The 60,661-nt window shown below is 42.1% G+C and overlaps 1 long non-coding RNA gene and 1 pseudogene across 1 annotated transcript; one reads left to right on the forward strand and one right to left on the reverse strand.

The window, feature by feature from the left end:
* The first annotated feature begins 1,684 nt into the window (after positions 1-1,684).
* Positions 1,685-56,641, forward strand: LOC130102012 (cilia- and flagella- associated protein 210-like; annotated as a pseudogene).
* On the reverse strand, positions 25,430-26,600 carry LOC130102016 (uncharacterized). The gene is made up of 3 exons (XR_008809096.1): positions 26,507-26,600; positions 26,245-26,410; positions 25,430-25,510 (listed from the first exon to the last, which is right to left on the reverse strand). It is a non-coding gene; the product is annotated as an uncharacterized LOC130102016 (long non-coding RNA).
* Positions 56,642-60,661: the final 4,020 nt, after the last annotated feature.

Genomic DNA, 60,661 nt, shown 5'->3' on the forward strand with positions numbered 1-60,661 from the left:
CAAACAAGCCTTATGTAACGGCCCTTAACCGCACCGCAGAGACAGAGCCCCGGTCGCACGTGCGCGCACTCACCGTCTTCAAACAACACGAGCGCTGCATGCTCTCTCTCCCTCGCCTCGCGCATATCAATATACGATAGTAAAAGGTAGGAAGACCGATTGTGTTATATAGATCAGTAGTTTGTTTAAATAAAGTGTTTGATTAGTTAACAAGTACATGTTCAGGAAATGCATCATACAAATTGTATGGGTTAACGTTAATGTAACGGTAAACGGACTATGCACGAAGCTCTTTTGAAGCTGTCAAATGGTGTTGCTATTGGACACTTAATTGTGATCATTGCTGCTCTGAGGTTTCTTATAGGCTACTGTTAAATCGTTGTTGTTGTTGTTTTTGAAGAAGCATTAAGTTACTCTTGCCTCGGAGAAAACAACACGGGAATAGCTACAGTTGTGCATATAAATTACTACGTATAGGGCTTGTATTACAACCTGTCGGCAATTTTCTACATCCTTTTTTGAACGTCGTATTACACTTGTATACTGCACAGCGGGTCGTCGGAGCTACAGAGCCCTCTGCTGGTAGGGAATCGTAAGATGGCCGCTCGAACACTTCCGGTGGCTTCACTGCCTGGTGCTCACGACGCCATCTTGCGCGCCCCCGACGTCACAGGCAGGCACAGGCTCTATGACGTCACAGGCGGGGTTCCTGAGTCAGAACACAGCGAGTCCAAGCCTTATATACACTGTCTGGTCCAACGTTGAACAGCATCTTGAGGATCCAACACACAACAGCATCTTCTCAATATACCAATACGAATCTATTGATAAATGGCAACAGATAGAACAGGTGTCGTCCAGAACGGCCGGAGAACAGGCTCGAGGATACAAGGTATTTAAAGAAAATACTGCACAACAAAATATCTGTGTAACCATTACATGAATGTACCATTTGCTTATTGTAACTTTTCAAAATGAAACTTTATTTTTTATATTTTTCAACACTGAATCTAATACTATGCATATTTAACTATTCAAAATGTCTATTGTTGTTCAATCTCAGGCAACTTTATTTAATTTTTACAAGGTTTCTAAGCAAAAGATGGACGCATGTTTTCTCAGTCCTGTTACCGAAACTCATTTATTTCTGTTGTGTCGTGGCTTATTTCTGTTGTGTTGTGGCTTATTTCTGTTGTGTTGTGGCTTTATTTCGTTTTATTGTGAACTTATGTTTGCTTTTTAAATTTCGGTTTAAAACAGGACTGAGTGAAAACCCGGGGACACGACTAAAATATGTATTTTCTCTAAAATATTAGATAAAATATTTAAAAACATAGATTGGATATAAAGTCAAACAACAATGCAAAAAAAATCTGATTTCTGATAGATTTTAATCATTATATTTCATGGTAAAGTTTAGAGATAGAGAGTGGGGACATGCAGAAAATGCTATTTTTTAGTGTTCTATGTAGTTTTTATTTATGTTTTTAATTATACATTTTAAATTTGTAGTTAGCTTAGTGTGCAGGACATTTTGCTTAATAATAAAATGTATTTTAGAGTTAATTTTCATGCAATTTTATACATATAATGACCTGGGGACAGAAATGTCACCCTTTCGGTGGAAATTTTTTATAATAACTTGGAAATATGTTGTCTAATGCATACAGTTGGGAGTTGGGAGATGGAAAAACCCGAAGCAGACCTAGTGTTGTCCAGATCTGAATGGCAGCGCGTCCAGGACCGTGTGAACGGAGTGAATCGTCACAGCAGAAGTGTCATAGCAGCGGCTGAACAGCGGGAGGCGCTGCACATGCGCTCTAAAGAGCTCGTTAAACACTGGCCCAACACCATAGCTGTGAGTGACAGCATCGCACTGGAGTTACTGCATTTGTAGCTCTCTTATTGTGCGGGGCTCCGTACTTCCTAAAACTATATATGCGTAAACATCATGCTTTTTAATGACCTAATCACTTTTAAGGAAGAAAATAGGCCTTTTTATGAGTCTTTATTAAGAAATAAGAATAATTTATTTAAATTATAAATTATTATGATTATTAAAGTAAAGACATCTGTCTATAGAAACATTGTCAGACACTTTTATTGTTTTTATATAGCCTTATTTAGACTTCTCGCTGTCTAATTTTCTTTTTGTGTCTGTGCCCCTATTATAATACTAAGTTTGTTACAATTTGGTATAATGTTAAATTGTAATTTGAATGTCATCTTGATGTGATATTTTAGTTTTTCTTCATTAAAAATAAATAAATAAAAGAATACCTGGGTCTCTGAGGGTTATAATATGAGACTGGATGTTTACAGTAACAAAGTACAACAAACAAATCTGATTTTGTCCTTACAGGGAGAACGACGGAAAAAACTGGAGGTGAAAACAATTCGAGAGGCGATGAAAGAGGAGGAGAAGAAACGTCTCAGGTTACTACTGTAACCATAGTTCCCTGAGAAAGGGAACGAGACGATGCGTCACTTGACGCTTTGGGAACGCCCCCAGCGTGAATGCGTCTGAGCATCAATGTCAACTAGTCCAATGGAATGAATGAGCGTCACGGGCGGGTGACGTCATGACCAGGAAGGCATAAGAGCACATCCGGTGAAACGCGGCATTAGCTTCAAGAATTCGAAGCAAGCCGATCACAGGGATGCAGGAAGTATGGCAGGGTGACGCATCGTCTCGTTCCCTTTCTCAGGGAACTATGGTTACAGTAGTAACCTGAGACGTTCCCTTTCGAGGGAACTCGCGATGCGTCACTTGACGCTTTGGGAACGAGAATACCCAAAACGCCAGAATTCCAAGTACCTGAGTGTCAGTCTGTTGGAACTAAGCACTAAGCACCTGAGAACCTGGGGCAGCATCCAGGTCCAAACTGTAAAACCTGACGAATGTGAGCGGTGAAGTCCAGCCTGCCGCATCACAAACGTCTTGGAGAGAAACCCCAAATAACAAGGCTTTAGAGGCCGCCATACCCCTCGTTGAGTGAGCTCTGACCACCAAGGGACACGGATGGTCAGATTACTCGTATGCAAGTGAAATAGCCTCGACTATCCACTTACTAACCGTCTGTTTAGAAGCAGGAAGACCCTTCTTAGGTGATCCAAAGCAAATAAATAACTGGTCGGACTTCCTCATTGAAGATGTCCGATGAACATAAGTATCCAGTGCTCGCACTGGACACAAGAGGTTCAGCCTTTCCTGGTCCGCAGATGTAAAAGGAGGACAGAAACCTGCAGCTCAAAGGGAGCCCCAGATAGGCCTTCTAGAACTATTGCAAGGTCCCAAGCCAGCACCCTAGTGCAAGTTGCAGGCCTCAGCCTCAAAGTGCCAAGAAGGAAACGAGTGATCAGGGGGTCTCGACCCAAAAATGTACTACCCACCAGGGCGTGGAAAGCCGCAATGGCCGCCACGTATACCTTAAGCGTGGAAGGACATAGACCTGATACAAAGCGTTCTTGCAGAAACTCGAATACTGTGTTTACTGAACAGTTAACCGGATCCCACTGACGCTGGTAACACCAAGAAGTGAAAAACTCTCGAAATAGTGAATATAGTTTCCTCGTAGCGGGAGCTCTGGAGCTTAGAATGGTCTCAACAACCTCGGTTGAGAGACCACTCTCTATGAGTTGGGCCCCCTCAGAGGCCATACCCACAGTTTCCAAATCCCCTGCCGGGGGTGCAATATTGCATCCCCTGCCTGAGACGGAAGGTCTCTCCTGATCGGGACCTCCAAGGGAGGTCCGTCAAGGAGAAAAATTAGGTCCGCAAACCAAATTCAGCTCGGCCAGGGTGGTGCTACTAAATAGGCTTATTCCATCCTGGCGGAATCACTCCAGAACTCCTGGGAGCAGAGCAACAGGGGGAAATGCGTACAGACGTAGCCTCAGCCACGTCTGCACCATAGCAACCAGCCCAGAGGGAACTGGTTGAGTGAGGGATAACCAGAGTGGACAGTGCGTCGTATGCTGAGACGAGAACAAATCCACTTCTGCCTGGCCATAAAACTCCCATATTTGCTCCACCGCCTCGGGGTGGAGTCCCCTGGCCTCAGCCCCTGCCTCAACAGGGTGTCTGCTCCAATATTCTGGCCCCCCTGGAATATACACTGCCCTCAGACAGCGTAATTTCCTGAGGGACCAAAATAATAGGCCACCAACGTGTTGTCTGTGGGTCAAGAACCAGAGTTTCCTCCATATAACCAAGGCGCGGGGATACTGCCGCGTGATCTTGATCGTACGGAGTGGGCTTCCCCTCAGGGAGAACCCTCTGGTCCTGAGCCACCACTGTAAAGGTCTCACGTACAGCAGGTCAAAGGGTATCACATTGAACGCTGCTGCCCTGAGGCCTAACAGTCACTGTTTCAGAACAACACATGATGGCCCCTCAGGTCTGGGAGGAGATGTCTCAACGCATTGAAGACGACCATCATCTCTAGGCAATTCATGTGCCAAGCGAGATGATGACTCCTCCCAAGCCCTGAGCTGAGCGGCCTTCCAATACCGCTCCCCAGCCGGTGAGGGAAGCATCTGTCGAGATAGCAACTCGATGGCAAAGAGCTCCCAACACCGAACCCTGGGTTAAGAACCAGTGTTTCCTCCATATAACCAAGGCACGAAGGCACCGCCGCATGATCTTGATCATACGAAGTGGGTTTCCCCTCGGGGAGAACCCTCTGGTCCTGCTCCACCACTGCAAAGGTCTCATGTACAGCAGGCCAAAAAGTATCCCGTTGGACGCTACTGCCACAAGACCCAACAGTCTCTCGAACTGTTTTACAGTGCGTGACTGGCCTAGCCTCAGCTCTTTTGTGGCTGTTAGGATAGCAGCTACACGAACGGGCGACAGAGTGGCCCGCATCGTCACTGAATCCCATACCACACCAAGGAAAGTGGTTCTCTGTACTGGAGAAAGCACACTCTTCTTGGCATTGAGCCTCAACCCCAACATCTGCATATGAGCGAGAACGACACCTCGGTGCCGAACCGCTAACTGTTCTGATTCCGCTAGAATCAGCCAGTCATCTATGCAATTCAGAATGCGTATACACTGCAGCCTGGCGGGCCAGAGCTGCGTCTACACACTTCGTGAATGTGCGGGGTGATAGAGCTAGACCGAAAGGAAGTGCCTGATACTGGTGTTCTTTGCCCCAAAGAAAACCTCAGGAACCTCCTGTGCTGAGGGAGGATGGAGATATGGAAGTATACGTCTTTTAGATCTATCGTGACAAACCAGTCCTCGGATCTGATTTGAGTCACAATCTGTTTGAGTGTCAGCATCTTGGACTTGAGTTCCAGCATCAAACACTCCAACAGACGAAGATCTAGTATGTGACGCAGCTCTCCATCCTTTTTTGGAACAATGAGATAACGACTGTAAAGACCCGACGCAATGTCGGGTGAGTACACCTGCTCTATAGCTTTCTTTGCTAACAGGGCCTTTACCCCTTGCTCCATTACCAGAGAGATTACCATTACCCATAGAGATATATTTGGCAGTAGCTTCCGCGCTGCCAGAAAATCTACCAAGGGAACCAGCCCCTCGAGGCTGGCCTCTGGTGTAATAAAGACAGCCAGTTCGGGGACCTGAAACATACTGGCAGGAACCACCCGAACTGACTGTTTTCGAACCCCCCTCAGAGGGCGCGAGTCCGACGCAATGTCGAGTTGACGCTGCGCCAGAAGCTCGCTGGAGAACGCTGCGCCCCGAAGCACCAAGGGTGGCGGGATTGGCAGAACGGTCCCCTGAGGGCACAGAGATGGAAAGGGCACCGTATAATGAGGTGTACACCATTCCACCCCGGTTGGGGCTGCCCTCACCGGTCTGACGCCGTGGCGCCAGACCCTTTCTTTTGAGCCGCAGCCTTCTCAGCATGAAGAACGGTCCTCGGATCCGGCTTCTGCTTTGAAGGCTTTGGCTGCTGTGTTGTGTATGAGAAACTAGCCGGCTGGAGCTGCTCACGCCCAGCAGCCCCAGTGGGTTGGACATAGCGAGGGAGAGATTATCTTGTATCTTTCTCCATGATTCCCATCAAATTGAGCCAGAGGTGTCTCTCAGTGACCACATTTCTTTGGCTGCCATCCCTGAGAGATAAATCTGAGGCCCGACGGAGTTCTCAAACCCCATCGGGCCAAACTCCCTCACTTCTGTCCAAATACCACAGCAGGTCAGCCTGATATGCTTGCAGCACTGCTATAGTGTGCAAGCAGGCTCGTGCTAGACCCACTGCCATATATGCTTTTCCCACTAGATTAAAAAATAGTTTTCTTTAATGGTTTAGTGAGAGAAGCGGACGCCTTCAGGGACGATACTGAACCGGGAGACATAGCTCGCAAGTGTCTGTTCTACCCGGGGTATTGCCCCATAGCCATACTCTCTTAACCCCCAAATATCTGAATATACATGAATGTGGGGCTAAAAAATGAGTAAGGCTTTTTCCATGATCTAGACAGCTCGCTGTGCAGATCGGGAAAAATGGAAGGCCCCGTGATGGAGGTGGAAAAATAGAGGAAAGGAAACTCGTACAATTTATTTTAAGGACGAGTGCCCCCTTATTTCTGCTGGCCATTAAATATTTAATTTATCTACAGCCTTAGTAAACACCTCCACCAGCTTATTATTATATATATATTTTTTTTATATACATTCTTTATATATATACACTTTATTTTATATATAATATATAAACTATCATATATATATATATATATATATATAGGCTATATATAATTCTCATACGCTGGGGAAGAGATGGCAAATCCACTTCCCCCATGATTGTGTACACTTTCAATGCCCAGCACATCTACCTCCTCGGAGGTAGAGCACTGAAGCATTGATTTCTCTCCCCTGGCGGAAGAGACCGCAGCGCGGGCTTCCGAGACCGGAGAGAGAGCACTGGATCCCTCGTGGAAAGGGAGGAGATAAGATCCGCGGACCCGTCTCCAACCCCGTAACGAGATCCTATTCGCGATCCACAGGAATGCATTCTCCGCGCTGCCTCTGCAGACGCGTGTCCTGCACCCCGAGGATCGCGAGCCTGGCCACTTTCCTCGAAAAGTGACAGGCGGGAGTGGAGCATGCGAAGCGAAAGCTTCTCACAATGTTGCAATCAGCCCCCTCGGAGGCTGATACCGCATGTTCCACTCCCAAACAAACTACACAAAGCTCGTGTGTGTCCCCACCCGTTAAATAACGCGGGCAGGGAGAAGCACAGAGTTTGTAAAGTTGTTTCGCCATAACTCTTCCCAATAATATCGAACAGACAACAATAAATAGACAGAGACAGAGTAACACAGATCGCTTGCTGAGACACAGAAGCTAATGCCGCGTTTCACCGGATGTGCTCTTATGCCTTCCTGGTCATGACGTCACCCGCCCGTGACGCTCATTCTTTCCATTGGACTAGTTGACATTGATGCTCAGACGCATTCACGCTGGGGGCGTTCCCAAAGCGTCAAGTGACGACTCGCGAGTTCCCTCGAAAGGGAACGTATCGACTTGGAAGAAGCAAGATATCAGGCCCAGATACGAAAGGAGATAATTGAGGAAACTAAAACCCAGCAGTACCACCAGACGGACAGAGTCAAAGGTCTCCATGTGTGTGTCTTACGTTATTAGACCACAAGTGTTTTTCTGTGGTGAAATGTTAGTAGAAACGATCCTCTTGTTGTTCTAGAGCGCTCTGAGGCTGGCGGAGGTCCTGAAGGAAAGAGAGGCTCAGATCGAGCTCAACACATGAGGCAGAACGCCAGCAGAGCCGTGGACAGAGAGATCTTGGCCCGAATGGCTTGCAGAGAAGAGCAGGCGGTCCAGCAGGAGCGACAGAAAGCACTGCAGAGAAAACGAGACCAACTGGCCATTTCTGAGTGCTTGAAACTACAGTAAGGAGAAATTAAAGTGCATTTATGCTTCAGTGCATACACAGCTAACACAAATATGCTCTAAGGACTTTTTGATAACGTTCCAATTAAGATATAAATGTTATTTCTGAATGTTCCCTAAACGTTCAAAGTGTCAACAACATTTAAAATGTTTTTATTTTTTTTTATTCTTCAAACACTGTGGGAATGTTACTTTTGAACAGTGTTGGGGAAAGTTACTTTTAAAAGTAATACATTACAATATTGTGTTACGTTAAAATTAACTAATTGTATTACTTAGTTAGTTTAATGGAAAGTAGTGTTATGTTAATGTTGTTACTTTTTCTGTACAAAAAACACTCCACGAATTATGTATAAGTTCTGTTTTGTGTTAATGTTTTGAGAACATGATTAAAGACCAGATAACTTTGAACAAACATAATGTTACTAGAAGAACGTTTGTTCGTAACTTTGAGAGAACCGTATCTAAAGTTCTGAGAACATTCCCTGTTAGCTGGGAATCACCTTAATGTGTCAATGTGTCTGACGTTTCCTCCTTTATTAGGGTTAAGGAGCATGACATGAAGAAGGAGCAGGAGAGGAGAAGGGAGGCTGAAGAGATGAAGCAACTCCGAGATCTTCATCTGAGGGAACAGGCCATCAAAGAGCGCCAGAATCGAGAAGTGAAGAGAAAAAGAATGAATGCTTTTCGTGTAAGCCGGTTGTTGGACAACATTCACACTGTAAAAGCAGATCGAATCAGATGCGGTTTTGAAATCCCTTCTTCTGTCTCCCATCTGGACCATTTGACCAACAGAGAGCTGACAAAAGCAGCGGAGGCTCGGAGGCAAGAGGAAGAGGAGGAGAAGAGAAAGCAGATCGCCAGCCAGAGCGAAAAAGTGACGAGAATGAGGAGAGAAAAACAGGAGGAAACATTTAGGTATAGTACATTTAGGTATTGTACATAAGACAATGGAAATGCGTCCTGTGGTGGATATTAATCACACTCATTAGTGTCAGAAATGAACTTCTTTATTTTCAGGAGCATTTTTGCACATTTATGAGGGCTAACACGCATAAAAAACACAGCATGCTGATTAATTATGTTAAACACTTCCAACCCATACTAACATTTATATATTAAATGCTTAGACAACAGATAAAATAACTTTGGGCGCATTTTAGGCATTTTTGTTACTTTAAAACTGTGAATCTCTAGAGATCATGGGCTTCCAGTGATATTTTAGTATTATTTATAGTATACAGTATTTAGCAATGTTTTGAATGACCTTTTATTATTATTTTCAGAATTGTGTGCTTTTGTCATTTTTTCCCGTTTTTTTTTTTTTATTTCTTTTGAGTTTTATTTTATATTTACTTCAGTTTTAGTAATTTTAGTACTTCAACTTACAAATTGAAATGTTATTTCAATTAGTTGCCAAGGCAACATTTCTAAGTTCAAGGTTAAAGTTTCTCATCTAATATTTTTATTTTTAGCTTCCTAACACTGTAAACCCTAACACTCAAAATAATCCATTGTTTTGAGTAGGGCCAACTCACATTATACAAATTAGTTCCATCAAATTAACATACGATACTTACAATTTTATGAATATTTTAACATTTATTTTTTCTTTTGAGTTCACAAAACTGACACATTTTAAGTAAGTTGAATTGTTTCGTTGTTTTGAGTTCTATGAACTTGTTTCTTTTAATTTTGACAAACTTAAATTTAACTGAAACTGGGCTGGGATTTTTATTTCCCAGCATGCTTTGCAATGACACTCAAAAGGCAGAGTAAATGCTAAAATTAAGTGTCATATAATGGGTTTTGTGCCAGATTAATGTTAAGTGGGAGATTTAGTAGTGTTTAATGTTTTGTTATGCTAGTTTAGAAGAGTTTCTGTTATGTTGGGTTTTTTGGGGAGTTACCATCATGGCCGGTGACGAGTTTGGTTTGAGAACAGTGTGTGTTAAATGTTTTAAGTTGATGTACTCATTCCGCAAGGGCTATGATATGCTGATACTATAGGTAGCACTTATTGAATTAGCTGGTTAAATCCAGCCAAGTTTCCACTACTAAAAATATTGAAGTTGAGATTACATGAGAATTTTAAGTTGTGTATGAATTATCTTACTCAAATATTTCAAGTTAAAAGCAATTAAAATGTATGATTACAAAACAAAAATCTGCAAGCTCTGCTTACTTACACATTCAATTTCTTAACTTAAACAATTTGATGTAACTGATTACCTCAAATTATTTGAGTTTTGCTAACTTAGTTATTCGGGTGTATTTAATCAACTAGAAACTGCTCTAAGTGTTTGTTTCAAATTCAAACGTGCTTGCAAACCAGTTCCAATCTTTAATTTGTCTGTGAAAGGTATTTTGGGAACATTGACATACCATTTGACATCCACATTCTTACAACTTGCTCATTCATGAATCACATCTAACTGGGAAGGTTATTGAATTAATGGAAGTTCACTGAGTGGGAAGCCTGGAGAAAGTATAATTCTTTCCACTGTCTCAGAACTGGGCTTGTATTTGTCTTTATTTTTGCCTTTTAGAGCGTCAAAGACATAGAGAGACTGTTATACAGAAGTTAGCCGTGCAGAAGCAGGAAAAAATCAGCAATGAGGAAGATATCATCGCAAAAGCAGTCGCTGAACGTGAGGCCAGACGGGCCCGAGTGCAGCGCGAGAAAGAAGAAAAACATGCAGCCATGTTGAAATCTATCTCTGCACACAGAGAATCCAGGGTAAATTACCTATTCCTAATGTTTTTATACATCGTTAGTCTCATAGCATAATAGCTATGAGGCTAACGACATGTAAACATTTTTAAATCTCCGCTCCACGTCATGCCTAACAACGGCCCTCAGCTGTTCCACTGTAAAACACGGCTTCGCGGGGCTTATTGCTTAATTTTACCACAGTGATGCTGGGTTTATGAGCATCACACGGTTTATATATAGAATTTGAAATGCATTTATTGAAATAAACATTTTTCTCAACTCTATATCAGAGGCAAGAGCTGGAACGAAAGGCAGAGGAAGAAGAACAGAAAGCTCTGGAGATGCTGAATGCAAAGAAGGAAGCAGATCAAATCTTCATGGAGAAGCAAAAACTTCAAGCTCAAAAAGCTAAAGAAGAAGGAAAAGCACTCCAATACACATACATACAACAAATGAAAGAAAGTGCGTTCAGCTTTAAAAAAAAATACTATTAAGCATCCACCCTAGACAACGCATCTGCGATATTATTGTCTATTCCCCGGACATGCACAATTTGGAGGTTAAAAGGTTGAAGCAATCAGCGCATTAACCTACGATTTGAATTGTACATGCGACTGAGGAATTTGAGTGGGTCATGGTCAGTATAGACCTTAACTGGATGTACCGTAGAACCTAAATACACTTTCGAAGTGTTGAATAGCCAGGACTAAAGCCAAAGTCTCTTGCTTGATAGTGGAGTACTTTCGCTGGGCAGAATTACATTTCTTAGAGAAGAAACTCACGGGATGGTTTACGTTGTCTACGCCTGATTGCAAAAGTACGGCACCGGCGCCTACGCTGCTGGCGTCCACAGCAAGCTGAAGGCGAGTGTAATAAGACTTTAGCCATGAAAATGTCACAAGTAACAGAAATAAGCGCAAATGTTAGAGCATGTCAGAACACCTCAGGGACCCAGAAAACCCCTCAGACCCCAGAGGGTTAAAATGTCAACAGCTTTAGATAGAACAGGTGTCGTCCAGAACGGTCGGAGAAAAGGCTCGAGAAAACAAGGTTTTTAAAGAATTCAAAATACTGCACAACAGGGGGCCGTGCATCAATGTAGTAGGACGTGAGTTTGTTAGCTCCTGCCGATTTCAGTTAATATTGTTATTTTTCTGCGCTTTTTCGTTACATATTTAGTATAGTCTTACTCCGCAACATTTTTTACTAAAAAGTCTAACTGCATAAGATGGCTGGAAAGAATTCTAAAACTCGCAAAACTATTCAGACACAACTGCGGCCTGGTCTGCAAGTTGCGACCGCGTCTTCGAGTGGATCATCTGTTACCTCAGAGGTCGAGGGCACCTCGACGGATGCCAACCTTGACATCGCTGCACTCAAGCTCGAGTTATTGGCCTCGGTGAGGAAAGATATTGCTGATATTTTTAAAAAGGAACTCCAGGATACTCTCGGGGATGCTTTGCCTACTATTAAGCTTGACCTGCAAGCGGTGAAGTCACAGCTGGCGAATGATAAAGCTGCTACCGATGCTACCATGTCTGAGCTAAAAGGTACGGTCGGAGAGATGGAGCACGCACTCACCGAGTGCTCAGATGACATCGCCGAGATGAAAACAACTATCGAGCGCCTCACAGCTAACATAGCCATGCTGGAAAATAAATGTGAAGACTTGGAGTCCAGATCACGGCGTAACAACATCAGGATAGTGGGAGTACCGGAGGGCCCTGACACCTGTACCACGGCTGCTGTGGCCGCCTTACTGAAGGAAGCGTTCAATCTGGAAAAGGAGCCGCTTTTGGACCGCTCCCACCGGACCCTCCAACCCAAGCCTGGTGATCGTCCACGAGCCATTGTGTGCAGATTTCATTATTACAGTGACTGTGTTGACATTCTGCGCCGCGCGAGAGAGCTCCGGCAGATTAAAGTCAGAGACGTGACCCTGACCACACTGTCAAGATAGCTCGGGCTGCATTCAACGAGGTCAGACGTCAACTTCGTGGCATTGACGGTGCTCGATATGGTCTGTTTCATCCAGCGCGTCTTCGCATCACATACAACGGTGTTGAGAAGGATTTCGTTTCTGCGGAGGAAGCCAGCGACTTTGTCAAAACGTTGGTTCCTGGGTGAGCTCCAACAGCGTTTCTGATCTATGTTCTAGTAGGCCTATTCCTTAGAGGTTGTGAATACACCAGTCTTAATTTGTTTAGTATTAGGTGGTTTTCTAGCTTGCTGCACTTACTAGATCTGATCAACATTACCTCATTTTATGCTTTCTGCATCTATTTGCACAGGACTGAGGGCCCACTGTTATTTGTATTTTCGCGTGCTTTACTGTATTCATGCGCATATGTTTAACGTTAAATAGTGTTGAGATCGGCGGGAGTTTTTTTCTCTTTTTTTCTTCTCTTACTTTTGTTTGGTTTGCATGGTCTCCGAGTTGTTCAACGGTGTTGTGGACAACTTTTGTTTACTGTGGGAAGCACTGCTGTCTCCTTTGTTCTGTGGTTATATGGGGACTTTGGGTGCATTTGTGTTTAGGGGTATGTTGGGAGGGGAGGGGGGCCCACCTCGGCTCTATATGATCATTTTCAAAAATAAATTCTTCTTTTTTTTTTCAAATGGTTAATGGCAATATAGATCCCAGCATTGCTGGGTCAGGCACACCTCTCAGATTCATCAGTTGGAATATCAGAGGTATGGGTAATCCTGTTAAGAGATCTAAGGTTTTTGCACACTTGAAACGTTTAAACTCTGATTTAGTTTTTTTGCAGGAGACTCATCTTCATGTTAAAGACCATGTTAGGTTACATTGCCCTTGGGTAGGTCAAGTCTTTCACTCAAACTTTAATTCAAAAGCTAGGGGAGTCGCTATTCTAATTAACAAAAAAGTCCAGTTCTCATCCACTGACGTTATTCCTGATAGGAATGGCAGATACCTCATGGTTGCTGGTACCCTGATGCAAAAAAAGGTTTTGTTGGTGAATGTATATGCCCCGAACTTCGATGATGTTGAATTCGCTAACAGATTGCTGAGTAACATCCCCTTCTTGAATACACACCTGCTGATTTTCGTTGGGGATTTAAATTGTGTTTTCGACCCAATCTTAGATCGGTCTAATCCTCGAAATCTATCTCAATCTGCTATGTCTAAAACTTTCTCTGATTTTATGAAACAGTATGGTCTTATTGATCCATGGAGATCTCGCAACCCCTCTATTAAAAAATTCTCTTTCTTTTCCCAGGTGCACCATTCATATTCTAGGATTGATTATTTTTTTTATTGACAGTACGCTTAATTCATGTGTTAATTCTTCGGACTATTTAGGTATTGTAATCTCTGACCATTCACCTTTACTATTAGATATTCAACTTTCTACCTATAAACGTAGCCCACCACTTTGGAGATTTAACTCTCTCCTTTTGGCAGACCAAGAATTCTGCAAATTCATTTCAAACTCTATTGATGAGTTCTTGTCTTTCAATCATAATGACTCATCTTCATATTCATTGCTGTGGGAGACACTTAAATGTTACCTGAGAGGCCAAATTATTTCTTATTCTGCTCTTTCTAATAAAAAGATTAATGCCAGGCTTAATGCACTTACATCTGTGATTGGGGACCTTGATCAAAGATTCGTGCTGAACCCTTCTCCAGAACTTCTTAAGCAGCGTCTTGATCTGCAAGCAGAATTTGATCTCATCTCAACTAAAGAGGCAGAGCGCTTGCTATTACGCAGCCGTGGCTCATACTACGAATATGGCGACAAGGCAAGTCGTTTACTGGCACATCAGTTACGACGGCAGGCCACTTCCCGTCTGATACCTACTATTAAAAACACGTATGACACTATTACTACAGACCCCTTGGAAATTAATGCTATTTTTAAATCATTTTACTCTTTATTATATAAATCTGAATTTCCTACTGACAACACTAAAATGAATACATTTCTTCAGAATCTTTCGAACCCTGTCATTGATACAAATACTGCCACGCAAATGGACTCTCCACTCTCTCTTGAAGAAGTATTAATAGCAATTAATGCTATGCAATCTAATCAAGCCCCAGGCCCTGATGGGTTTCCGATTGAATTTTTTAAAACATTTATTGGCAAATTGGCACCGTTACTTTTATCCGTATTCAATGAATCCCTAGAAAGTGGTTCATTACCACCAACCTTGACACAAGCCACTATCGCTCTCCTTCTCAAAAAGGACAAAGATTCGACCTCCTGTGGGTCTTACAGACCATTGTCTTTGCTTAATGCTGACGTCAAGGTATTGGCTAAAGTAATTGCATCCCGCTTAGAGAATGTGCTTCCTCATATTATATCTGATGAGCAAAATGGTTTTATAAAGGGACGTCAACTGTTTTTTAATACCCGTACACTTTTCAATATAATTTACTCAAAACACTCGGCTGAACTTCCTGAGCTTGTGATTTCTTTAGACGCAGAAAAGGCATTCGATAGGGTAGAGTGGGAATACTTGTTTGCAGTTCTGAAAAAATTTGGATTTGGTGAAAAATGTATTTCTTGGATTCGCCTCCTTTAGTCATCCCCCAAGGCTAGTGTTCATACTAATGATGTTTATTCTGATTATTTTGCCCTTGGACGTGGAACTCGCCAAGGTTGTCCTTTATCACCTTTGCTCTTTGCTATTGCTATCGAGCCTCTTGTCAATTACATTAAGATCTTCCCCTTTATTCAAAGGTATCACCCGTAATGGATTCGAATATAAATTATCACTTTATGCGGATGATTTGTTATTGTATATAACTGATCCTACACTTTCCATCCCTGCGGTTTTGGGTATTCTGGAGAACTTCAGCGCTTTTTCAGGTTACAAATTAAATTTGGAGAAAAGTGAGTGTTTTCCCATTAATACTGCAGCATGTCAGTTGCAACAGTCAGATTTGCCTTTTCGATTTAGTCCATCAGGGTTCAAATACCTAGGTGTTAACGTGACTCGTTCTTTATCTAGCCTTGCGTCTGCGAATTTCACTCCCCTTATCTCTAGGATTACATCTAATATTCAAAGATGGGGTAACCTCCCCCTTTCACTAATCGGCAAGATTAATGTTGTTAAAATGAATATTTTACCGAGATTTCTTTTTTTATTCCAGTCAATTCCTCTTTTTCTGCCAAAACATTTCTTTGACTCATTTGATAAGATAATTTGTTCTTTTATTTGGGGCGGAAAATCACCTACGATTCGTAAAACTCTACTGCAGAGATGCAGACTTAATGGAGGACTGGCATTACCTAATTTTTTAACTTACTATTGGGCGGCTCACATCCATAAACTTTGCTACTGGTTAAAATCCCCTGGATCCTCTTGGTGTAAACTAGAACTATCATCCTGTAGGGGATCTTCTATACCTGCTCTACTTTATTCCTCTTTACCTACGAAACCTTCTCTATACACTGATAATCAAGTGGTTCTTAACACACTCAAAATCTGGTATCAATTTAGACGACACTTTAAATTTGTAGATGCATCTTCCTTGGGTCCTATCAATAACAACCATTTATTTCCTCCATCACTTTCGGACTCGACATTTTCACTGTGGTATGACAAGGGTGTTTTGCAATTCAGAGATTTATATGTAGATGGTGTCTTTGATAGCTTTACCAATCTGTCATCTCGCTTTGAACTCCCTGTTACTCATCTGTTTCGCTATTTTCAAACTCGCAACTTTGTGGCTAAGTGTTTCCCTAATTTCCCTTCTTTACCTCCAGTGCATCGGTGGGAAACCATGCTTTCATTTGTCCCTCATCACAGGGGAATCATTTCAAAGCTATATGACATTATCTTAGCTTTTAGCGACCATTCAAATGCCAAACTTAAGGGTACATGGGAAAGGGAACTGGGAATACAAATACAGGAGGAGTCTTGGGAACAGGCCATAGAGAGGATACGTTCTACCACCTCTTGTGCTCGTCTTGGACTTATTCAATTCAAGGTTTTACATAGGGTACATTTCTCTAAGCTTAGACTACACTGTAAAAAATTTCCTGTAGAATTTACAGGAATTTACTGGCAAAAAAGTTGCCAATAAAGTCCTGTAAAAATGTTGGTAATTGCTGTAAAATTTATTACAGTATAATACTGTAAAGCAACTTACAGTTAATTGATGTATATGAAATACAGTAATTTATAGTTCCCTTTCGTTGTCACTCCGAGTTCCGTCGGATGACGACGAATGGGGTTTCGCTTAGAAAGCCAATCGACTTCGAGTACTTCAAAACGAGCCAATGGCAAAGAAATGCCATGGGTCTGCGGAATTTGCATAGCGTAGCACCGCCCCACCTCGTGGGTATTTAAGGAGCACGCTGGCAGCAAACCGGCATGTTTTCGCTTCGGAGCCAAGGTGATCCTTCGTTCCACAAGCCATTCCTGAATTTGTCAGTTCTTCAAACGAGCAAGATTCTCTGGTGTTGGTGTGACGGCGATCTTCGGCGAGCGCGCACTTCCTGCGTATCTGTCTGTGGTTCGACAGCGAGTGTGTTTCTCCCCGAGCGCTTCAACACAATCAGGTTTCTATTCTCACAAAAGAGCTTGCACGTGGCACGTCTTTTTAAAGATGCCTCGCCCGTGCACTTCTGGTTGCGGTAGGCTGGTTGACGACTCTGATGGGCACGAGTGGTGCATAGTGTGTTTGGGCATTGATCACGCTAGAGCAGCACTCGTGGATGACTCATGTTCTCTCTGTGGGAACATGACCATCGCAGCATTACGGTCAAGACTCGGTGATCTCGCAAGAGTGAGGGTCCCCTCATCCACACCCCGATCTACTGACTCTAGAAATAGAGCTAGTACTTCGGCTGGTGGCCAGGGTGATCTGAGGGTGACGGTTTGGAACCAAGCGCCGACTATCAGTCCGTGCCCAGCCGCACCCTCTCCAATGCTGCAACCCGTGAGTGCTCAGGGGATTCCGGCGAGATCATCTTCGGGTGTCCCGCGGGTTTCCTTTGGCGCTCCAGAGGAAGATGCCATGTCTATTGCAGCATCACAAGGTGGGTCGGAGTCTTCTGGAAGTGAAGACTCATCACAGCTGCCGCCTTCGGGTGTGACTACAGTTGTGCCAGAGTCAGATCCAGAGATGACGGCCATGCTGTCTCGAGCCGCCGCGAGCATCGGGTTAGAGTGGAACCCTCCGCCCTGTCCCGAGCGCTCGCGGCTGGATGACTGGTATTTGGGTCAGGCTGCGGACCCCCGTCCGCGTCAGGCCCCGATACCTTTCTTCCCGGACGTGCATGATGAGATCTCGAAGTCCTGGAAGACTCCCATGTCTTCCCGTGACCGTTTGATGATCTCATCCGCCTTTCCTCCCCTCGATGAGGCCGCTGCCCGTGGGTACACTGGGCTTCCCCCGGTCGAACGCTCTGTTGCGATGCAACTGTGTCCTCAGAGCGCTTCGTCTCGTGGTGAGCCAAAGCACCCATCCAAAGCCTGTAGGTATTCGTCTACGTTAGTGGCGAAGTCCTACAGAGCTGTGGGACAGGCAGCCACCTCTTTGCATGCCATGGCCATTCTGCAGGTCTACCAGGCCCGGATGCTCAGGGACATGCACGAGGGTAGGACGGACCCAGGGCTCTTCAATGAGCTGCGCGCCGCCACCGACCTTGCTCTCCGAGCGACGAAGGTGACCGCACGCTCCCTGGGTTTGGTGATGTCCACAGCCGTGGTCCAGGAGAGACATCTATGGCTTAATCTTGCCGATATGAAGGATGCCGAGCGGTCCCGGCTGCTCGACACCCCCATATCGCAAGATGGCCTTTTCGGCGGTGCAGTCGAGGACTTTGCCCAACAGTTCTCGACTGCGCAGAAACAGACTGAGGCTATTAAGCATATTCTGCCCCGACGGCCCGCTGCTGCCTCCACCCAGCCGACCGGGCAGAGTACTCAGTCTGTTCGCCGCCGAGGGCGCCCTCCTGCGACTCCCGCCCCTCCCGCCCGGCCCAAGCAGCAGCCTCCACCCGGGCCCGGTCGCGGAGGAAGTCGCAAGAAGGCGCCCCAGCCCTCTCCAGCCCCGCCCCCCGCTAAACGCCGGGCCAAGCGGCGCTCCTGAGACGGGCTGCTCAGGGATGACGTGTTTTTCTCAGGAGGTGGTAGCAGGACCACTCCTTCCCCCGGTGGAGGGCCGGGGGAGAATCTTTTGTTCTCCACTCCCCGCTGCTCACCCACGGGTGGGCAGCACCCTAATGTGGTTAAAGAAAGAAATAACACGTTCATCCCTGAGCACACAGAGTTCTTGGACGACACGGTACGCCGCCCCCGGGCCGTGCACCCCTCGTCCTCCTCTGTCCCAGAGCCGGATGACAGTGCGCGCCGTCCCCGGACCGTACCACTCTCATCCCCCTCTGTCGCCAGACCCCTGGCAGAGCAGACCCCCGTGGAACGTTCGTCCTTCCCTGGTCTCCTCTGTCAGGGCGCGGTTCATGACTGCACCCCCACATCGGGCCGCTATGCCGTCCACGTCTGGGTCAGTCATACCGCCTCGCTGCCCCACCGACGGGAAGTCTGTGGTTCGCATGACCCCGCTGGTTCAGTCCTTGGGAGCCTGGTTAGAGCTTCCCAACCTGTCCCGCTGGGTCGCACGAACGATCAGGCTCGGCTACGCGATTCAGTTCGCGCGGTCTCCTCCCCGCTTCAGGGGAGTCCGCTCCACTATGGTCGGTGGCAATGCCCCTATCATGAGAGCGGAGGTTGCTACCCTGCTGGCGAAGGGTGCGATCGAGACTGTCCCTCCAGCCGAAATGAGGTCCGGGTTTTACAGCCCCTACTTCATTGTCCCGAAGAAAACCGGTGGGTTACGGCCAATCCTGGACCTGCGCGTATTGAACCGCTCCCTTCACAGGCTGCCGTTCAAGATGCTCACCGCCAAACGCGTTTTCGAATGTGTGCGGCACCAGGATTGGTTTGCAGCGATCGACCTGAAGGACGCCTACTTTCATGTCTCCATTCTCCCTCGACACAGACCGTTCCTACGGTTTGCTTTCGAGGGACAGGCATATCAGTACGCAGTTCTCCCATTCGGGCTAGCCCTGTCCCCTCGCGTCTTCACGAAGGTCGTCGAGGCAGCCCTTGTTCCCCTCCGGGAACACGGGGTTCGCATTCTGAACTATCTCGACGACTGGCTGATTCTAGCTCACTCTCGAGATCAGCTTTGCAAACACAGGGATTTGGTACTCCGCCATGTAGCCCGTTTGGGCCTTCGGGTCAACTGGGAGAAGAGCAAACTTTGCCCCGTGCAGAGGATCTCTTTTCTCGGTATGGAGATCGACTCGGTCGCCATGTCCGCGCAGCTTACGAGCGAGCGCGCGCAGTCACTGCTGACTTGCCTGAGACAGTTCGAGGGCAAGAGTGCGGTTCCACTGAAACTTTTTCAGAGGCTCCTGGGGCATATGGCATCTGCAGCCGCGGCAACGCCGCTCGGATTGCTTCATATGAGACCGCTTCAGCTTTGGCTTCGCGACCGAGTCCCGAGGTGGGCATGGCAACACGGCACGCTCCGAGTACCAGTTACTCCGACCTGCCGTCAGACCTTCACCCCGTGGGGGAACCTCAGCTTTCTACGGGCAGGAGTGCCTCTGGAACGAGCTTCCCGGCATGTTGTTGTAACGACAGATGCCTCCACCACGGGCTGGGGTGCCATGTGCAATGGACGTGCTGCCGCGGGCTCCTGGACAGGACCCCACCGCTTATGGCACATCAATTGCCTCGAGTTGCAGGCTGTACGTCTTGCTCTGCGCCGCTTCCGGGCCGTGCTCAAGAATCAACACGTACTAGTCCGAACAGACAATACCGCCACTGTAGCGTACATCAACCGTCAAGGTGGTCTGCGCTCCCGCCGTATGTCGCAACTCGCCCGCCACCTCCTCTTATGGAGTCAGAAGCATCTGAGGTCGCTTCGAGCCATTTACATCCCTGGAGCCCTGAACTGTGCAGCCGACGAGCTGTCACGGCTTCAGCCCCTCCCCGGAGATTGGCGACTCCATCCCCAGACGGTTCAGCTGATTTGGGACCAGTTCGGGGACGCACAGATAGATCTGTTTGCCTCTCACGACTCGACCCATTGCGCCCAGTATTATTCCCTGACCGAGGGCACGCTCGGCACGGATGCTCTGGCGCACAGCTGGCCGCGGGGCCGCAAATATGCGTTTCCCCCAGTGAGCCTTCTTGCGCAACTCCTGCGCAAGGTCAGGGAGGACGAGGAGCAGGTCACTCTGGTCGCGCCGTACTGGCCCACCCGGACCTGGTTCTCCGAACTTGTACTCCTCGCGACAGCACCTCCTTGGCCGATTCCTCTGAGGAAGGACCTCCTTTCTCAGGGACGGGGCACCCTATGGCACCCTCGTCCCGATCTTTGGAACCTCCACGTGTGGCTCCTGGACGGGACGAGGCAGGTTTGAGTACCCTGCCACCAGCGGTGGCGGCTACCATCACTTCCGCTAGAGCGTCGTCCACGAGACACCTCTACGCGTTGAAGTGGAACCTCTTCGTCAGCTGGTGCTCTTCTCGCCGAGAAGAGCCCCGGAGTTGTTCGATCAGTGTTGTGCTTTCCTTTCTTCAAGAAGGGTTGGAGCGAAGGCTGTCTCCCTCCACCCTTAAAGACCCACTCCGATGAAAATAATGTTTTTCTAGGTGTTAACATGTTCTTGTGGCATTTTTCTTATGTTAGAGGACATATCTTTAGAAAAATAGGCTCAAAGTTGTATTTCTGAGTATTTCTACATTCAAATGGCTGTGAATCAGTAGCAGACGCAAAAATGCCGTTTGAAATAGACTGGAGTTGTGACGTAGTAACTCCACTGGGCGGGGCCACAAGCTCATACTGTGCTCTATAAGTAAACTTAAATTTAAACTTGATTCTGCAGCACTATGATTTATTCTTTGTGTGATAGCTATGAAAACTTCAAAAAGGTTAATCTGACTAAATGTTTGGAGCATGTCCACAAACATATTTATTTACTAACATGTTATTAGGAGTTATTGGCCTGAAATAGTCAATTCAAGAGATTACAAAAACAATAACGTTACCATTCTGATACATCCACTTGTAGACGACTAGATCTATGTACGTCCTCTTGTTCCTCGTCCGAGCTGGCATCTGGCTCAAAACTGTACGGCTGGATAGCTCCAATATTGTTCTCCATTTTTGTTGCACCGGTATTGACAGGTTGGGGATGTAAGCTAGCGGGAGAGACAGAGCTCTCAGCAACGGGGAGGGGGAGGGTCGTCCCCGTGCCTCCGTGCCAACGGCTCCGCCCACAACGCAGAGGCGAATTTCTAATGAGCTACTGCCGCTCTGCTGAAGCGAAGTCCCAGAAAACGGCACAGGTTTTGTGATTTTGGCTAAAAATGGCATAATCATAATTTAAAGACCACTGGGAATGTTTAAAAATAGCTAAAAAATATGATCGGAGTGGGACTTTAAGGTCTATGTAGCCGCTATTGCCGCACAGCATGACCTTATAGAAGGTAAGTCTTTGGGGAAACATGACCTGATCATCAGGTTCCTGAGAGGAGCGAGGAGACTGAATCCTCCTCGTCCTCCTCTCGTACCCTCTTGGGACCTCGCAGTGGTCCTAACTGCCCTGCGCAGTGCTCCCTTTGAGCCTTTGCAGTCAGTCGAGCTAAACTTCCTATCTATGAAGACAGCGCTTCTGACTGCATTGGCCTCCGTTAAGAGGGTGGGGGACCTGCACGCATTCTCCGTTGACGAAGCGTGCCTAGAATTCGGGCCGGGCTATTCTCACGTGATCCTGAGACCCCGGCTTGGATATGTGCCCAAGGTTCCTACCACTCCCTTTCGGGACCAGGTGGTGAACCTGCAAGCGCTGCCCCCGGAGGAGGCAGACCCAGCCTTGGCACTGCTCTGTCCAGTACGTGCTCTCCGCATCTATGTAGACAGAACGCAGTGTTTCAGGACCTCAGACCAGCTCTTTGTCTGTCATGGTGGGAAGCTGAAGGGAAAGGCTCTCTCCAAGCAAAGGTTGTCTCACTGGATAGTGGACGCCATTGCCTTGGCATACCAGCAGCAAGGTCGACCGTGCCCCCTTGGTGTGACAGCCCACTCCACCCGGAGTGTGGCATCCTCTTGGGCTTTAGCGCATGGCGCCTCGCTAACAGACATCTGCAGAGCTGCAGGCTGGGCGACACCTAACACTTTCGCCAGATTTTACAATCTCCGAGTGGAGCCAGTCTCCTCCCGTGTACTGACTTTTTCAAGCTAACATGGGTTCCGTTAAGGTGTCTTCGCTTGCTCGCCACTCCACTCCACGGACTGGATACGTGCGATATATTTGCTCAGGTGAGCTTCCCCGAAAGCCCTGAGTTCCTCCAGCACTTCTGATGCTGGCGCCAGTGTCTATTGCCTGCGCGTCGGCTAGGTGCCTCCCCGTGTGCATGGTCCCTCCTCTGAGCGACCCCCACATGTGTATTTCCACTGTAAGCCTCTTTGAGCATGTGTCTTTCCCTCGGCAAGCCACCTTGCCACCCCTGGGGTTGAAATATTCCACCTGCGGCTGGACACCCTAGAGATTCCCCATATGCATCCCTCGGGTCATATGTGTATTCCTAAGTCCCCCCCTCTGGGTTGGCAATAATTGCATACTTCCCTTTAATTCTGGGATATGCTCCCCAGTGTACCTTGGTTAAAATTCCTGTGATAATAGGAGTCCTTCGTCCGTGCTAGTCTCACGACAGGGATCTCAGATTACGCAGGGCACTGGAAGACAGCTGAGAAGTGGCGTGATTAGACTGGTATCCCCATTCGTCGTCATCCGACGGAACTCGGAGTGACAACGAAAGGGAACGTCTCGGTTACGGATGTAACCCTCGTTCCCTGAGTAGGGAACGGAGACGTTCCGTCTGTCTGCCACTTCCGCTGTACCGCGAGGATCGCCTGACCTCAGTCTTGGCTCCTCAGCGAAGAAAACATGCCGGTTTGCTGCCAGCGTGCTCCTTAAATACCCACGAGGTGGGGCGGTGCTACGCTATGCAAATTCCGCAGACCCATGGCATTTCTTTGCCATTGGCTCGTTTTGAAGTACTCGAAGTCGATTGGCTTTCTAAGCGAAACCCCATTCGTCGTCATCCGACGGAACGTCTCCGTTCCCTACTCAGGGAACGAGGGTTACATCCGTAACCGAGACGTTTTTTTTTACAGTAACATTGAATTAAACTTGTATTTTATTTTACAGCAATATTTTGTAATTTCACTAAAGTACAGTATTTACCTGGCAATAAAGTTGCCAATAAAATCCTGTAAATATATTTTACAGCAATTTTTTGTAATTTCACTAAAGTACAGTATTAACCTGGCAATAAAGTTGCCAATAAAATCCTGTAAATACCCACAAAATTCAAGAAGATGCTGTAATAGTTTAACATTTAAAAAGCTGAAAAGAATCATTTTAACAGTAAACTGTACTTTATTATATTGATGTAAATGCATTAAAATAAACATTTAAAAAAACAAACACAAAGTCAAAGCTGTTGTCAAAAAATATTTATTCAAATATTAAGCAAATAACTGCAAGACTGGTAACAACAATTTTACTTTTTCAAGTACAGAAAATCTTTTCAAAATCAGTCACAAAATAACTACAAATAACTTGTAAGACTTAAAAGCAAGATTCTGGGTTCAATAAAAGTTAAAGGGACAGTTCATCCAAAAATGAAAATTCTGTCATCATTGTGTTTACTCACCCTCAATTTGTTCCAAACCTGTATGAGTTTCTTTCTTCTGTTGAACACAAAATATGATATTTCAAAGAATTTTGGTAACCAGACAATTGAAAGTAAATGGCTACCATCTGTTGATTACCAACATTCTTCAATATATCTAAAATATATTCTGTGTTCAGCAAAAGAAAGAATCTCATACAGGTTTGGAACAACATGGGGGTGAGTAAATGATGACGGAATTTCCATTTTTGGGTGAACTATTCCTTTAAGCTCAACCAACAGAATGGCATTATGGTTAAAGGGTTAGTTCACCCCAAAATGAAAATTCTGTCAGTAATTACTCACCCTCATGTTGTTCCAACCCCGGAAGACTTTCCTTCATCTTTGGAACACAAATTAAGATATTTTTGATTAAATCTGAGAGCTGGATCACTCCTCCATAGGCTTCTTAAGGGATCGAAACTTGCCGGCCCAAAAAAGTTATGAAAGACATCGTTAAAATAGTCCAAGTGACTACAGTGGCTCAATCTTAAGTTTATCAAGCGACGAGAATACTTTTTGTGCGCAAAAACAAACAAAAATAACGACTTTATTCAACAATTCATTTCCTTCTCTGAGGGCCGTGATATTTCACGTAGTGTAACAGCGCAGCGCTTTTGTGTTGTACGTCACACGTAGGCTCACTATTGGCCAACGCTGATCATGTGTGTGAGGAGTGATCCAGCTCTCAGATTTAATCCAAAATATCTTAATTTGTGTTCCGAAGATGAACGAAAGTCTTACAGGGTTGGAACAATATGAGGGAGAGTAATTACTGACAGTATTTTTATTTTGGGGTGAACCAACCCTTTAACTCACATCTCCTGTTAAAACTCACATTTCTGCCTTTTTTAAAATTATTTTTGGTATAAATGTTTGTGATAAACAACAATGGTGATTGACAACATTCTCTCTAAAAACATTTAAACCATTTTAATTTAAAGTACGTTTTTACATTTTTTGCAAGTATAGACATCTCCTCCTGTAGTTTTTTTTTTTTATATATATACATTTGACAACTTACATGCTTAACAACTCAAAGTCCATTAGCCTTCTGAGAAGAGTAGACACATGAGGATTGATATTGTTGTTCCTCTTCTCTGAGGTCTTTCCACTTTTTTTTGACTGTCTTGGTACCAGTGGATGGGTTGATTCCAACAAAACATCTGCACAAAAATTAGTCAGAAAAACACAAGCAGAAGCTTTAGGATCACGTGCAGACTAATGAAAATATACCACTTTACAATAAGCATTCGCTACAATACTAAAAAGGGTTAGTTCACCCCAAAACGACATTTCTGTAATTAATTACTCAACGACTGACCTACATTCATTTTCATGAACACACATTAAGATGTTTTTGATGAAATCAGAGAGGTTTCTGAACCACACATAGACCACAACGTCATTACAACTTCCAGGGCCTAGAAAGGTAGTAAAAACATCATTAAAATAGTCCATGTAACTCCAGTGGATCAACCTCAATGTTATGAAGTGATGAGAATACTTTTTGTTCTAACGTAGAACCTGGAAGCGCTGCACTGTGTTTATTACATTAACAGCGTCAGAGACTGACACAGAAGAGATTGTTGAATAAAGTCGTTATTTTGGGGGTTTTTTGCGCCCAAAAAGTATTATCGTGGCTTCATAACATTAAGGTTGATCCACTGTAGTCATATGGTCTATTTTAACAATGTCTTAACTGCCTTTCTGGACCTGGAAAGTTGCAATGATTTTGCTGCCTATGTGTGGTTCAGAAACCTCTCGGATTTCATCAAAAATATCTTAATTTGTGTTCCGAAAATGAATGAGGGTCAGTAGTTAATTAATGACAGAAATTTAATTTTTGGGTGAACTAATCCTTTAACATATACACATTTATATTTAAGTAAACTGTTACCTTTGAACAAATTCAAGTGTGCAGGATGCCTCGTGCTCGTACACCAGATTAAAGTTGTAGTAAGTTGCAAACAAAGCAGCAATTCCAGCCATAAAATTGGGGTGTGGATTCATAAACACTTGACCCTCAATACTCGGCATCCACTGGGTTGCAGTGAGAATTTCACCTAAAAATAATAAATATAAGAAAACACTTTATAAAAATGTATGCTAACATACAACAGGCAAAATGTATTAAGTAATTTAAAGATTTTGGAACATACATTACCTAAGACAATCAGTCTCGGAGAGTCTGGAAGTGTAGAACTTTTTTCTACATCAGCTGCTGTTGCTGACATCTACAAGAAAAAATATAAAAGGAAAAAATTGTAAATGTAATTAAATGCAGTATGCAGTAAATGCAGTACAGACCGATTTCCCTGCCCTCATCAAAATGGCATTTTAAATGCCTAATTAAGTCATTCAGAGTTGTGCATGTGAAATGACAAAATCCAATCTGGCAAATCAGTGTTGTGTCTATTTGGTCAAATCTGGAACCTTTACGAGACTTATGATAACCTGTATGGTCTCTATATAGATGAGAAGCTGCAAATTTTGTAAATGCACAGGAACAGTCAGGTACACCACAGGTAAAACAGCAGTTTGGAACATTACTGTGACCTTTCATATGCTTAGTAAAACCTACAATGGTATTGCTCTCATGTCGACACAATTTACAGTAATACATTTTTCATTTAGATTTAGGTTCAAGTTATATTAAGAAAACAATAAATATAGGAACTTTTAACAGAAAATTAAATGAACTTTCAAATCGTTTGCCAGTCTTTTTGAATTTATTTATGACGCAGGGATTTGTTAAACACTGGTTTTACATTCTCTCAATAAGAAATCCAAACTAGTGAAATAAATGAGAAATAGCAGCATCCAACGATGTTAAAATCATATTGTAATGTTTTTAATCAGCAAAGCTAACTGCACGTGCGTATCCTGTATGTAGTTTTGTCTCAACAGCACTTCAGTAATTATGTCTTGTCTTCCAAACTGCAAATGCTCTAAAAAATACTCTCTCGAGAGCAAAGGCAAATAGGCATTCCTATATCATTGTTCGCAGCAAATTGCTTTGCGTTAAATTTAGTTATGACGCAGGCCTTTGTTAAACTCTGGTTTTACATGCTCTCAATAATAAATCAAAACTGGTGAAATAAATGAGAAAATAGCAGCATGCAACGATGTTAATAATATCATAGATTCTAATGTTTTTCGTCAAGAAAGCTAACTGCGTATAGGCCTAACGTTACTAGTTTTTTTCTCACCAACACTTCAGTTGATTTGTCTTGTCTTGGAAACTGCAAATGCTCTAAAAATACTCTCTTGAGAGCAAATATACGCGGATTGCGAATAAAACTGTAACAAACGGCAGCATTCGTCCATAACATTTACGATGGTTTTACCTTGTAACAGTTCAGCTTCGTCTCACCACTGTTATGGCGCGCCCCGTCGCGATTCTGCCTCGCCTGAAACAAGAAAATTGAAGAAAACACATTCCTTTACTAAATAAACGTAACGTTAATATTGGAATCAAACACTTTTACATCACACTAAATGTCCTGATAACACGCAGTTGTTAACAAGTCGATAAAATTAATTGCATATCTGACATGATGAATTCTGTTCAAAATATGAATCGCTCAAACAGCATTAAGTAATACATTAGATTGTAATATTTATGGACGTACATTTAAGTTAACTTACCAAACATTTTGTAAATAGTGCCTTTTATCTTCAGCGCTTCTTGCCCTGCTCCAGTCCACCAGTTTTCAAACCTGTATTCAGCCCGCGCAATCCCATAATGCCACGTCACAGTAAATTGTTGTAAAACGTATGAACTACAGTAAAAACACCTCTAACCTGTAAATCAATTTACAGTTGATAGGGAAATATACTGTTAACAACTGTAATACCCTTTTTGACCCATAATGCATTGCGAATTACAGTAATAACTTGTAAAATGATAAAACAATAAATTTCTGTAGAATTTTGCTGTAGAATCTACAGCAATTTGTTACAGTGTATCTGAAATATATCCGGAAGTGGAAGACAAATGTGATAAATGCCATGGCTCCCCTTGTCATCTTAGCCACATGTTGTTGTTTTTTTGTCCTGATTTGGTAGATTTCTGGGTGGCTTATTTTAATATTATGTCCTCTGTTCTTGGGGTAAATCTCCAACCTTGTCCTCTGATTGCTATATTTGGGATTCCTGACCCCTCAATGGCACTTAACCGTACACAAAAGGACATCATAGCTTTCACATCCTTACTAGCAAGACGCTCCTTATTGCTACATTGGAAGTCTGCTAAATATCCTTCTATCTCCCGTTGGCTCAGAGACATCATGTATTTTTTAAAACTTGAGAAAATTAAATATACATTGAGAGGATGTACAGTCAAATTTTTCCTTAAATGGCAACCCTTTATTTCCTATTTCACAAATTTAAAGGTACTACCCAATTGAATGTGTGCCTGTTATTATTGTACTGTTTGTATTGCATAATTAACCAGTAATATGTGGTTCTCTCTGCGCATGCGCGTGCGGTGTTTGTTTGTGTTTAGAGCTCCGTCGAATTGATTCATTAATCCTTGATTTTCTTCTTTACCACTCATTTATTAACAAGCACTTTCTATTTTTATATCGTGTGAACCTATCCTCGATACTATTCCCTATAAAAAACAATCGGATTGCTTTGATATCGCTACTTAGATCCAACTTTGCGAATCTCGGCTACTAGCCTTTAGCCCGCTAGCATTTCACGCGTGGGCTCGCGCCTATCGAGCGTCTGATTTTACACCCGTTTCACTGAAAGGATACAGGTTATATCCAGCATTCCAGTCCTAAATTAGTAGTGATATTGGTAGTATCACTACTAATTTACTGTTCATCTGTTATAATGGCGAACATATCGGATGTGTGTCTAACGTTACCTCTGAGTGCAGGTGAGGACACATTCGAGCTGATGTCGGTGCGATTGGAACTGGAATCGGTGGAGAAACAGATCCGTGATCTGCTGGAGAGGCAAGCCGAGCTGCGGGATCGGCGATCAGCGCTTGAAACGTCACGCGCCGATGCTCACAAGTCAGTGGTTAGTAACTTTTTGACTCCGACTTCCTCTACTCCGTGCGTTTCTCTGCCCAGGAGGACGCGATCATCTCTGGCTTCATTCACTCCGGCACCGACACAGCACCATGGACCCTGGGTGATCCCACAGCGGAAGACACGAGCCAGGACCAGAGCAAGAACCTCTCCGCCCCTCCCGGTCTTCGAGATCTCCACTCGGAACCGCTTCTCCCCTCTTCGCGAGTCGGAACGCGACGACGCCGTGATCATCGGCACTTCCATGGTCCGTCATGTCCGCGCTACCTCAGGTAAGGGTAAGGTGCGCACTCACTGCTTTCCTGGTGCTCGTGTTCTTGATGTCGCCGCACAGGTTCCCGAGATCCTGAACGGTGACGAGCGCGTCGGAGCCGTTGTCCTCCATGCGGGAACGAACGACATTAGGCTGCGGCAGACGGAGGTTCTGAAGAAGGACTACAGGAGCCTGATCGAGGCGGTACGCAGCACAGCGCCTGAGGCAACGATCATCGTGTCTGGACCGCTTCCCACGTACCGACAAGGACAGGAAAGGTTCAGTAGATTATTTGCACTAAATGAATGGATAATGTCATTGTGTAATGAACAGAAACTGCTCTTTGTAAATAATTGGAATCTGTTCTGGGAGCGACCTAGGCTCTACCGTGCTGATGGCCTGCACCCCAGCAGAATCGGAGCGGCTGTTCTGTCGGACAACATCTCCAAGACGTTGCACACCATCTGACTAGTAAGTCAAAGTCCAATTCACAGTCTTTGCTGTCCCAACTTAATTGATATAAGTAGTGTAGAACATTATATAGAAACTGTGTCTATTCCTCGTCTAGTGAGGCCAAACAATAAATCTAGTGTAGGATCTAGGAAAAATCTTATTGTAATTAAACCAGAAAATCTAAATATCAGTGAACAAAAACAATTTCTAAAACTAGGTCTTCTAAACATTAGATCGCTCACACCTAAGGCGGTTATTGTAAATGAAATGGTCACAGATAATAGCTTCGATGTACTTTGCCTTACTGAAACCTGGCTTAAACCAAATGAGTATTTCGGTCTAAATGAGTCTCGATCGGTGTTAGGCCCTCTGCTATTCTCAATATATATGCTGCCACTTGGTAATATTATAAGAAAACATGGAATTAATTTCCACTGCTATGCTGATGACACTCAATTATATATTTCATCACGACCAGATGAAAACACTAACTCATCAAAATTGACAGAATGTCTTAAAGATATAAATTGCTGGATGACGTGTAATTTCCTGCTATTAAATCCAGATAAAACGGAGGTATTACTTATTGGTCCAAAAAACTACCCACAAAATCTCTTACAATACAACTTTAATTTAGAAGGATGTCCTGTTACCTTATCGACTACAGTAAAAGACCTGGGTGTTATACTAGACCGCAACTTGTCTTTCGAAAATCATATTTCATATGTTACAAGAACAGCCTTTTTCCATCTTAGAAACATTGCTAAATTACGTAACATGCTATCTGTTTCTGATGCAGAAAAGTTAGTTCATGCATTCATGACCTCGAGACTAGATTACTGTAATGCCTTATTAGCTGGTTGTCCTGCATCCTCAATAAACAAGCTACAGTTAGTGCAAAATGCAGCCGCTAGAGTTCTTACTAGGTCAAGAAAATATGATCATATAACACCGATTTTATCATCTCTGCACTGGTTACCTATTAAGTTCCGTATCAATTACAAAGTACTACTACTGACCTATAAAGCCCTAAATGGTTTAGCTCCTGTGTATTTAATGGACCTTCTATAGCCCTACAATCCATCGCGTTCGTTAAGATCACTAAATTCGAGGCTTCTGGTCATTCCTAGGATATCTAAGTCCACTAAAGGAGGGAGGGCATTCTCGCATTTAGCTCCTAAACTCTGGAATAGCCTTCCTGATACTGTTCGTGGCTCAGACTCGCTCTCCCAGTTCAAAACTAGATTAAAGACGCATCTCTTTAGCCAAGCATTCACATAATGCTTACCTTCTATTGTTGAATCAGATCGAATGCATTAATATTATGAACAGCAGCTACGCTAATTATTTCCCATCTGCTTTTCTGCTGTTATCTCGGGACGCTAGTCCCGAGGTAAATAGCGTTCGTCAGCTCAAGTTTGTATCCAGACTCTCACGGAGACTTCAGATGCCCCAACACCTGCGATGAGACGACTCGACGCCTGTGAAGAGACGACTCGACGCCTGTGAAGAGACGACTCGACGCCTGTGAAGAGACGACTCGACGCCTGTGAAGAGACGACTCGACGCCTGTGAAGAGACGACTCAATGCCGGCGATATGTTATGCCCTAAATTAATACATGATGATTAACTAACTATATTCTTCTATGTACATTTCTGAAATGCACTTTCTGTAAAGCTGCTTTGAAACAATATGTATTGTGAAAAGCGCTATACAAATGAATTTGAATTGAATTGAATTGAATTGAATTGAATGTGTGTTGGTCATGGTGAGCTGAGTGGGTGGGGGGTTGTTTATTATTTCTAACACGACACTCTGTGATCTAATTTACTTATTTCTAATAATCTTATTAGAGTGTTTTGTTTTAGGTTTTTTTTATTTTTTTTTATTTTTTTAATGTGTATATGTGTCCGTGTACATGTACATATATGTTTAAAAAGTGGGTGGAAAAAAAACAAAAAAGGGGGGAAAGGATAAATTGTATCTGTGAATGGAAATTCTGTATTGTGTTATTGTTGTATTGTTTTCCTTTTCCTTCAATAAAAAAAATTAACAAAAAAAATACTGCACAACAAAATATCTGAAAATAATGTATAATAATCAGAGCTTTTTTTAATAACTTGGTGTTACGGGCAGACGGACACCACCCTTAACATAAAGGAGAGACGCACACAGATCAGCTCGTATCAAAAGTAGGGGTATGTACAAAGTAGCGAATATCTAAAGTGGTCAAACGAAAAGCACAATATAGGCTACAAACGACCACGAATTTTAATGTCCACCCACAAATTTAACCAATACGCTAGTACATACAGAGTACCAGCGCTCACTAAATAGGCGATATGCCACAATATATCACAAGCTATACAACTAAACTAAAAGGTATTCTGAAATAATGTTGTAATGCAAAATGTTGTCCAACTTCTCTAACTAACTACACATAAAACCCCCCAAAAAAATCCTAAATACCTACGCAATCTTCAGTGGCTAGTAGCTCGAGGCGTCCCACGTGCCCCCTCCTGAGATATCCACCAAAATAAAATAAACAGTCGACTAAACAAAGGAACAGACAATCAAAATTGCCCACCAGAATACTCACCAAAATGTTGTAGCGTTCAAAAGTTCCGCAATTAACACTAAACACTAAAATCCGACTTAAACTATTGATCTCGGACGAGCCTCCACTATGTTACGAGCAGACGGACACCACCCTTAACAAAGGAGAGACGCACACAGATCAGCTCGTATCAAAAGTAGGGGTATGTTTATTTAACAGAATGGTTATCAAATAATAGGTAGGTTAACAAAAAAAAATACAAAGGCGGAACGCTTTCTACTGCCGGGTGGACGGCTGGACGGTAGTCACTCAAAAGACAGAAAGCACGGCTGTGCATCGACTCTGTTCTCAGGCTCTGTGTGCGCGCTCAGGTGTGGTCCCAGGAGCCTTTTATAGCGCAAGTAGGCTTCGCTCAGGTGTGGCTCATCTGTAATTGGGGAAGAGACATTGCGCTCAAACACATGTATAGGAACAAACACCAGAGCTGTGGGACGTAATACCCCAACCCCGAAATGGTGACCTGTCGCCATACCTGGAACATGAGAACACTCATTTTTACTCACGAATTCTGTGTTTCAGCTCAATGTTTGAGCCAACCCAGACAATAGAGTTCCAGCTACAAATAATCACTACCTCGTTCAAGGCGTATCTGCATGCGAAAAGAAGTTAGAATTACACAGGAATGTATTATTTTGGCGTATATTGGTTAAGTCACAGGCAAATCGCAACTATGCGCGACGCAATACCTAGTATTGCTACAGACTTACATTAGGTTAGCAAGCCCAATAAATTAAAATAAATCCCAAAACAATCTATATATATATATATACATATAGTTTTGTTTTATTATTATTAACTATAACCTAAATGTATAGACCATATTCAGTAAATAAGGACACATGCAAGTTCATTTTCACAATAAACAAAACGTTTTTGTTATTTTCCAAGTAATTTTTTTTTTAACCTACGATTTGAATTGTACATGCGACTGAGGAATGTGAGTGGGTCATGGTCAGTATAGACCTTAACTGGATGTACCGTAGAACCTAAATACACTTTCGAAGTGTTGAATAGCCAGGACTAAAGCCAAAGTCTCTTGCTTGATAGTGGAGTACTTTCGCTTGGCAGAATTACATTTCTTAGAGAAGAAACTCACGGGATGGTTTACGTTGTCTACGCCTGATTGCAAAAGTACGGCACCGGCGCCTACGCTGCTGGCGTCCACAGCAAGCTGAAGGCGATCGAAGAAGAGGAGAAGAAACGTCTCGACATAGAAGAAGAGAAATACCAGGCCCAGATACGAAAGGAGGCCATTGAGAAAGCAGAAACCAAGCAGTATACCAGACCGACAGAGTGAAAGGCCTCCATGTTCGTGTCTTACGTTATTAGACCACAAATCGTCGTGCGAAAAAAGAACTGAAAGACTTTGTGGCAAAGAACACCGCTCTCATTGTTGAGGAGGAAACCCAGTTCCAGAAATACGCCAATCAAGTCATCGAAACAGCCGAGAAGGCAGGGAGAAACATCTACCCACTCCTAAAGAACAAGCGGTCAGTCCGTAGATACGGCAAGAGCGTGCAAGCGTTTTTTTAATTAATATCCAGTTCTCCTGTTGCTCAGTTTACTATTTGACACAAGGTAAGGCTATTTCGATTCTTTGCATTGAGTGAAATTAAAGTTAAAGACATCAAAATAAAAATTGAATTCACTTGAACAATATTTTGATGAGAACAAAAAGTGCCACATCAACTGTAGTTTCGTAGGTATAACCGGACAAAATATGAACAATAGCTAGGAAAAAAAACAAGTGGCGATGAAAAACAAATTAATTTATTTTTTAACAAGCATGTAAACAGAACACCTTATCTCAAAGTTGAGAGAACTCAGCTTGGCGGAAAGATCTCTTTTTTCTCCACGAAGGCCCGACCAGCTACAAAGTAGGCAACCTTTCCTGCTTTCCGTGCCTCGTCGACTAACGGCCACAACTTCATTCTACCATCTCTGTCGGCCTTGCAAAGATCCTCTCTAAAACGCAGACCATTTTCCCGTAGATAAGCGGAGTTTTTGGCTGCCGCCCGTACTGCTGCTCTGTGTATACGCGAAGAGAACTGGATGATTACACCGCGGGCAGAATTTTCTTCACACCAACACGATGCACTGTGTCGATCACATCCGGAAGATGGTCAGCGTGCTCTGGCAGTAATTTCTGACAAATGCCAACCACTTCTCTCCTTACATTTTTTTCATCGATATTATCTGACAGGCAGTGTAATTTCAAATTCCAACGTCTGGAATACCGCTCCAATTCAGTGATGCGTGACTCCAATGCGCCGATCCGATTGTTCTCTTTCAACAGTGATCACTCGACTTGGGAAACTTTGGTCTTCACCTCATTCACGTCATCACACACGGCGTTAAGCTTTTCTCTCAATCCGGCAATATGAGAGGTGTTGACCGCAACCATCGACTCCAGCTTATCAGGAATGGCTTTTATAATAACTTGGAAATTTGTTGTCTAATGCATACAGTTGTGAGTTGGGAGATGGAGAAACACGAAGCAGACCTAGTTTTGTCCAAATCTGATTGGCAGCGCATGCAGGACAAGTCAAGTCAAGTCACATTTATTTGTATAGCGCTTTTCACAATACAGATTGCATCAAAGCAGCTTCACAGTGATAACATGAAAGTAGTACAACACAGTTCAATAATATTGTTGAATATTAAATATCCCCAACTAAGCAAGCCAAAAGCAAGGCGACAGTGGCAAGGAACCAAAACTCCATCAGATTGGATGGAGAAAAAAACCTTGGGAGAACCCAGGCTAGTCAGGGGCCAGTTCTCCTCTGGCTAACAATCATAGGGTTTCAAAGAAGCTTTACAGTAAGTGCATATCAGAAAGTACCTGGAAAAAATACATTTAGTTAATCATGTAATATTAAGGGGATAACATATCGCCGGCGTTGAGTCGTCTCTTCGCAGGCGTTGAGTCGTCTCTTCACAGGCGTTGGTCTTCTCATCACAGGCGTTGGGGCATCCGAAATCCCCGTGAGAGGCAGGATACAAAACTGGAGCCTACGAACGCCATTTTTCTCGGGACAAGCGTCCCGAGATAACAGCAGAAAGGCAGATGGGAAATAATTAGCATAGCTGATGTTCATAATGATTTCCATTACACGGGAGAGTAGGTGTTAGAAAACCATAATCTCACAACTCTCGCAACCCAAACTCTCCGCAACCCAACCGCAACCATGGACAGTGTGAACGGAGTGAATCGTCACAGCAGAAGTGTCATAGCAGCGGCTGAACAGCGGGAGGCGCTGCACATGCGCTCTAAAGAGCTCGTCAAACCCAACACCATAGCTGTGAGTGACAGCATCGCACTGGAGTTACTGCATTTGTAGCTCTCTTATTGTGCGGGGCTCCGTACATCTTATGCCGGGCGTACACCAAAGGATTTTCACAGTCCCAGACTAAAGACCGGCAGTCTTTAGGAATCTTACTGGAGTCTCGGCGCGCTCCCGTCGTCTCGATCGTTAATTGTGAGGTGATAATCTGCAGTCGGCGACCCGATTTATGCCAGTCTTTCTCTAGTCTTTCATATCAAACATGTTTGATATTATCGCAAGTCCTAGCGTAGTCGAAAGCTGTGTCCCAATGTGAAGGCTGCGTCCTCCGAAGGCCGCATTTGAAGTCCGATTGCGTCACAGCGGCGCGACGAAGGCTGTCCCAATTCAAAGGCTGCATCTTCGAAGGACGCATTTGAAGGCCGATTGCGTCACCGCGGCGCGATGAAGGCTGTCCCAATTCAATTCCGCATCCTTTGAAGGCCGTATTCGAAGGCCGGTTGCGTCATCGCGGCGCGACGAAGGCTACCCTGATTCAAAAGCGACGCCAAATGCAGCCTTTGTTTCCCCGTGAAAGGAAGGATACATAAATGGACACTTAGCGGCCTATCCTACCCTGATCCTACCCCATAATTCATTGCGCGCCGGTGACGACAGCATTTTTGGTGCGGCATTTGGTGTGTAGCCTACAGTTCAAATTCAAATGTTGGTGTTCAACTATGCCTTTTAAAACCGTTCATTTTTCGTTTTTCAATTACGGATTAAAAAATGAAAAACTAATGGATGCAAATTTACACAGACTATTAAACTAAAAATAGTTTAGTGATAGTTTTTTTAGATTAAAGTCTTTGATTTTACTAGTATTTTGATTGACTATCAAACCTTTCTACAAATACATTATTTGAAATATTTAATAATATAAGGTAGCCTACTTTGGCGTCCATTTGTTTTTCTTTTTTTTAACCCGTAATTGAAAAACTAAAAATGAAAGGTTGTTGTATTTTTAAAAGCCAAAGTTGAACACCAAAATTTGAACTGTAGGCTACACAAATGCTGAAAAAAAAAAAAAAAAAAAAAAAAGACTTTTTGCCCCTTTATTAAACATATAAAATATTCACAAATTACTATGGGACAAATGTCGATTTTACTGGTTTTCTAAGGCCAGATTAGAACCTGGAAATTATATTTTTCCCGCAATGCTGAATGAGAAGAGCCATGTCTCTGGAACCATGATTTATAGGCTAATGATAATAAATGTGTCTGAATAAATAACGAGGCATTTTAATTGTTCGTTTAAAAGTGAACATTTCAAGCTTTAGGCTAGGTATATTTTGTTTCAGTTCATTTATGAGACGCGCTCCAGTTCACGGAGATCATGAAAGCGCGACTGATTGTTTTATTTTATTTTACAAAAGCACAACGTTTTCTTGTTATGTGAGTTTGGACAAATAAAAGTAGTTACGAATGATGTATTATTCTTTTCTGTATGACCAGAAATTATAGAGTATTTTTTAAGTTGTTTCCACTGTTGATGGGAAAATGCAAGTGTTCGCGGCCGCGCCTCCATGCCATGCAGTGCGCGCTCACACTCCCACACACATTTGCGTCAAAATCTTGTTTATTTGTGATAATCTTAGCCCTGTATTATGACTGACATTTGACGAATTTCTTTGTTCCTTTTTTGGATAAAAGCGCCTTCTAAATATGTAGCCTAAATGTAGGCTAATAATAATAATATTATTATCATTTGCGTTGAGTTCACTGAAGACAGTATAAAATAATTTATGAATGTTTTATTTTTATATAACCTAACCTTGTGTTTGTGTTATATTTCTTTTTTATATGTGAAGTCTTTTTTTGCTTATTCTATTATATTGAGCTTTTTCCTCCTAAAAAAATGACTTTAAAGACAAGTGGCCTAAATGTCGTTTAGAAAATTCATGTAGCCTATTTAACATCCTCAGTAAAATATAAAACATAAAAATGACAATAGCCAATTCTGGCTCCATAGCTGTTTACTCAATTATAACAAATTAATCATCAGGATGGCAGCTCCGTCTCGCACTGTTGCTTGGCGCCATGGAGCGGTAATTGGGAACACCTGGATGTGCAATTAGGAAATCCTATGAAGGCTACAAGGTGCGTCCTTTGAAGGACGAATAGGCTGCATCCTTCGAAGTCCGCGGCCTTCGGAGGATGCAGCCTTCACATTGGGACACAGCTATTGTGACGTAAAACAATCAACAACCAATAAAATCGTTCTCAGAAAACCGGAAACAGGAAGCCATCAGTCACAACAAAGAAACACTTATATTCATAATTTCAACACAGCATTTAAAATTATACCCTTTCAAGACATTTAGTTCAAACGATTGTTCTCATCATATAATGATATAGATTCATAACCCCCGGTCATGTGAAAAAGTTAGGTCATCCCATTAAATAGTCAACTCTTTATTAACTCTTTCCCCGCCAGCATTTTAAAAAAAAGTTGCCAGCCACCGCCAGGGTTTTTGACGATTTTCGCTAAACTTTAATGGCCCGCAGAATATTTTCTTCTATGAATATTGTCAGGGTCTTGCTCTGGCAGCTTTGTCTGTGTTGTCTTTGTTTCATGTCTCTATGTTTGTGTTGTGCTTTAACATATGGTTTTGTTTGTGTTGGCCATGTGCTCCTCTGTTCCAGCCTCCTTGTTTCCCTGTACCACACCCTCTTGTCTAGTTGAGTCCTCGTTTGTCTGAGTGTTGTCACCTGTTCCTCATGTTCTCTGCTCCCTTGTTTGAGTCCTCGTTTACCTGAGTGTGGTCACCTGTTCCTTGTCTGAGTGTGCTCACCTGTTCCTCTTGTTCTTAGCTCCCTTTATATGTGTTCTCTTGCCCTCATGTGTTGCCAGTTCGTTAGATGTTGTTCTTCTGTATAGACGTTGTGCTACATTGTTTGTTTGATAGTCTAGTAATTTCTAGTCAGAGCTAACTTAAATCTCCTCGTCTAGTCTCGTCGTTTCTTGTGCTTGCTGTGTCTTTTGTCTTCCCTAGTTTGTCCTCCAAGCTGAGCTTCCCTGGCCGCTTATACCATCAGCCAAGCAGCAAGACAGTGGGTGTTTCTCAAAACCAAGAATGCAAAGAACGGACTTGTGTTCTTGGGGAGAACGCTCTTGCTAGTTGTTCTTGGAAGAATGAACTCACAAGGTGACGAGCACACAGAACGCTGCTGACAGTTTGAGCCGATGTGTTCTTGCTGGTATTGCGCAATAATTCCCCCGCACAGACACCGTCTGCAGTTCCCAAACATAACGAGAATTGTTGACGATAACAGCCAGGCTGCAATGGTCTCTTGACTGTGGGGAAAAACGAGTCTGTGAGCAAACTGGCCGGTTGGCTCGATAGCTAACGTTACACCCGCAGGCGCTTATGGAGATTCTCACTTCCGAAAACGTTTGAGCACATTTTCGATTAGCCATACATTTTCGTAAAATGCCAATATTTGAAATCTACACAGTTGATTTCTCGCATCAAATGTTCTCAGAAGTGAATTTAGTGATGAAATAGTGTACGTAATTGTAGAAAAACGAAATTCTGTATTGACCTGCCTCTCCTTCCTCGAATGCCGAATTGAATGCTGGGATATTTCTGCCGTCAAGTTCACACAAGTTACCAGCCGATGCATCCTCGGTAAAATGGGCGTGTCAAGAACACATCCGGGATTTTTAACTGTTCTTGCCAAAATGCAAACTTGTGTATTGGGACAGTACTTGGGCCACAAAAGATGACGTTTCACAAGAACACAAGGACACAAGTACAGACAAGAACACAGATTGAGAAAGGCCCAGTCTCTTGCTGGCCTTCTGTGTCTACCCTCCCTAGTGATGGCAAAATGAGGCTTCCTGAACCACTGAGACCTCGCAGCCCATTGCTTCACCCAAAGGTTCATTACTCGAAGCTTCATTCAGCATTGCTCACTAGTGACACCTAGCTACTGTGCAAAGAAATAGCAGGCAAATTAATTCATTCTGAACCAATGACCCGCCCCCCTCCCGCTCTGTTTTATTTATTTATCTTCTTCTCACTGTTAATTTCTCTGTAACCTTTCATTTGCAATAATAAAGAGATCTGTGCAGACATTTGTCCATTGCCTGGGTATGAAATAAAACGTGTATCTTTCTCTGTCTGCATTTACTTGTACAGAGACAACTGTCACACACACAGTTAATTAATTTATTCAAAAAAAAAAATTGGATAGTGACAGTATGAACAACAAAAGGGACTGTGTTGAGTGCAGTGCTTATGGTGGAGGGACTCGAGGGAGTGTAATAAAGTAAACTGCTGTAAACACCACAGTTTGGGGTGGATGAAGGAAGGATTGCAATAGATTTTTATTGAGAAAATGAATTTTTTTGAAGTGTGTTGGGGTTTAGACAATTCCTCTTCTTGGACAAAACCTGTCCAGCCTTGGAAAAATATCCTTTCACAAGGACCAGAGGATGCAGGGGAACATAAAATGTCAGTGCCAGCGGGTATAAATGAAGATACTGATGCTTCTGTTGAGCCCAGACAGGGGAGGATCTCCTCTTTCTTGCTGGCTCCATTACCAGGATAAAGGAAGATGTCATAAAAAGCTAACAAATCCAAAAGGGCAATCCAAATGAAAAAGCAGTCCAGATCCAAAAATCTAAGCTACCAAAAATACAAAGCAATCCAAATAATCTTATCTAATTAATATAACAAGACTATAATATAGCTACTATAATTAATAATAACAATTATTATTAATAATAACTATTCTAACCTGATATAATGTAATAATATACAGCCCTAACACATATATGACACAATAACGACAATGAGAGATCTCTGACTCTCTGACACTACAACTGCTTCTAGCTTCTACTACTCCTGACAACACCCACAAGGTGGCGCGAGTTTCGAACCCCTTTATCCGGAAGCGACACTCAGACCGAACCGATGACGTATCCACACAAACCGAGGCCTCGTTTGTCATCAGTCACGTGATTTTCACGTTAACAACACAAGCCTCGAATCGCGGCTTCATCTGGCACGCCCATTTTTTCTCGACACAAGCTCCGATGCCTCGGTTCAAATGTCACATCACTAACCCTCCCTCCTACTATCATCCTGGGTTGGATTCAGCGCTCTCTCAGCCTGCCTGTCTTTGTGCCTCATCTCTGCCTACTGTTTGGACTATTCACCTCCTCACCCACCACCATCTCTCGTCTTGTCTACTGTCTTTCAATAAAACCTGTTAACACATTTCTGCATTTGAGTCCTCCATCATAGACTCGTGACAAATATATGAAGATGCTATATATCAAAATAAAGATCTGAGCCTCTGCTTTTAAACAAAAAAACGATTTTATTTTATCTTCATTTGTTCTTTTTTTATTGCCACTTGAACAGAGGTAGGTTTTGTCAAAAACACAACATTTTTGACAAAAAGCTGAGAAAAAGGCATTTTTATCAAACAAGTGCATTTTCAAGCAGAATACATTCAGATGTCGTTTCCTTCATATATAAAACCTTTCAAAATAAATTAAATTTATAAATAAATGTAAAATATATCAAATTTAGGCAGTGTAATTTGCTTTTGAGTGGTACACGGAGTAACATTTCCCAGGATGTAAGGGGACACCACAACTTTTGCAGTAGAACGAGGTCTCCTTCCGCAACCCCTTACGTACACAAACTCTGCATCCTCTGGTTGGGTGTTGCTTTTTGGGAGTGGGCAGGATTGGAACAAGTTCATGAACAGCAAAACTGACATTCAGCCGGTTGGTTGGGTCAGTGTTGTATGGTGCTCTTGGAGTGTTTTCAGTTGGGGGCTCAACACTTTCCTCCCCACCACCAGCATACTGTTGGCTGGTCCATGATTTTATAACACTCTGGATGAATGAGAGAAGAGTGTTACAATTACCCTGTGGGTTTTTCGCTTTGTAAATGACAAAAGCGTTGAACAAACTGATCTGAAACAGATACATGACAAATTTCTTCGTCCACTTGTGTGACTTCCTGATAAAAGGGTAGTACACAATGTTTTGGTCTAGTTTGTCAACGCCATTCATTTCATGATTGTATTCCCACAATGCATGCTGGTTTTTGCTTTGCAACTTTTTCTTGGTGACCTCTCTGCCATACCTCAACACGTTCCATGTTGTTCTGATGGAATGTTGTGACCATTTTCACTGTTTGTTTGTCTCTCCATGCCAAGACCATCACATTTTCTTTGTGACGCATGATTGTTTCCCCAATCCTAAGGTCAGCATTTCTGACATCTCGAATGACCGGCGGTTCACCTCTGTTTTTCCTAATTGTACCACATACATGGGTTTTCATATCAAGTAGGCGCTTACACAGTCGTACAGAGTTGTATAAGTTGTCCATAAACAATCTGTAGCCGTGACCTACTAGGCGATCAAGAAGAGAGACAACCGTGTCTCCCAGGGCAGCGCTTTCCCCACAATAGGGCTTCATGTTAAAACAGTACCCTGTATCAGAATCGCACAAGATGTAGGATTTTACTCCATATTTGATGGGTTTATGGGGATTGTACACCCTGAAAGCTAGGCGCCCACGCCACAGAAACATCCCCTCATCAATGCAAATGTTTGACTTGGGCTGATACATTTCGCGGAATTTGGACACAAGGTGATCCAAGACAGGGCGGATTTTGTACAGCCTGTCAGTACAATTGTCTGGCCTTGTTGTATTATCATTGAAGTGAAGAAATCTCCATATGATTTCAAACCTGTTGCGAGGCATGACCTTGTTGAAGTAGGGGGTAGCTAACATGTCATCTGTACACCAATACATATCAAGTTCAGGCTTATGAATGATACCAGTGAGAAAAAGGAGCCCCATGAAAGTTTTCATTTCTGAAACTGTGACAGGCTTCCATGCATGATATCTAGCATGTTGTGAAGTGTCATCCATAGCCTGAATACACTGATCTGCATACAGGTTGGTCTGATCAACAATGTTCTGAATCAGTACATTAGAAATGAACAACTCAGTAAAGTCTACAGGTTGTTCTGACTCAAGAGCAGCAGCATCACCGATAGGCCCAGGATTCTCAGTGAAGGGAATGTTTTTTGGCTGCCAGTTAATTTCATGCCACTCAGGATCATCAGGTTCATCATCTTCAGCTGGATCAGGATGGTTCACAGTGGCCCTTGTTTGGTCACCAGCAGCACCGTGTTGATGTACTTGACGCATCCGGCCTCTGCCTCGCTGTGTTCTACCTGTAAATAATTATATGAGTAATTGGAATTACTTTCAATAAACAGACCTAGATACACACACACATATATAAATACATATTACAATGTGTTAAATGTGCACAAAGAGAGATACAATTTGGCCATTATACGCTCATATTTACAGACACAGCCACACATAAATGCATGCACACTCACACACAAATATTATAGTGTTTATATATATATATATATTTTATCCCATAAAGATATAACACTTTCTCAGATATTTTCTTATCTTGTCTGACCTCTATGCGTTCTGGCACCTTGGAACGACGAATTAGATCTTGACCTTGAATGCGTCCACTCACTGTCCGAAGTATCACAGTCTGTAATGTCACAGTCTGAATTGTCACTGTCCAATCTTCGACACACAGGTGAACTTTGTCTTCGTCCAGATCGACGGGTGAACGATCTATCTGCGGCACGTCCATGGCTAGAACTTTCTGTGACAACATGTGCATCTCTCTCACTGACTACTTCGTCCCGATCAGATTCAGAATGATCAAATAAAGAGTGATCGGACTCCGAGTCCATCAACACCTCCAGCACTTGATCAGCCGTATACCTCTGCATTTGTCTGTCTGATATTTTGAGCTACATTCTCACTACTCCACTTCTTCACGTTAGAGACGATCGCAGTCTGTTGCTTTGATCTTTGAGTTGCGTACTCTTTCAAAACATGCGCGTGGGTCTTCCTTACCGTATATACCACCTAAAACACGGATACCCGGAAAATTCCGTGTTTGGCGGGGAAGCGTTTTTTTATAAAACCCGGAAAATTCCGTGTTTGGCGGGGAAAGAGTTAAGAAATGTTCACATAATGTCAAATTTGATTTTTTTTTCATTCCTGGAAAAGAAAGTGATTTATTGTAATTAAACAATATAAATTAACATATTTTTACTCATCAAACAAAAAATATGCATAAAAATGCCTATTTTAATGGAGGAAAAAATTAGGACCCCTAATAACTAGTGATACCCCCCTTTGTTGAAATTAATTCAGTGAGGTAAAATGGTGGAATGGCTGATGTCAAAGTCCTTTGATATCTTTTTAAATCCTTTTCCACACTCATAAGCAGTGTGGGGGAAATATATGGGGGGTGTCCTAATTTATTCCTCCTCAAAAATTGCATTCTTTTAAAATTACAGTTCACAGAGAGTCTTAAAAAGGGCTTTCTTATTTTTAAATAGTTTATATAAATCACTGGGTCCTTCAGTATTGTTAAAATTGTTATTACATGTCCGTATGTTGAAAAATAGACAGGCTTTCATGGTGTCCTATTTTTTCACATGACTGTATGGTTGCCTTTATATAATTTAATAATGATAATTTATTATTATTATTATTATTTAATGATAGCTAACTGTAGCTGCTTCTCCATTTTTGTTAAATCACTGCTGAGCATGATGGGAGGAATTTGGTGGGAAAAAAAAGCTAAAATAATCTTGTTGTAGTCTTGTAAATAGTGTCACTACAAGATTCAGTGTATGTAAAATCTTTAGTCTGAGACTAAAAACACTGAACCCAAAATCTTTAGATGTGAGCTGATAATCTTATAAAGTCTTTTCTAAATCTTTTCAAAGTCTTTAGGTGTACAGAAAGCATTAGTCTCACTGACTGAGCAATAATACTTGCTTGAAAACCCCCAAATTTACCCTAAAACTATATATGCGTAAACATCATACTTTTTAATGACCTAATCACTTTTAAGGAAGAAAATAGGCCTTTTTATGAGTCTTTATTAAGAAATAAGAATAATTTATTTAAATTATAAATCATTATTACTATGATTATTAAAGACGTCTGTATATAGAACCTGTCAGACACTTTTATTGTTTTTATATAGCCTTATTTAGACTTCTCGCTGTCTAATTTTCTTTTTGTGTCTGTAAATGGACTGCATTTATATAGCGCTTTCACAGACCCAATGGCCACCAAAGCGCTTTACAATTTGCCTCACATTCACCCATTCACTCACTCATTCATACACCGACGGACGACGGCAGCCATGCAAGGCGCCATCCAGCTCGTCGGGAGCAGCTGGGGTTAGGTGTCTTGCTCATGGACACCTCGACACTTGGTCAGGTGGAACCGAGGATTGAGCCACCAACCTTCCGGTTTGTAGACAACCAACATGAACCACTGAGCCACTGCCGCCCCGCCGTCTGTGCCCCTATTATAATACTAAGTTTGTTACAATTTGGTAATGTTAAATTGTAATTTGAATGTCATCTTGATGTGATATTTTAGTTTTTCTTCATTAAAAATAAATAAATAAAAGAATACCTGGGTCTCTGAGGGTTATAATATGAGACTTGATGTTTACAGTAACAAAGTACAACAAACTAATCTGATTTTGTCCTTACAGGGAAAACGATGGAAAAAACTGGAGGCGAAATCCATTCGAGAGGCGATGAAAGAGGAGGAGAAGAAACGTATCTACTTGGAAGAAGCAAGATAACAGGCCCAGAAAAGAAAGGAGGCTATTGAAAAAACTAAAACCCAGCAGTACCACCAGACTGACAGAGTCAAAGGCCTCCATGTGTGTGTCTTACGTTATTAGACCACAAGTCAAGTCAAGTCACCTTTATTTATATAGCGCTTTTTACAATACAGATTGTATCAAAGCAGCTTCACAGTGATAACATGAAAATAATAATAAAAAATTGGATCATCGTCCACCTTAAGGCAGATCTATGATATTGTTGAATATTAAATGCAACTGTTTTTCTGTGGTGAAATGTTAGTAGAAACGATCCTCTTGTTGTTCTAGAGCGCTCTGAGGCTGGCGGAGGTCCTGAAGGAAAGAGAGGCTCAGATCGAGCTCAAGCGCATGAGGCAGAACGCCAGCAGAGCCGTGGACAGAGAGATCTTGGCCCGAATGGCTTGCAGAGAAGAGCAGGCGGTCCAGCAGGAGCGACAGAAAGCACTGCAGAGAAAACGAGACCAACTGGCCATTTCTGAGTGCTTGAAACTACAGTAAGGAGAAATTAAAGTGCATTTATGCTTCAGTGCATACACAGCTAACACAAATATGCTCTAATGACTTTTTGATAACGTTCCAATTAAGATATAAATTTTATTTCTGAATGTTCCCTAAACGTTCAAAGTGTCAACAACATTTAAAATGTTTTTATTTTATTTTTTATTCAAACAATGTGGGAATGTTACTTTTGAACAGTGTTGGGGAAAGTTACTTTTAAAAGTAATACATTACAATATTGTGTTACGTTAAAATTAACTAATTGTATTACTTAGTTTAATGGAAAGTAGTGTTATGTTAACCCTCTGGGGATCAGAGTGTTTTTGGGGCCCTTGGGATGTTTTGACATGCACTGACATTTGTGCTTTTTTCAGTTATTTATAAACATGTTAATGGCAAAGGTTTAAATTCACTCTATATAGCACAGACGGGACTACCATGATAAGTGAGCAACATGTATGTACATGTTTGTATTTTTAAGAGAATAATGTTTATGCGTGGTTATTAAAAAAAATAAAAATGAAAGTTGCTGAAATAAGACCACAAAACACATATTGATTATTTCTTCACAAGACTTTTGAAAATTGTATCACAGTCTAGAATATTTGCTCCAAAACTATGTGAGAATCATCCTGACTACTCATTTAGATAAGTCAATAAAGTATTTTACATTTTTAATTACGTGTTTTGTTTGAGAAAGCTTTATGCGAGGAGGCATGATCTCTCATTAATATGTATGGCATTTCACACCTGAGAAAGACAAAGACCCTCCCATAATATGGCCCTATTAGGTGCTATCAGGCCATATCATTACAGGAGCCTTGCACAAAGAATGAGGAGATTTAAAAAAGAATGGCTTTTAGATTGTTTGGATTTATATAAGGAAAATACAGGGTGCATACGTCTGGACACTTCTATCACACACCCTTCACCATATAGACATGTTTTTTTTTTTCAGTTCAAAGTTAGAGTTGGAAACATCTTGAAAAGAAAATTGTCTTTTCCCATAAATGTCTTAGTTTGATCATACATATTTCAAAGTTGAGGATTCATTATTTTGATATAGCTTGAACAAACACTATAACATCTTAGTTGATTAGTTTATTGACAAAACATACTATATATTTAACATATGAGCAGAAACTCCTAACAAAAGCTTATTTGATGTCTATTTTAGAGTCTGTAACAGTAAGTATCTGTGCGTTCATTCATTCATTCATTCATTCATTCACACACACACACACACACACACACATACACACAAACATGATTTACATTTAAACAGTATGCTATTTTTCCGTTTACAGACACTAACGTTATTCTATATCGCGATTAGAACAAAGCACTTGCATAAAACACTTACTTCTCAGCTGAATCTGTTGCTCCTCGAAGTGAAAATAAACCAGCACTTGTTCTGTGGTAAATTGTCCCAGGATTGTTCCTCATATAGCCGCGCAAGACGACAGTAGATTAATCTGACTAAAAAATAATGTGTGTTTTCAGAGTTTATGGGCGTTAACGCGTCTCAATGTGTTGCTTCACATATTTGCGTTTGAATAGCGCGTGCTCTCCGTGGGCGTGTCACATTACCAGAGATAATCAGCTGAGAGAACGGTAATGAGACGGGCTGACACGTCTCTCTTTTTATATAGATGACCAGAGGTGGAAAGAGTAATAAAATATTCTACTCAAGTAAAAGTACTACTACTTCAATGAAATTTTACTTAAGTACAAGTAAAAGTACCGGTCTAAAAATCTACTCAAGTAAAAGTAAAAAGTTGCTCATTTAAAATTTACTCAGAGTAAACTTTTTTTACAGTTACAGTTACTGAGTTACTTTTTTAACAGCGGGGGGGGGGGGGGGGAATCCCCCGTGTAGGGTTGTATTAATGGTATGAGATTTTCACAGTATGATAACGTCTCAGAAAATATCACTGTTTACAGTATTAATCAATTATTAAATATGCTATATGTATTTTTTAGCGGCCTCTATCGGTGATGTTTCAGATTGCAACCAATTTTTACAAGAGCGCTCGTGCTCGAACACAAGAGCGATCACTCATGGTACCGGCCACACTGATACTTTCAACACACCGGAGAAAGCGTCACACAACATGCTGGAAACTCATGTAAACTCCCACTGCAACGTTACAATAATAGGCTACTTTTATCAGCTTGACGTTGAACTAATGCTCCATGCTCGTACCATGATAACGTTACATTTGTGGTGTTATCTAGCATAAGGCATTTCACTAACTATTCGTGTATCTTTCACAATAAGCAATGTCAACATAGGTGAATGTATAATACCGTATGATAACGAAAACGGTTAGTGAACTAGACTGAACAATTTCAGTGTAACAGTAAGATCGTAGGAAGTAACATTACTGTACTGAACGTGTCTGGAAATGTGTATTATAAACAATATGATAGTAGTGGGATGAGTGACGTTAGACAGTAGATCTAGTACATAAAATAAAAGTTACATCCTAAAGCACCTACTTTTTGTTATCCTGGAACAGTCTTTTGTATTCATTTCATGTCTCATGTATGTTGTAGTTTACCTTGCTATTTCATTATAGTTTAACATTATTTCAGCATATCTGAAAACTTGTAATTTATCACAATAAAAATAGCGGAGGTCTCTCCATAATTCAAACACTCTGCCGATGTTGATCCGTGTTTTTGTCCTAAGTCGATCCGATTCACGTTTGGCCTGACGAGCTTCAGCAGATACATTTTTGTTTTGTTTTGTTTTTTATATTTTTGTGGAGTTTGTGTTGGAGTGTGTGTTGTGCTGGAGGCAGGTCGTTTGTTGGTGTTATCAGACTCCATGTGGTCAGCTGCAGTGCCGTCGCATAGACTGTATATAAACAGTAGAGAGGCTCGGGAGCGTGCATGCACGTCACATCCGATGGATTTACCAGTAAATCCGACCCGGAGACTTCACATAGAAATAAGAATACTGGCCTTCAGAGGTAATAGCTAAACCCGACAAGTGGATCATTGTAATGTGTGATTACAACCCCTTCACACACAGGCAATAAAAAAAGGATTCATTTTAGAAGAAAAGTTACATATAGCACCTTTAAATAAATAAACGGTATTATTAAATTATGGTTATTATTATCATTAGTTAAAATGACAGTTAAATTAATAAAAACAGGGGTTTTTTTGGTTGAACAAATGCTTTTACTATAACAAACTTGAAACCATTTGTTTGTTTTGTTTATTAAAATTTCAATAAAACATGTCTAATCAATTAAATTCAATAATTGATAATGAATTAGATTGACAACTTATTTTTAACATTAATAATTTATTAAAATGTTTAAGAATAATATAGTCCTATGAAATGTATTTTATTCAGAAAATTAATGTTTCTTTTTATGATTTAATCCAAATATATTATCAAAAACGGTGGTAATCAAATGTAAATTTAAACTTTGTGTCCTTTTATTTTTGGGGGAAGCGCTGCAAAAACAGATTTACTAAATTAAACCATGGACAAAAAAATTATATTCCTTTAAATAATGTTTAAATAAAATGTCTTATTGTTGTTATCATTATTTTGAGAAGTTCGTTCTATTGTATGCCCAGAATTTCTCCTTAGTAAAACCGAACTTTTATTTTGACAGGTTGTAGTGAAGACCCGTTTGAAAGTGTATTTGACAATGGTTTTTCTCAAATAAAATTATGAAAATGCTCATTAGGCGTTCTCTCAGAGTAGCTCTGGAAATGTATTCATGTCCTCAAATTGTTTGTGAGACGCTGAAAACACCATGAACGTCACACGTAGCTACTTGAGTATGTAACGTTAGTAGACAAAGCGGCACAGCTCAGCAGAACAAATACCGTATGTTATATATTTACATAGCAGTATTTTTGTGCTTAAATATTCACAGACCATGTCGCGATTGGATTTATTGCACAGTTCTACTTTCCATGTATTCATCCATCCATTATTTTGCGTGTTTTACGTGACATCTGCGTTATGTAAATTCCATTTTCATGACTGGATTCCGGGATTCCCTCTGCATCACGTAAGTCATTCGGCCTTAAGTTATAATCATCAGGACATACCTTTATCTGCAGGAGGGATGGTGTCCTATGTATCCTCCTTTTGCAGCCACTTTGCGTCCACATTTTTTGCAAATTGGATATCTATCCCCGAGGACAACCACTCGTTTTTTCTACAAAGTATTTCCATACTGGCCATAATTCGCTTCATAAGAATTCGAGGGCGCTTTCAGCTCAGTTGGGTCTGCGTCACCTTTTTGCGCGTTTGTTCTCCCGCCCTTCAACCAATCAATGCAGTAGTTTCCGGAGTGTGATTTTTTTTTTCCTCCCTTGTATTATTTTTTACTCAGTAACGGATATGATTTCAAATGTAGCGAAGTACAATACTTCAAACAAAACGTACTTAAGTAAAAGTACAGATTTTAAAAACTACTTTAAAAAGTAGAAGTACACAAAAAAACTACTCAATTACGTAACGCGAGTAAATGTGATTCGTTACTTTCCACCTCTGTAGATGACATAAACGGAGAATATTAATTTTAGTTTTGAATCGGATCATTTAAAAGTACAAACTCAAATGATTTAAAAGATATATTGCTTATGGCTGGGTGAATAGTATTTGCTGGGTTTTTTTTATGTTTAGAGACGTGCTCCAGAAAAAAAGTTCACGGTGACTGTTTATTTTCTTTATTTTACAAAAGCACAATATTTTATTTCGATTGCATGTGGGCACATAAAAAAGTAGACATTTAACAGATTATTTTCTCATATTTCTTAACTCTTAACTATGTGAAAAAAACGAGCAAAACGCGCCGGCGCGTTTCTGGTCCCCAGAGGGTTAATGTTGTTACTTTTTCTGTAAAAAAAAAACACTCCACGAACTATGTATAAGTTCTGTTTTGTGTTAATGATTTGAGAACATGATTAAAGACCAGATAACTTTGAACAAACATAATGTTACTAGAAGAACGTTTGTTCGTAACTTTGAGAGAACCGTATCTAAAGTTCTGAGAACATTCCCTGTTAGCTGGGAATCACCTTAATGTGTCAATGTGTCTGACGTTTCCTCCTTTATTAGGGTTAAGGAGCATGACATGAAGAAGGAGCAGGAGAGGAGAAGGGAGGCTGAAGAGATGAAGCAACTCCGAGATCTTCATCTGAGGGAACAGGCCATCAAAGAGCGCCAGAATCGAGAAGTGAAGAGAAAAAGAATGAATGCTTTTCGTGTAAGCCGGTTGTTGGACAACATTCACACTTGTAAGGACTGGGCGAGGGTGAATCTGAATAACTAAGTACATCCTGCTAAAGACCCAAAAAGCCTGGAATGTAAATTTATACACACACACACACACACGCATCCCCCACAAGTGAAGCCCGCTCAGGACAGAGCGTGGTGTCCAGTTACGAGACATTTTTATGACTGACTTGGAATTTGATGCTCAAGAGAAAGAAACTTCTCTTTTTAAAAGACATTTAACCAGATATATTCAATGTGTTTTATATGTGTTTGTTGTCCGGGTTACATTGGAATAACTGTGACTTTATCATTATGCATTTTACATATAACTGTCGATCCCCAGAATTGTTGTGTCTCACTCTCTCTGGATTTAACTAAGAAGGAGAAATGAATTCTGCATTCATGGATATATTCTATTATATATACCCCCTTGAGAATTGTATGAACAAATGTATCTAAGTTCCCTATTTCATGAGTTGCCTTTCTGTGGTTTGGTCTATGTTTCTCGACAACTCTAATGGGATAATGTTTCAAACTTTGCCAACTAAGGTTTAACCAAATCCATTTGTGGCAAGTTTGGTCTCGATAAACTCCAATCTTCGTTCCCCATTTGTTAAAGGCACACTATGCAAGAATTGTACCTTGATATAACAGCTTCAAAGTCATTTGAAGAGATGAAGCAACTCCGAGATCTTCAATATATTGGTAAACAAACTCATAGTAGGGCGAATCATCCTGGTAATAAAGCTTGGCGGGGTCGCCGCTGGAAAAACCAGCAATGCAAGTTTGAGAGGAGCGCCCCCGACAAATCTCGCGAGAATCACGACTTGCTTTACGGCAAAGACGTCACACACATCAACAACCAAATATGAAGCACGAAGACACTTGTGCGCATTTCAGACGTGATACTTGACGATGGAAAAAGCAAAGAAAACGCGGTCGAAAGAGACTTGGAAAAGGAAAAGAGAATCTGACCGCGTGAGGAACCGGAAAAGAGTCCCTGATTCGCCCTCGCTATGTGTGTGCGTGTTGTGTGAGTGAGCGCGAGGGCGGGCGCGGCTGATGAGCTGATCAGCGCCAGCTGTTTTGAATGAGGATGTCCGATATATTGTTTGTTACCTCGTCCTGTCTTTGCCAGTTGTTTGTTGAGGCTACCAGGGTTCTAATCACCGTGTTCTGCTGCATTCCACTCCTGTACCATGCTGTGGTTTCCTGAGATTTTCCCGGAGGAATTTCTACCTGTTCCTGCATCTGTGTCTGCCCACTGCGTCCCTGCGTTGCCGAGCCTGAGTCTTCTTCTGTCTGCTTCCATTTTGACCCACACGGATATCTACTATTGTGCTCAATAAATTACTGTTTACTCGCAACTGAATCCTTTGACTATTTCCTTGTGACAGTCCCATTCGGTCGGGCTTTCACTAGTTGGCGCGAGCTAAAAAGCAGCACTGGATTCAACCGCGATGCTGACCTGGCGATCTTGTTGATGGATTAAGTAGCCTAAATCTCTTATTTCTAAACTTGATTGCGTTCTATGTTGTTGCGCTTGCTTGTAGTATGCCATTTTTTTTACGATGCTGTTCATTCATCCATTGTTGATAATTAGACCAGTCCAAAAATGTCCACATATGTCTAGATAGCTATTTACGACCGTGTAAGTGTTCCACAGCGACTATAGGGGTCACTGTTTGACTAAAACACAATTTCTGCATAATGTGCCTTTAATTGACATTACATTTTGCTAAACTTTGTGACACATTAGTATTATAAGAATTGTGAAGATTCTTCTCTTGAACACCCAATGACACTAGAGATTTAAATGCCTGGTTATAACACAAAGGGTCATAAAATCTCCCTCCAAAGGGACAGCTCCTGATTGGACCCTCTTCCAAAAGAAGGCGGAAACGTCAGGTCTTCAAAAGGACAAACCGCAGGCTTAACTCCCTCTTCCTTCGCTTGTCCTCGTGTCATAATGTAACATCTCGCCTCCAGGCGAGCTCTTCGCCTTTCTTTAATTTGTTTCTAGTTTAGTTTGTGTTTTTCAGTTTTAGATTAGTCTCAGTGTTTACTTCCACGAAGTGAAAGGAACACCGCGTGACAAATCTCTTCAGCAAATCCAACTACAAGCATTTAAAAACGAGCGCGCCTCGCTATGAAGGAGAAACACGCGCACGTGACCACGTGACGCGACGGACCGAGAGATGCACACGGGCTTCTTCACCAGCCATGCAAAGATGTAACGTTAACTCCGCGTGATTTCCCCGTAGAGATCTTTATTTATTTTTTGTTAGTCAAAGTTTGTTTTCCGTAGTTGACTCAGTTCACTTCCACGAAGTGAAACGAATTTAGCCGAACTATTTCCCTTTGGTAATGTTACCCCAAAGACTTTGAACCTCCGTTCAACACGCGCGCCAAGCAACCCACGTGACGCTTCCTCACACACAAAGGACTCAGCTCACGCGGCCAGACAGGGCCGTACAGGAATGCCTCGACACAGAGAGACCATAACATAACTTGTGCAAGTATAATCTCTTTATAGAGCTTCTAAGAAGCTTTAAGATGATGTTTTGTCTTGTAATCAGAGAGGTGAATGTCTTAGGAGGAATTCTGGTAATGTTCTCTCTCTCTCCCCCTCCCTCTCTCTCTCCCTCTTACTCGCTCACGCCTGTAAGTTATCCATTGTCCAAACTTTACGCATTTCTCGTTCATTGATGTCTTATTATCGTGTTTTGTTTGTTTATTATGTTTGTAAATACAAATATCCCCTGTAACCGTAGTAAATACATAAGTAGTCATGCCTCTATTAAATTAATTATATATTCATTTGATTGATGTACTGTCTCTTTGCTCAGCTTCAAGTCCCTTAAGTGCCAAAGATCTTGCTACAAGCTTACTAAAATTAAATATACCTTAAAGAGTATGTGTTTATAGGGCGGGAAACCCAATTCTTCTGGCCAGAGAATTGCATTTCCTGAAATCCTATAAAGTACGATGATATTGTGGATCCCCACAAATATTATACTGACAATTGAGCTAATTCATTTTACCTGTTTTGTGAAACGTGGTCCGTGTAATTAATTGCAATCAACTTGTGGTTAATTTCAAGGATTCACATGCATGCATGCAGGTAAAATGACAGATCCTCCCTTATCGGGAGATTTATTAACATGTAAGACTGATCTAATCCAAACATGCATGAATAATTATTAATTACCAATTATTAATTATGATATGCAAATTCCCCACGGATTAGATCCGCCCTTGAGTCCTTACACACTGTAAAAGCAGATCGAATCAGATGCGGTTTTGAAATCCCTTCTTCTGTCTTCCATCAGGACCATTTGACCAACAGAGAGCTGACAAAAGCAGCGGAGGCTCGGAGGCAAGAGGAAGAGGAGGAGAAGAGAAAGCAGATCGCCAGCCAGAGCGAAAAAGTGACGAGAATGAGGAGAGAAAAACAGGAGGAAACATTTAGGTATTGTACATTTAGGTATTGTACATAAGACAATGGAAATGCGTCCTGTGGTGGATATTACAGTTTTTCTCGATTGCTTAAACACATTTCTTGAAACTATGCCTCGTATTCTCAAAACAGTAAACACAAATCCATAACGTCTCACCCAATTCCCCAAACATCCTATTTTCAGGTCAAAATGAAGCTCTACACTCAAAACCATTCACTCTTGCTGAAAAACCAAACTTTGCCCTCAGACAGGACACACAAGCCCTCAAAAATACACACACTACAACATAGTCTTACACACTGGTGCTATAAATTCAAAACAACATTTCCAAAACTGGTAATTCATGTTGCTTGTGGTTCCCCCCCCCCCATCTTTTTTTTTACTCTCTCCTACTCTTACGTAAGATGTGTGTGAGCATCATATGACAGTAAAAGAGCACACACAAACCTTATTCAAATATGGAATTGTATTGGAATGGTAAAGAGTGTTGGACACGAACATGGAGGCCTTTCACTCTGTCGGTCTGTTATACTGCTTGGTTTCTGCTTTCTCAATAGCCTCCTTTCGTATCTGGGCCTGGTATTTCTCTTCTTCTATGTCGAGACGTTTCTTCTCCTCTTCTTCGATCGCCTTCAGCTTGCTGTGGACGCCAGCAGCGTAGGCGCCGGTGCCGTACTTTTGCAATCAGGCGTAGACAACGTAAACCATCCTGTGAGTTTCTTCTCTAAGAAATGTAATTCTGCCAAGCGAAAGTACTCCACTATCAAGCAAGAGACTTTGGCTTTAGTCCTGGCTATTCAACACTTTGAAAGTGTATTTAGGTTCTACGGTACATCCAGTTAAGGTCTATACTGACCATGACCCACTCAAATTCCTCAGTCGCATGTACAATTCAAATCGTAGGTTAATGCGCTGGAGTCTATTGCTTCAACCTTTTAACCTCCAAATTGTGCATATCCGGGGAATAGACAATATTATCGCAGATGCGTTGTCTAGGGTGGATGCTTAATAGTATTAAAAAAAAAATTTACTTGGAAAAAAACAAAAACGTTTTGTTTATTGTGAAAATGAACTTGCATGTGTCCTTATTTACTGAATATGGTCTATACATTTAGGTTATAGTTAATAATAATAAAACAAAACTATATGTATATATATATAGATTGTTTTGGGATTTATTTTAATTTATTGGGCTTGCTAACCTAATGTAAGTCTGTAGCAATACTAGGTATTGCGTCGCGCATAGTTGCGATTTGCCTGTGACTTAACCATATACGCCAAAATAATACGTTCCTGTGTAATTCTAACTTCTTTTCGCATGCAGATACGCCTTGAACGAGGTAGTGATTATTTGTAGCTGGAACTCTATTGTCTGGGTTGGCTCAAACATTGAGCTGAAACACAGAATTCGTGAGTAAAAATGAGTGTTCTCATGTTCCAGGTATGGCGACAGGTCACCATTTCGGGGTTGGGGTATTACGTCCCCCAGCTCTGGTGTTTGTTCCTATACATGTGTTTGAGCGCAATGTCTCTTCCCCAATTACAGATGAGCCACACCTGAGCGAAGCCTACTTGCGCTATAAAAGGCTCCTGGGACCACACCTGAGCGCGCACACAGAGCCTGAGAACAGAGTCGATGCACAGCCGTGCTTTCTGTCTTTTGAGTGACTACCGTCCAGCCGTCCACCCGGCAGTAGAAAGCGTTCCGCCTTTGTATTTTTTTTGTTAACCTACCTATTATTTGATAACCATTCTGTTAAATAAACATACCCCTACTTTTGATACGAGCTGATCTGTGTGCGTCTCTCCTTTGTTAAGGGTGGTGTCCGTCTGCCCGTAACATAGTGGAGGCTCGTCCGAGATCAATAGTTTAAGTCGGACTTTAGTGTTTAGTGTTAATTGCGGAACTTTTGAACGCTACAACATTTTGGTGAGTATTCTGGTGGGCAATTTTGATTGTCTGTTCCTTTGTTTAGTCGACTGTTTATTTTATTTTGGTGGATATCTCAGGAGGGGGCACGTGGGACGCCTCGAGCTGAGTAAGCCACTGAAGATTGCGTCGGTATTTAGGATTTCGTTTTTGGTTTTATGTGTAGTTAGTTAGAGAAGTTGGACAACATTTTGCCTATCAGAATACCTTTTAGTTTAGTTGTATAGCTTGTGATATATTGTGGCATATCGCCTATTTAGTGAGCGCTGGTACTCTGTATGTACTAGCGTATTGGTTAAATTTGTGGGTGGACATTAAAATTCGTGGTCGTTTGTAGCCTATATTGTGCTTTTCGTTTGACCACTTTAGATATTCGCTACTTTGTAGCTTTGTTGCAGTTAAACTGCTTTGGTGAGTGTTTATTTGTACTTGATTTTGGTGCGCTTTAAGCGTCTTTTCGCGTTATAAATGGCAACAGAGGAAGCTACCTATTATTTGATAACCCTTCTGTTAAATAAACATACCCCTACTTTTGATAGGAGCTGATCTGTGTGCGTCTCTCCTTTATGTTAAGGGTGGTGTCCGTCTGCCCGTAAGCTCTGATTATTATACATTATTTTCAGATATTTTGTTGTGCAGTATTTTTTTTTTTTTTTTTTTTTTATTGAAGGAAAAGGAAAACAATACAACAATAACACAATACAGAATTTCCATTCACAGATACAATTGATCCTTTCCCCCCTTTTTTGTTTTTTCCACCCACTTTTTAAACATATATGTACATGTACACGGACACATATACACATAAAAATAAAATAAAATAATAATAATAATAAAAAAATAAATAAAAAAAAATCTAATAAGAATTATTAGAAATAAGTAAATTAGATCACAGAGTGTCGTGTTAGAAATAATAAACAACCCCCCACCCACTCAGCTCACCATGACCAACACACATATTACTGGTTAATTATGCAATACAAACAGTACAATAATAACAGGCACACATTCAATTGGGTAGTACCTTTAAATTTGTGAAATAGGAAATAAAGGGTTGCCATTTAAGGAAAAATTTGACTGTACATCCTCTCAATGTATATTTAATTTTCTCAAGTTAAAAAAAATACATGATGTCTCTGAGCCAACGGGAGATAGAAGGATATTTAGCAGACTTCCAATGTAGCAATAAGGAGCGTCTTGCTAGTAAGGATGTGAAAGCTATGATGTCCTTTTGTGTACGGTTAAGTGCCATTGAGGGGTCAGGAATCCCAAATATAGCAATCAGAGGACAAGGTTGGAGATTTACCCCAAGAACAGAGGACATAATATTAAAATAAGACACCCAGAAATCTACCAAATCAGGACAAAAAAAAAAAAACATGTGGCTAAGATGACAAGGGGAGCCATGGCATTTATCACATTTGTCTTCCACTTCCGGATATATTTCAGATAGTCTAAGCTTAGAGAAATGTACCCTATGTAAAACCTTGAATTGAATAAGTCCAAGACGAGCACAAGAGGTGGTAGAACGTATCCTCTCTATGGCCTGTTCCCAAGACTCCTCCTGTATTTGTATTCCCAGTTCCCTTTCCCATGTACCCTTAAGTTTGTCATTTGAATGGTCGCTAAAAGCTAAGATAATGTCATATAGCTTTGAAATGATTCCCCTGTGATGAGGGACAAATGAAAGCATGGTTTCCCACCGATGCACTGGAGGTAAAGAAGGGAAATTAGGGACACACTTAGCCACAAAGTTGCGAGTTGCATCAGGGTACCAGCAACCATGAGGTATCTGCCATTCCTATCAGCAATAACGTCAGTGGATGAGAACTGGACTTTTTTGTTAATTAGAATAGCGACTCCCCTAGCTTTTGAATTAAAGTTTGAGTGAAAGACTTGACCTACCCAAGGGCAATCTAACCTAACATGGTCTTTAACACGAAGATGAGTCTCCTGCAAAAAAGTAAATCAGAGTTTAAACGTTTCAAGTGTGCAAAAACCTTAGATCTCTTAACAGGATTACCCATACCTCTGATATTCCAACTGATGAATCTGAGAGGTGTGCCTGACCCAGCAATGCTGGGATCTATATTGCCATTAACCATTTGAAAAAAAAAGAAGAATTTATTTTTGAAAATGATCATATAGAGCCGAGGTGGGCCCCCCTCCCCTCCCAACATACCCCTAAACACAAATGCACCCAAAGTCCCCATATAACCACAGAACAAAGGAGACAGCAGTGCTTCCCACAGTAAACAAAAGTTGTCCACAACACCGTTGAACAACTCGGAGACCATGCAAACCAAACAAAAGTAAGAGAAGAAAAAAAGAGAAAAAAACTCCCGGCGATCTCAACACTATTTAACGTTAAACATATGCGCATGAATACAGTAAAGCACGCGAAAATACAAATAACAGTGGGCCCTCAGTCCTGTGCAAATAGATGCAGAAAGCATAAAATGAGGTAATGTTGATCAGATCTAGTAAGTGCAGCAAGCTAGAAAACCACCTAATACTAAACAAATTAAGACTGGTGTATTCACAACCTCTAAGGAATAGGCCTACTAGAACATAGATCAGAAACGCTGTTGGAGCTCACCCAGGAACCAAAGTTTTGACAAAGTCGCTGGCTTCCTCCGCAGAAACGAAATCCTTCTCAACACCGTTGTATGTGATGCGAAGACGCGCTGGATGAAACAGACCATATCGAGCACCGTCAATGCCACGAAGTTGACGTCTGACCTCGTTGAATGCAGCCCGAGCCCGAGCTATCTTGACAGTGTGGTCAGGAAAAACTGAGACGGTCGCGTCTCTGACTTAAATCTGCCGGAGCTCTCTCGCGCGGCGCAGAATGTCAACACAGTCACTGTAATAATGAAATCTGCACACAATGGCTCGTGGACGATCACCAGGCTTGGGTTTGGGTTGGAGAGTCCGGTGGGACCGGTCCAAAAGCGGCTCCTTTTCCAGATTGAACGCTTCCTTCAGTAAGGCGGCCACAGCAGCCGTGGTACAGGTGTCAGGGCCCTCCGGTACTCCCACTATCCTGATGTTGTTACGCCGTGATCTGGACTCCAAGTCTTCACATTTATTTTCCAGCATGGCTATGTTAGCTGTGAGGCGCTCGATAGTTGTTTTCATCTCGGCGATGTCATCTGAGCACTCGGTGAGTGCGTGCTCCATCTCTCCGACCGTACCTTTTAGCTCAGACATGGTAGCATCGGTAGCAGCTTTATCATTCGCCAGCTGTGACTTCACCGCTTGCAGGTCAAGCTTAATAGTAGGCAAAGCATCCCCGAGAGTATCCTGGAGTTCCTTTTTAAAAATATCAGCAATATCTTTCCTCACCGAGGCCAATAACTCGAGCTTGAGTGCAGCGATGTCAAGGTTGGCATCCGTCGAGGAGCCCTCGACCTCTGAGGTAACAGATGATCCACTCGAAGACGCGGTCGCAACTTGCAGACCAGGCCGCAGTTGTGTCTGAATAGTTTTGCGAGTTTTAGAAATCTTTCCAGCCATCTTATGCAGTCCGGAGTTAGACTTTTTAGTAAAAAATGTTGCGGAGTAAGAATATACTAAATATGTAACGAAAAAGCGCAGAAAAATAACAATATTAACTGAAATCGGCAAGAGCTAACAAACTCACGTCCTACTCCATTGATGCTCGGCAGCGCCCCCCTGTTGTGCAGTATTTTGAATTCTTTAAAAACCTTGTTTTCTCGAGCCTTTTCTCCGACCGTTCTGGACGACACCTGTTC

This window comes from Rhinichthys klamathensis, unplaced genomic scaffold (assembly GCF_029890125.1).
Source record: "Rhinichthys klamathensis goyatoka isolate OS25496 unplaced genomic scaffold, OSU_Roscu_1.1 h1tg000264l_1, whole genome shotgun sequence".
In the NCBI taxonomy this organism is placed as follows: Eukaryota; Metazoa; Chordata; class Actinopteri; order Cypriniformes; family Leuciscidae; genus Rhinichthys; species Rhinichthys klamathensis.